Here is a 62953-nt window from a genome sequence, read left to right as displayed (position 1 = left end):
GACACTCTTGTAAGATCTTGATGCACAGGTAAAAATGTTAAAATCAGAGGCACTGAAAGCATAAATATGAACATGCCTTCCACTTAATTCATAAATTATCAACTACAAACATTCAACATATGCATACCATTGATGCAGATAATCATCCAAAGTTTATAGAATTTAAAATAAGTAAGAGTAGCTACTTGTAGTAATAAAGAACATATTGACCATTGCAATTAAAACATGATTTAATGTCTATCTTCTATGTATTTTTTCAGATATACATTAAGAGTGAATGAGAAAGGAGAGACAGGGAAATAGAGCATCCATTGGCAAGGAAAGCAGCAGACACTTCTCCACTTGACTACTGTTGCCAGGTTACCAAAAACATTCAAAAAAGCAAGAGTTATTTTCAGACAAGCTAGAAGCAAAATAACCAATGTTACAGAAAGGGCAGACGCAGGAAACTGGTAAAATGTGACCATTTTTGTTGTAATTTAAAAAAAAACCTTCACCAACAGCAATGAAAAGCTCCAGAGATTTGGCATTGTGACGTTTGAGGCTGCTTTTAACATTCACAATAAAACATGAATATACAGTGTAGATGCAACAGACTTTTGACCAATTTTACTAAGTTAAAGGCAAATTACAATGTTAGCATTTCCTTTATTTGTCCTTAGCTATTTTCTTTAAGACCATCTGATATTCATTCTCCTGTGTAGAGCCCAAAAGATATATCGGTTGACTAATATTATCAGCCAATATTGGCCCAAAAAAATGCTGATCAGTATCGTCAAATATGCTGTCTGATATGTGGCATTTAAAAAAAAAAAAGTTTTTACACAATATATAATACAGAAAATGTAGCTTGCCGTGATTTAGAAATGGTATTAGCTATTTATTCTTTTAAATAGTCAGCAATTGACTGAAACGGAACAGAAAGTGTTTATTTAGCTATCTTTTTTATTCCTGTTTGTATAATAATGTATGACAACGTTAAATATTATTTAATAAAGTTTTATGTTTGAGGGGGTAGCTCTCTGGGTACATTTGCAAATTGGTGAAAAATCGGTGCACAATCCTCATAAAACTGTTCATTCCAGTTAAAAAACGTTCTAAATGGGCAAACATATCGGTTATCAATGAATTTTCCCGCTCTAAAACCAGTATCGACATCGGTCTAAAACTCCCATATCGGTCAGGCTCTACTCCAGCCTGACCAAATTTGCCGATACCCATGATTTTACTTCTACACGATCTAAAATAATTAAAACAACCTGCGATGATAATGATTATTATTATTATTATTATTAATAACAGTTAAGTGCAAGCTTAGTTTTGACAAATTAATATTAGGGAAAAAACATGTGTTCATTGCACCTGTTTTCTGCCACTAATTTGCTTTATTGCTCTAATACAGCTATACATTTATTTTACTATGGGTTACATCCAATGACCACTTTTATAGTTATGCACTGATGGCAAGAAATAGTTACATATTCAGTCTATACAGATTATATGGGCCAGGGACAACTCTTTTTGATTAAAAATATAAATAAAAGTTACACAATATTTGGTGTCTATTATGTTCACACTGAATGAAAATAAGTGTCATTTTCCTGCCCTACATCCATGACCTAATATGAGCCTGTTTGTGACTACATTTCAATAACATTACTGCCTGTGGTTATACAATTGTGTGTCGTGTTTCTTAAAAGCTCAGTGAAACACAATCAAATGAATAGCAAAGGGAAACAATATTGATAGCCTACTTGAAGAGAGCCGAGTGATGTAAGAATTTCCTGTGTGGACAATGTGTAGCCTTGAGAGCTCATTTTCATAATCATGTCTGGGGCATCATTTGAGCTTTCTGTGAATGGTTCATTAAAAAAGCGGCACAGGCAGCGGAAGCACAAGAGGATCATACAAGTGTATTCCTGTGTGTGTGTGTGTGTGTGTGTGTGTGTGTGTGTGTGTGTATAAGTAAGGAGTTTGCATGTTCTCCTTGTGTTTAGTCACGTATATATATATATATATATATATATATAGGAGTAAGGAGTTTGCATGTTCTCCTCGTGTTAGCTTGGGTTCTCACCGGGCACTACGGCTTCCTCCCACAGTCCAAACACATGCTCTTAGGTTTAATTGGCTCTAAGTGACTCTAAATTGTCCGTAGGAGTGAATGGGAGCGTGATTGTCTGTCTCTATGTGTCTGCCCTGTGATAGTCTGGTGACCTGTCCAGTGTGTACCCCGCCTCTCGCCCAATGTCAGCTGGGATTGGGTCGACCAAACTGCGGATAAGCGGTTTAGGATAATGATTGAATGAACAATTTTCAAGATGAGTGCATTTTTGTATATTGACCAGGTGTCATTTACCGCCAAATATGTCCCCAGCAAAATAAAAATGTCTGCACCTTTAAGTGCCGAGAGCTATGGGTGTTGTAGTTTGTAAAGGTTCACCTTTGCTCTTAAGTACATACGACATAACTATCACTTCTTTATATAGATAAGAACAGCCATGATTTGAAAATGTTAGCATAATTCATAATCATAAATTCATGGCACTCACCTGTGAGTTGATGAAAGAGTCTGGTCACATGACTTAAATCGTCCAATGAAAGCCTTTGAGCAATTGAGCTAAGTGTGAGTTGTTTAGCTAGTTGTAGCTAGACTTTAACAAGAAGAAAACATGTCCCGCAACCAAATATAATATCAGGCCAGTATCAGTTGGATGATGATATACCAACTGGAGACAAGGTCAAATATATTTTGTATAAAATTATAGAACTGGATATAACCCTCTTATATGCTATATTTGCAACCTGTGTTCACATTTGCAACATTTCAAATTCTTTATTGAGCATGATAGTGTTTTGAAAGTAAAACAAAGATTCGAAATCACATTTTATGTTTGACTAAAGGATTAGAAAGGACACAAAATGACTAAAAAATACACAAAAAGACACAAAATTACACAAAAAAATACACAAAATGACTAAAAAAGACATAAAATGACAAAAAATACACAAAATGACCTAAAAAGACACAAAATGACTTACAAAGACACAAAATGACTAAAATTGTTACGCTAAACACACAAGACACAAATAAAATAGAGTGACACTAGAATAAAAACCAGAGTTGGATGACAGGATCACACACAATCACAAGATCACATTTATGTTGGTTTTTCTTTGTTTCTTTTTGGTTCAAAATGTTGATACAGTAAGTCAGAATAAAAATCAATTATTATTATTAGGTCATATAGATGAGGTTGTGCTGAAAAAAATTAACCAACATGGCATTTAAACATTTTTGAGTGGTGTAAACAGGCAGGAGGAAAATGATTCAAAAATGGACAAAATAGCCCAAGACTCCATAGAGTTAGCCAAAACAACAACTAACGGTATTCTCCGTCCTTGACGCACTTTAAATTAGGAAACAGAAAATATTCTTAAGCACTTAAGACAAACAAAGATCTCACCATTGTGACTGTTGTCGAATTTTGTTACCCTTTGTAGCGGTTGGGAGAAAAACATCCACTAACAACTGTAACGTTAGTTCTCACCATAGACTGTAAAAATAGGAGTAGGGTGTGTCTGCAGACCCGGAGGCTGCAGATCTGTACCTGCAGATCTGTACCTGCATTTCTAGACCTCTTGTATTTTGCGACAGCGCCCCCAATTTCCGTGCAAGCATTACAACTATTGAAGATGTTTTTTTTTTCATTCATTCAATAGTTAATTTATTAAATAAATCGTGTTAAACCATTTCAGTATTTCACAGCCTTTGTTTCAAATTCCCACAACAACAGTGAGGACTAAACACCCAAGACCAGACATTTCCTTTTATATGTTGTGGCGGTTTTGATCAATACAGTGCAAGTTTTGTGCTCTGATGAATATTAAGAAATAAAGAAATAGTTGGATCAAACAACATGTGTAAATTATATAGCTGTATACAAAAATACATATTTGGGTGTGATTAAATGTAAAGAAAGGAAAGGTGTAACAAACCTTTAATCATTTGTTAATATATTGTATTTTGGTGTAATCACCCTTCCAACTATTTAGTGTTGTGGTGTACTAAACCTTTAAACTGTTAGAATTGATGGTGTAAATAAATCGGATAGAGACTTATAGCTTCATCAGAAACAGACTGATTTCTGAAGGGAAATTCTTTAGTTAGAAGCTTCATGATCGTCAATAATTAAATCTTAGTGTTTTTACTCGGGTGTAGTAAAATTTTAAAATTGTAATACAAGTGTAACTTATTTCAAAAAGTGGTGCTTGGGTGAGATTTAGTTGCAGTTCTACATCCGTCCAGTAGGGGACTGACAGGTCTTGAAATGCAGGTACAGCTCTACAGGTATAGATCTGCAGCCTCTTCTTTCCTTTTCAATTGCCATATTAATTTAGCAACGTCAGTATTTGGTTTGCCAGGGGAGTGTTTCTTATATGAACAGAAATCTCTTGAAAATAATGCACCACCAAGGTTACCTACAGCCTGCAAAAATGAAGCTCTCTGGCAGACTGTTTATTACAGAGCCATTATTTAATGTAGTGCTGTAGCCCGGCCTGCACAGCTGCACCTTTAACTAAACCTAAATTAAATTTCAGTCATGATTTTCTTACCTTTTTTTTCTTTTTAATTTGCAAGTTGTGAAATTAAAACTTATACTTGCATGAATACTCATACTTGCCCTATGTACATTTAGGTAAATTGTTAAGTTTATTTTAACAAATAGACCATAAAATCATCTTTACCAATGACAATAATCGATTTTAGCCTTGGAAAATGGTTCAATATCTTCCAAAAACACATCTGATGTCTGATGACGAGAAAACTATGAGTGCAGCAGTCCTAAGGGTGGATCCACTACATGATCCATGAACCAGGTACTGTGTGTCATAACTTTTATTCTGTTCCACAAACATTATGACTAGCTTTCAAAATGCAAAATGTACTGTTCTTAAAGAAGTCATTGGCACAACGTCATTGTGCCAAAATTAAGAGGAAAATTCAATTTGTCCTCCATGATAAGTTTAGAAATGTAAAAACGTATATTGTGAGAACAGTAAAGCAATGCAGTAATCTGCACATATCATTTATCTGTCATTTCAGAGCCTCATATCCTCCTCTTCAGAAGAGCTCCACCAAGGCACTGACATGCCCCCACTGCCACTCATCCGAAAACTTTCTCCTGTGACTTTAGTATTAGGGGATACACTTTCTATTGTGCATGAGCTGTATTTTCTCAGCCAAAGAGCTCCATTTGTGTAAAGATATTGGACTTGTCTGTTACTCATTTTGAAGTGAATAAAATCCTACTGATCCTGCAGGTTGTCAAACAACACCTCCAAAATGCCTACATTATAAGCTTAAAGTGTTTCTATTTGATGACATGTGACAGGAGTTTGCATTAGTTTTCATTTATTTCATACATTCAGTAGGAAAAGCACAGTCATGACTTTTTGCCAGAATCAGCAGGTTGGGCTGAATTTGTGAATTATGAGGTTTGTGAATTATGAAACTAGTAACTAGTGCTTTTTCCTTTCTTCTCTTTATTTGTGGTGATGATTTAAAACTAAACATTGCTTGTGTGGTTGGTAGATACAGCAGATACTGGAAAAATGACTTAATTTACATCAGAATCTATATGAATTAAGATGAATTTTCTGCTGTGACACTTGAGTATTTATATATATTTATATAATATACCTATTTGATAAATTAACTATCTGCATGTTTTTTTCCTTTTCTGCTTGTTCTCTTTAACTTGGACACACGGGGGCGCTATGGCTCCAGTTGTGGTAGATGGTGCCATGAAAAATCGAAAAGCATTACAGTGCCATGCTGAACTGCAGAAACGTGGCCTATAACCAGCATTTATTATTTATTTTGCTCTACTATTTTTTGTTAAACATTAAATGTCTAATATTAACCATAACTACTTAAGCTTGAACCTTTTTGTCGTTATTCCTAGTTATATTAAGTTTATAATATTGAATTCCCATTTGTCTATAACCTGAGGCACACGTTTCTCAGATAAAATCTCTAACTTACATGTAGAAAGGAAATAAGCTTTCAGTCTATGATGTTATTGCATCCTCTGAAAATGTCATAACTGGCTTCGAAGGAGAAATGCGCAGTGGAGGTCTGTTAATAATTCAGATGGTAGAAAGTGTTCCTGTGGAAAAGGCTTACGTGTCAATGTGCCACTCTAGTTTTGATCCTGCAGGAATAATAACCTGTTTATAAATGGGGTGAATCAGGTCTGTGAATATTTAATCTATCATCTAATATTAAAGTGATGATGAGCATGCTTAATTCAAACAAAAATGTGATGCATTGATATTTAAGTCAATGTAAGCAACAGATAAACTTCCTTTATTTCTGCTTCAAAGGCAAATAGGTAGTCACAGTTGAACAAAATGTGAACAAACATTAACTGCAGACAGAAAGCAGTGACTGTCACAATTTAACCTGTGCCAAGGATGACATTTTGGATGTTGGGTTTTTTATCTGAATTTCAATTCTGGTGATATAATCATGCTTAATGTCAAACATCAGAGGTATACTGTGGTTCAAACGAACTCACCGACTCCAGTCCTGCAATCATAATCCTGTGAATAAGATCAGTCTTTGACTCTCTGGAAGGAAAAATAAATGCCCAATAAATATCAAAGACATATGATTTCTAGTGAAAATGTCAAACTGCGAGGCAGCTTTCAAAGACCATACTGTGGCTTTGGAAGGTGGTGTAAAGGTGCAAACATCTGAGACATTAAAAAAAAAAATCAAACTATTAACAGATGCTGCATCATCAGTGCTCCTCATAAACCATCAGTTTTATTGTTCCATACAAGCACTGCTTTCAGGATGTTCATTCTCATCAGTAAAAATTTAAATAAATGCATTTTTGGAAGAAAGGCAGCCCACACATCGTCAGAGCGATGACCTTTATCTCCTCATCAGTTTTGGAAGGAGTCCCAACACCGCCATCACAGCCAGGTGAGCCTCCTGCAGGAGGCAGGTGTTGTGGATTCTTTGCTGCACGAAACTCCATCAAAGTCCTACGTGAGACGTGACACTGGGACATTGTATTCCATCTGTTTATGATAGTTTCAGTGTCAAAAGGTGTGGTCCACCTTGGCCAAGGACCATGTTCACAACCAGAGTCAGCCAACACGAGTGAAGCTCATGACGTCTTCACAGAGCTCAGTGGCCCTCACAGCTTTCCTGTGGAGGGAAAACAGAGTTGGACTGTGCAAGAAGAGGATTATGGGAAAAATGTTAAGTAGTGGATAGTACTTTACTCATGTACTGTACTTGAGTATTTCTATTTTATGCTACTCTGTACCTTTTCTACATTTCAGAGACAAATATTGTTACTTTTACTCCCTCCACTTAAGATTATCATGATACAAATTCGTTGATTAAGATTTTATTAATCTCTTGGTGAGATATATATATATATATATATATATAGGGGCTGATATATATATATATATATATATATATATATATATATATATATATATATATCAGCCCCACCATTACCCACCCCACCATCTGCAACATTAAGCTAACATACACATTAAAGCATCAATACTTATAATTCATGATCATAATATAGGCCAGGCATTACCCTGAAATGAACTATTCTCCATGTAGAGTACTTTTACTTTGGTATTTAAGTATATTTTGATGCAATACTGTTGTACTTTTACTCAAGTAACGATTTTAATGCAGACCTTTACGTTTACGTATTTCTTCATATTGCTACCTATACTTAGTGAAGGATCTGAGGACATTTCCACCACTGCAAATGTTTGTTTATGGAATTGGGATTGATCTGTAATGTGCAAAAACCTCACTAAATGCACCTAAAGCCACAAGAAACTGCCATTCGCCATGACAAATGCTAATTCTTTCCAGTGTTAACAACAGAAGTTAAACTGACCTCTGAAATGTAATTACCATTTGGAAAATGCTTCGCAATTAGAGAGAGCTTGCATGTTTTTCTGGTTAAACTTGATGCATGCAAGTAGTAGCTTACATCTGAGACTGGATCTTAACCTTGTAAAAGGGACAGATAGATGATAAACATTACATAATAAAGCACATTACCTAAATGGCAAAACTGACATAATTGCAAACTCAAATCTACTGTGTGTGACCTAATGAGAAATGTTATATTTTAGTTAAAAATGTCACAAGACTTTATTAATCTTTAGTTAGCTGTGGTTAAAAGATCACATGGAACAGAAAATGTTGTTAAATGTAATGCAATTAAATGTGATGGCTAAAAGTAGTTAACAAAAAGGCTGCAGGAACAGCTAGTAATTTAGTTAAACAAGTGTGTAGCCCTGAAAAGAGTCTTTTTCAGACTGTGGAAAACATTCAAGTAAATGTCACTGCAAAACACAAACACTTTATCAAATTGGGTATCAATCAGCTGGCTTTGTGTCCCTAATTATATACCTCAATAAATCTGGACTTTGCACTTCTCTAGTGCTCCAACAAAGAAGAAAAAACTCAAACTGGCAGTGTTCAAACCACCTGCCTGAAGCCAAACATGCAGAGCAGGTTAAAACTGGTGCAACTGCACAATAACTATAATGAGGTTTGGGATAAAACACACTGACATGCACAAACATAGACCTACCCAGGCCTTTGACCATCTTTTTAGCAGTTGCTCATGCTCTGTGAGTGCACCTCTCCATTGGTTCAAATCCCTGGATGGAATGCTCTCCTCATCTGTCAAATAACAACATCTTTTATGGAAATAATGGCTGGAAATTTGGAAACAAGCGCTGACAACCAATCCCAGACACTATCACCTCTCTACATGCACCACTGACAATGTATGCCACATTTCTGGAGACAATAGGATTGAATTGTCAAATACTGGACATTTTCACAGCCATACAAGCATCAGGTCCAGATACCTCCAATAGTGAGGCGGAGGTCCACCTCAGACATGTCATTTCCTGTGCTGGCCTCAGCGACACAGTGGTAATGGGCGTCCTTGATCAGCGGCCCCTCTCGGAGCCAGCTGCTCACTAGTACCTCCTTCTGACCCAGCGGCCGGCGGTACTCCATTATGGGCGTGTCCAGAGTGTGACCATTTATTAGCCAGTGAATGTGGACATCACTGGGACCTGAGGGACAGAATAGGACTTCATATTGACCCCCCGATGGTCGAGACACTGACACGCCACATATACGTACTGCACAAATACTTGCCTTTGGTAGATCTGTTTGTGGTGTTCAAGTTTCAATGAACAGTTCTAGGGGTGTGACTGAATATACATGCAGTGTAAACATCATATCCGATCTCAGCTCTGTTATTCAGTGCAATTCAAACAAGTGGAGTCACTGATGAAGCCAGATTTACTGAGCTGTACATTTTTTGCACATAACTTATATAAGATTACCAGCATTTTAAGATATGCAGTTTATATTTTCAGTATATGGGTCGATTATCACATTCATTAGACTTCCTACAGGGTGCTGTTAAAAAATGTTGGTCATATTTTCATTATTGTGATCAGAGGTCATCTACAGGATCATTTCACGATTAGGAAACCTGACATTGAGGGACCTTTGGTGTTTTTCTTGTCAAAATGTACATTTCCAGCTCTTCTGTGTTTATCTTCTAAAGACTTTTACACAGTGGGTTTATAATACAGGTGTATCTCAATACATTAGAATATCATGGAAAAGTCAATTTCCAGTAGTTCAAGTCAAATAGCCCCAACCAAGGATTGAGTGCATATACAGGTGCATCTCGGTAAATAAGAATATCATAGAGAAGTTTATTTATGTCAGTAATTCAATTAAAAAAGTGGAAATAATAGAATATATAATCTAACACAGAATGAAACATTTCATGTCTTAATTTATTTAATTTGGGTTACATATAATGAAGACCTAAAATTCAGTGTCTCAAATTTTTTGTTATATTACAAAAGACCAATTTCAAAAAATATGTTTAGTATGGAAATGCTGGCCTCTGAAAAGTATGTCCATGTCCATCTATTTGCACTCAATACTTGGTTGGGGCTATTTGACTTGAACTATTGGAAATTGACTTTTCCATGATATTCTAATGTATTGAGATGCACCTATACATCAATTATTACCTTTAAAAAGTATGAATGGGAAGCTATATTTTAGTTAGGCTACAACATATTATTAGCTTAGTCGTGAACAAAAAATCCCAGTGGGGGATGCTGGTCACGTTCGCTATTGGGTTGTCACATGATAGTGAGTGACTGACATAAGAGCTGAGTATTATTGTTCTTTGTATTGTTATACAAGGACAAAAATTCACTTAAAGGATTTATTTTTCCTGTTTAAGGTCTCTCAGTAGGTGCAGTAGGTGTGTTGCATTTGTTGCATTTCAATGAAATCAACCTCTTAAACTAAAACAGGGATAAAAAAAAAACAACCTCAGTGTGTTTGGCAGTCCGTATCTTTTGAACAGAATAAGCTTAAAGTCACTCTACTCCTACATGACACTTCCTTGGCTTCCATTACACATTAAAGGGAATCTATTGAGGATACAGGTTTTGAGGGATTTCAATGACAGTAAAAGTGTGACGACCAACCCCGATCCCCCCTACTTTTTTTCATTATCGTCACTAACGAGTCCACATTCAAGTCAAAAATGTAATAAAACAAGCCAGTGTTGAAAACATTTGACAGGATTTATTTAGCCTCCCTACCAAGAGCAGTAGTCCCAAAGTGTCCCCTAGATTTATGTACATCTTCAAATGGTATTTTTCCATATATACAAATATATTTACATTTGTTTACAGGCACAAAAAATGATCCAGATAAAGTATTGAGATGTAAGACATTAGAGCCTACAATAACACCCTGGATAGAAAGGATTCACTTCTAAATTTTACAGACGGTTGTTACATAATACTATACACAAAACTGTACCTTTCATTAACATAGAGTTGAGAATTGTGAGATCACTGAGAGGTTGACAGTTTAATTGAGAATATTGTCTTTTTAAACATTCGTTCATTAAACAGGTATCTTTCCAGACACCTAAAAAAAATGGAGACAAACAGTTCTCCACGAGTCAGATGCCTTGACGCAAAGAAAGGGCAGGCTTGATTTAAGCAGAAACACACACACACACACACACACTCCCAGTTAGTTTATGTTTGGGAAATGGTAACATGCAACATGCAGAATGGGGAGAGAATGAGAGAAAAGAAGGAGGGTTATAAAGTGAGAGGATTCCAGTTCAGGTGAGTTAATGTCACAGACACCACTCACCCAGAGCCAGGCAGAAGAGCAGGAAGGCCTCCTGGGCGTGAACCCCCCAGGCCTGGTCCTTCAGCAGGGGAGGCAACAGTCTCACCTCTGCCTCCCGCGCCTCCACACTGTGGGGCTTCATGGAGGAAGAGGTGGAGGAAGAAGAGGAGGAAGAGGAGGAGGAGGAAGGGAGGGCAGAGGGAGTGCTACCGCCAGAAGAGGACAGGGAAGATGAAGTGTCGACAGGAGAGGAGGCTGTGAGGGAGGGAGTGATGGGAAAAGAGAGTGTTGAGGAAAATCTAAACAGGAGGTGACATGCAACACAGACACGAGGGAGACTAATGGGCTAGGATCTAAAAAAAAATTAAAAATCTGCTGCAATAAATAAAAACAAATGAAGATCACAACTACTTACACAATAGACAAAATGATGTGACTTTTTAAATAATAATTCTCTGAAACAGTTCTAAAAATGAAGGCTTAATCAAAAATAATAAAAAATAACTTTTAAAGATCGTTTCAAGGGCTGACGATCGAGTCATCACGTCATATATAACAGACCACATAATGGACAATTACTAGTAGAGGTTAATAAACAGGACCATCAGAGTTGTATCCATGTAGGAATGTCGACTTCACAGGAAGGAAAAAAAATAAAATACAGAGAAACTTTGTCACTCAAAGACAACTCTACACAGGACAGTGGTTTGATTTATTCCAGCATTTTTCTATCATGCAAGTTGTCGCTTGTCCACGTCTCTTTTTCGGACCTTCAAACCCTCCACTGCCACCTCACAGGGTGAGATTAAGGCCCACATACCAGGTGCTGCAGATGGCAACACTGTACAAACAAAGCTAGGCCAAAACGTACTGAGCAAATCTTCCCTGAGAAATTACTGTAACGATGAAGCATTTACCCAAGTCCAATAGCCTACACGTCGCTTCCAAGAGAGATGCAAAAGCTTCAAGAGATTTTTTTTTTTTTTACTCAGGCTGTACAAAAAAACATGACTCCAATTTGGAAAACATCAAGGTAACTTACCAATTTGGTAAACAATGTTTCCAATTTGGAATTTAAGAAATAGCTTCTCTTGCTGGACCTAAGCTGAGAGGGTGCAGCTTCTGTAGACACAGTTTTTGCTTTATCATCATAAGCCCTAAATCAGAGTTCAGTCTCTATAGACAAATGGCACGCCTGACTTAAAGAAAAATGTAACCCCCAGAATGGTCATTTGTGTACTCACCCAATGTTACCTAGAATTCTTTAAGAAAACTTTTTTCCTCCAAGCGTCTGCAAGTAAATTTAAATTTAGCAACAGCAAAAATGTATCAAAACACCTGTTTACAAACTCTAAAATAACTCATGCAGAATAATCCAAGTCTCACTGTTGAGAGATTATAGCAAGAATTCATGTGTTTGGGGAGCAGCTGTAATTGTGTGAGTTTGCAAACAGATGTTTTGATATAGTTTTGCTGCTGTTAAACATAGCTTCCAATTACTTCAATTCATAAAGGATTGTGACAAAAACAACGTTTTCTTCACAACTTTAGGGTAAACCGAGGGTGAATAATTCATATATATATATATATAAGAGAACATAATTTTGAGTGTGACATAATCCTTGAAGTTAAAATATCGGAGATCTCCGTTTTAGCTGCAACTATGGCAATACGCGGTAATTGCAGGTGTGTTTTTTAGATCCAACTTTCACTTGTATTTTGAAGTTTCGTCGTCTGTAGTCATCACTCTTTTCTTTGTGTTTTTCAGCCAAAGTAACCGTTTACTCACAACACTAGGAGAAACCTAAAAAAAATGCAGCTAATCGAGTCTCCACCCACCCCCTCTGGCAGACCAACCACTGCTGGAGGATGTAAAGCAGCCACTAACTGTGCCGCTTGGGATTTGTTTCCAGAAATGTCGCCACAGACACAATAACGCCACTGCAAGGGCTTTCCTCAGCGGGCCACTGGCTCAGTCACCATTGTGTTACCTCATTCGGTGACAGATGGTGACTAAACAGACATTTATCTGAATGAAAATCTTCAGGATGACTTTAAGCCTTGTGATGATTAAACTTCATGTGAACATACTTTCATATAGGAGGAAACCACTTGGACTTGTAAGTTGGAAGATGCAGCCAAAGCATGACCCCCAATAAAACAAACAGTCTGTATGCTGAGAGAAACTAAAGCAGGACAGAAGCTTCTGGCTAGCAGTAAGGTTCATCTGCATCTGCAAACTGGATGGGCTGAGATTCACAGTCCACATCGAAGGGTTTCTCCTGAGACGGGCTGTCTCCTCCGAAAGCGCGAGAGGGTATCTGACCGTTGCCGCACTCCGGCTCAGTCTCGTACCCGGTGTCGCGGAGCGCCCGGAGGTTTTGAGTGCTCTGGCTGCCGTTCTGCGTCGGTTGCTCCGTCATGTTAATTTTATCAGTCGCGGATGCCTCCATTAGACCTGCTTCACAGGCCAGATACTCCGGCTGATTGGCGCTCTTGTGACTGCCCAGCAGAGCCGCTCGCATCCGCAGGCAGGGAGCTGGGAGATACTGCATGTAGCAGTTGTACGCTAACGCAGCCAGGAAGAGGAGGAAAAACAGGAGGAAGAGGAAGAGGAGGGCGGTGCTGTTGTTGTGCTGCAAATACTCCGCCGCTGGGTCTCGGCTGTCTGGGCGGGGAGCATTGGAGCTCAGGGGAAGATGCGGCTTCGGCTGGAACTTGATTGTGCTGCTGGGCGGCGGGGTTAGTGATGAGTCAGTTTGGGGTGGGGAGGTGAATTGGACTGTGGCTGTGAAGCTGGGAGAGGCAAGGGCCGACGTTAGTAGGGCTCTGTCTGTCTTACCATTACCTTCAGCTGCATGCGTGCTAGATGTCTCCTGGCTGCCGAGGGTGGTGGTCACGTGCCCTGCCTGGTGAGGGGCTCTGGGTGGGAGGTCCAGAGTGAGGACGTATCCAGCCAGGAGGCGGCTGAAGTTTTTCCCAGCAGCGGGGGCCCACTCCACTGACCAGCACTCGTAGTGACCTTGATCCTCTGGAGCGACGCTGTAAATAAGGAGACCGTTTTCGCCTATGAGGTGGAAGCGAGAGGCCTCGGTGAGAATGGAGTCGTTGGATTTCCACATCACCTGGGCCAGGTTGGAGTGGACCAGGCACGGCAGCTCGGCAGAGCTCCCTGGTTTCACTGTCACACGCTGGTAGTCCTTCAGAGACAGAGCTGGCGCTAAGGGGTAAAACAGAAAGAAAGTAATGACTTTTGGGCCCAGTGAGAGGTTAACGTCTACCAAGACTCAAGTCTGACAGTTTAAGTCACAGACTGTAAGATTTTGCACTAACTCTGGATAACTATTTGCAAGACTACTAGATTAATTTAGAGATTATTTCCCATCCTGCTCCAGGTGGAAAGCTTTACACCAAACCCCCTTTAAAATATGACATATTAACAGTTCCTTGCTAACTGCAAAAACCCAAACTCCAGAAACTCAAACCAAAAGATGCAATATTTTGACAGCCCCAAACTGAATTTTATGACCCTGCAATGTACACTACACAACTGAGATAGCTGGAGCATATCACAACTCCACAAACTAATTCAAAAATTAGAAATTTCTCTGCAACACTAAAATCGCTTTGGTGTAAGGCCAACATTGGTGTGTTATCCTCATTAGAGGACAATTATAGAATTAAGCTTATATTTAAGACTAGTGACAAAAAATTTGATTTTCACTCAGCTATACTACAATATAGGCATACAGATAATAACACATAATTCAAGGATTTAATATGATGATCAATATTAAATGTTTTTACTCTCACTGTCCATATTATAAAGCTTCTTGATTAGCCCGTGTGTGAACATGTTGCACCTTACCTGAAGGACACTTGTCTGCATCACCATTCAGACTCTGGACTAGCTTCCTGTAAAAACAAACAAGCATTATTTCCTTGGCAACCAAATGTTTGGGCACACATGAAATGAATCTAGATTGAGGCAGTAAAGCAGGTCAAACTGGAATCAGTAAACACGTCTTTTGATGGTGGTTTTGCTTTCGTTAGCCGGTGTAGTGCATGAGTGGAGTACCGGTATGTAAAAAATTACCTAAGCCGTTGACTGGGAGCATCAAAGATATTGACACAAGCAGCAGTGTGAGGGTCCCAGGCACAGTACGGGTCTCGAGCCAGCACACAGTCTACACAGGATAGATAGCGGCCACAGAAGGCTGTAGGGGACTGTACTACACCCGAGTCTGAGCCAGCGTACAGGGATCGTGTCTGTAGAAGCACAACATTGTTCATGTGTTGGGGAAATGGTGCACGACAAAAGTACACTCATAGCTGCAGACCACTTTACCAGGTTCACAAAGATAAATCTTTAACCACCCAAAAGTCTATAAACACTTTTTAAAAATCTGCAAAATTGCCGTTGGAAAAAGTTGAAATGCAAACACCACAGCCACAAACACCACAGTCACGATAAAAGTGCAGTCTCATCTGATTTACAGAACTGCTGGTTTTTAACAGTCATGTCATCTTCTTGAACACTTCCTGTTGTATGCTTTTTCACAGCCCAGTAAGCACATCAGAAAAGCATGCAAAACACACACATGCAAGTTTGTATGAAGGCAGACAACACCCTCTCACAAAGATCATACAGTTGAACCCACAGGGCTCTAAAACTGTTCAAACACAGTTTGCATTTATTTCCAACACTCCTGATTAAGATTGCTTAAAAGCTTCTTTTAGCTTAGTGTACATTATAAACTCAAAACACATTTTCTAATTCTTCTGCTGTAGTTAGTAACCTTTACAGTTATATCACTGACCTCAGAGGAGAGCAGCAGGTTCTTGATGGACTCAGAGTTCTTCAGGAGCTGGATCTCCTCCACAATGTGCACTTCTCCTTCATACACCACTGACTTGTGCAGGACTCCCTTATCTAAAAAGGTGAGAATGGTAAATTGTCAGTAAATCAGCTGAGGTAGAAGACAGAAATTAGCCTCTTCAAAACAAGCCGATCAATACACATTTGCTTATTTGCATCTTTTTGGAGACATGTTATATGTTTTTTATTCCATCCTTACTTTAGTTTTACATATTTCTCTATTTATCATCTATTGTTGTTGCCAGAGTTTGACAACTTTAAACATAACCTATATTATGATAAGGTACCTCCTTTGGGTAGAATTGTGATTTGCATGTAATATTTTTTCGTGTTTCAATATTTAAAAGTATTCTACATATTGCCTACTTTCATTTTTTTGTTAAAAATAAAAAATCTGAATCATTATATAATAGTTGTGAAGCAGGAAGCTTTATTCTTAACAGAGCTATTTAACTGTATACAATCAACAAATACTGAAAAAATATATTATATACTGTATATTAAAATATGAAAGTAGTGGCTAATAAACTCAATTAAAACAACCTTCTTTATAAAAGGTTTATATATTTTCACATTTTTAATGAATAACTGATATGTTCTTACCAGTTCCAGTGAAGATTACGTCGTAAATGTTCCTATCCAACGCGCGGACCCTCTCCACCACGATCTGAGTGTAGTTGACGTCTTTGGTGATGAGACGAGGGCCGTTGCCGATGGGCACCACGGGGTCCTCCAGCAGAGGGTGGTCCTTCACAAACTGGAGGGTCTTGTCTGGCAGGTGGAGAGAGCTGTTGATGTTCTGCTGTCGCAACTGGCTGTTAATACACTGGTGGGGGAAAAACAATAAATATTTAATTGTAAAGTAGGTTCACATTTGTTTGTCTATTAACCATCTGGACCACTCGGTGAGTAAAATATGACAGGGGCAAAAAAGCTCTTGTCATATTTTTTATGTCATATTTTTTTATTCTAGTGGTTGAGACAACCACTAGTATAAACGTTTATTCTTTTGCTTTTTCCATCTGTAATATAAATACAAAATAAATAATTTCCTGGCCCTAGACAACAGAAAGTTTGCACAATCAGTCTTATTACTGGATGTTTTAAAAGGTACTTACTGCTCCAGGACGAGGAGTGGGAGTGATGCCGTTGTATCGGACCCACTTGGTGTGGGACTGCTCCACTGTGGCCTTCTGCATGTACTTGCCCTTGGAGAAGACTTCTTCCACAGCTGTCATGTTGTAAGCGCACACTGCTGACAAGCCCACGTTACCCCTGAGGGATGAGCACGATGATGGAGTAGAGAGAGAAGAGGGAGAGGGAAGAGAAGTGAATTTAACCCATTTAAGCCGGGAAAGCATTACTGCATTTCTACCATTAAAACCGGGAGCGCCGTTGCGTTATTCTACCATTAAGGCCGGGAAAGCGGATACGTCATTTTGTAGTATTTGTAGTTTTTTCCACTTATTTTTGGTCTCTTGGCCAATGAAATGCATCAGAATACATGCGGGAGTGTCGCAATGCATCATGGGACTTTTCCAGAACTTTGAAATAGTTGGCAGAAGACGACTATAGCGAAGGGAGCTCAGAAGTAAGTGACTGAAGTGATCTTGTATCTATGTTTTTAGAAGACATATTTTCACCGAAGAACAGACAGATTTGTGGCCATCTGGAGATCATAACAATAATCATACTAATTGATTGTGATGATGATATAAGAAATCATGGCTGTTTGTCTTATATTACTTTATACGTTGTTGAGTACCCTGAAAAGTGCAATATAGATAAAATGTATTATTATTATCATTATTATTTTTATTACAGTAGGCTAATGAGAACTATGTCTATTTCTTCCAATGGTCATATCATGTTTACAATCTTGCTAATGGGCATGTATTGGTATTATGCATAGGATTTTTATTCAGTCATCACATACAGGTATAAACAGTAGTTTACAGTCCATATACAGTCATACTACTGCATTTATTGAAAATAATGCTGCACTGACACTGCACCACAAAAAATATTGTACTGACACTTTATTTTTACATTTTTGATTGAAAATAGTGCTGCTCAGTTGGCAGAGCACCTGCCCCATGTGTTGAGGCTCTAGTTCTCACTCCCATTCTGTCTCTTTCAACTCTCCTGTTCAATAAAAGGCGAAAAGGCCTTTTTTCTCTATTTGCTGAGTTTGCTCTCAAATACTTTTTTTACTTTAAATTACTTTTTTATTTTTTAGGGGGTTCTTTCAAAATCGCCCATAGGTTTTCCAGGCATTTTTTCCAGGCGTTTTAGGCCTAAATGGGTTAAGGACCCGCATTATATTGAAATATTGTCTTTTTGTGACTCCTACTGATCTCGTTTTGTAGATCTGTAAATCACTGACCACTGCGAGGTGAAGACCCCATAGATGACTGTGTCCTTCCAGTCTGCCCCCTTCAGAATGAAGACATCGTGCACTACATTGAAAACAAAGTTGAGCTCAGGCATGGAGCACACCAGCTTGGCTTTCAGGAAGGACGTCCATTTCTTCTGCAGAGTGCGCTGCCCCCCGAGGTCACCCTGCAGAGCAGAGGTTTATCAGCACATTATGCGGTGTGGGGAGAGGCGGAGGAAAAGGGGAATGAGGAGAGGGAGTGGGAATGGCTAGTGTAAGATAGTGTGCAAGGGCATCATTTCCTCTGGGGATAGAGGGAACAAGTCACCATTACTTTGCAAAATCTTATTTGTGCCTTCGGTTAAGTTATGAAAATTCATGCAAAACAGTTAGTGCTAACAGAGCTTGGAGTTTGAGTTTTTTAGGTCATATCTATATTTAAAGTTAATATTCTCCTAAAATGAGTCTTAAATCAGTTAGCATCAGTGAGCATCAGTTAAAGACATGACAGTAAAGCACAGAGCTCTTTGTAGTAAAGAGACAAATAAAACATCTATCAGATACTATTAAACATTTAATTATTTATATGTTTTTGGGATGGGAGCTTTTAAGGTTTACAAGGCATTTCTATTTTTTGTTAAACCACCAGTATCATTAAATTATAGAAATGTTAAACAATTATGCCAATACATTTTTGTAAATACTGGGGATGCTCCTATTTACTAATTTCAAACATTTAACGTAAGAATACACAAAAAAAAAAATTACCTTTATCATAAGAGTCATTTAAAATTGTTTATCATATTTTGCAGCTGAGAGGCGAGGCACTATGCACCATGCATGATGAAAAAAACATAACTCACTAAATAAAAGTTAAAAAATAACATTTATTAAAAAGAATGATCTTTAGGAAACGCACCTGATTAATAAAATAAGTAGCAAGCCAATGGATACTTGTTTTTGTATTTTTCTAAAACAAAAAAAATATGTCATATGTAATTTGAATGTGTGATTAATAAAATAATACGTTTAATTATAAGTTTAACTAAATGTCTTTTCTGGTGCAGACTAAAGGGAGCAACTTTTGAATTGACTAGTCAACTAATTTTGCACATCCCAAGAAAATAAAAGTACTTGTTTTATTTTTATGTCTTATTGCTATGCTAATTATATAATCATTTAAACTGTTATGTTTTGGGAAGGGGACTTATTTTGTGGCAAGCTTAATTTTTAAACTTTGAGACAGGTTCTTTATTTCACTGCTGCAAAAGCATTTTCTGTGTCTTATAAATCCATGTGGTTCTGGGAACTGTTCATGACACAATGAATAACATAACCTACAAACTGACTGTAGTTTATTTGTCTAATAATAGGCGGTCAGGTTAGAGAAGGAAGATAATAGAAGGGGTGTGGAAGACAGGCACACATTAGGAGAGCAGCAGCATCACTCCTGCTATGTGCAGATGGTACATGACGTGTACTGACCTTACAGACGCGCGCCACCCTGGGGATGAGCAGCTTGCCAAAGAATTCGTACTCCACTGACACCTCGGTGAAGAAGTAGTAGATTTTATCGTCCTCGCCATCTACTCTGTTTGTCCCTTCACTGATCACGTCAGCAAAAACAAAACTGGGCTCTGAGATTGAAAGCAGACAGGAGAGAGAGAAAGGAATCAGTTAAAGGGAGTAAAGACTAAGACTAAGGTCACTGGTGTGCTACTGGGAAACCCTTGTTGTGTTCCTGCTCCAAAGGGTGCTGTTACACACAATTCAACAAAAACATATATAAACTTTTTTTGAACCCTAAAAACCAGACACTAGACGACCTTAATGTTGGCTAGTGAGAGTAGGATCCAATGTATATAATTCCCCAAATGTTGATAAATTATGCATCTCAGACATTAACACAACAGCTGTAGACTACTTAACCTTACACACCTTCTATTTCATGAGCTACTTGATCCAATTACTGAAGGTCTAAAGGTTAACAATATAACGTTCATAAGCTTCAATTATTGATATGATATGAACGAAAGTGTAGCAGGAGAATTGGACTCCTGAAACTGGCGAGAAGATGATGACAAGAGACGTATCAGTCAGTCCACTCTTGGTTGTAAAGTGGTGTTACAGAGTGGAGTATCCTTTACCTCATCAACTATTCAAACCATTTCATTTTGGCCTGATAGCAAACGAACATTAATGAGCGTCAGCGGATATGACCTGCCATTAGCAAGGTTTTTCATTTTAACACATATTCGCTGACTATATTTACACTCACCAGCCACTTTATCAGGTACATCTGTCCAACTGTTGTTTACGCAAATATCTAAACAGCCAATCACATGGCAGCAACTCAATGCATTTAGGCATGCAGACATGGTGAAGACGAGCTGCTGATGTTGAAAAACGAGCTTCAGTACGTGAAAGAAAGGTGACTTAAGTGAATTTGAACGTGGCATGGTTGTTGGATTAAGATGCTAGAAAGGCATCAGCAACTTAAATAACCACTTGTTATAACCAAGGTACGCCGAAGACCATCTCTGAATACACAACACATCCAACCTTGAAGCAGATGGGCTACAGCAGCAGAAGACCACACTACCACTTTATTAGGTACACCTTGCCTGCTTATAAAGTGGCCTGTGAGTGTAGTATGATAAGGAATAATATTGCAACATTTATTCTGATTGATCTAACGTCCCGCAATCTTGTATGGACATATTTCGGGCAACTTGCAAACTTTTTATTTATTAAATAAGGGTGCATATCTTGTAACTTGCATAACTTGTCATGATCTTACAGATGTTGAATACTTGATTGTGCTCATTGTTGTTTCTGAGATACAGCCATTTTCTTATACTATATTTAGTAAACAGTAGTCCAATGGGTTGGAAAACTAAATATATCTTGAAAATAAGAAAATCTGACAGTTTGACCTACTATTTACAATATTTCTTCAGATTTGTGTTTTGGAAACCCCATTCAAAATGTTAGTTAAGGAAACAAATGAGTTGGTAAATGTTTTGTACTCTGCTCTTTGCCAACAAGAAAGAGCAAGGACAGATAACAGATGTGTTACCATCAAAGCAAGTCTGTGCAATGTGTCGACCTCAGTGTCTGAACTCAGAGTCACTCATACCGGTGCGAACAAATCATTTAACACATGGTCACACTGTATTTTTACTCGCATATGTGAGAAAAATGTTTGCACATTTGGATGTCTTAAAGGAGGGCAGTGCATCAACATTAGCTACACAGTACTATAAAAAATTATTGGTTTATGTCAATTTTCATCCAACCGATCCACTAAAACCCTGATCATCCCTGTTAGACAGCCTTAGGTTCAGCTCAGAACATCTCAACCAGACACAACATCTTTTTTTTATCCATTACTTTAGTTACATTGATTCAAGAGGATTACTGGTCACATAATGTCCAAACTCACCATTGAGCCATGATGTGGAGTACTCCGTCCTCAGCAGTGGCTGTGATGGAGAGTATCTGGAAATAATCGGTTCACTGCCTAAGAAGTTATAAGCTGTCCCCGAGTACAGCGCTCCATCTGATAAAAATAACAACAAAAAAAGCAATTCATTGTCCAGCAAGTCCATTTTGCCTCCAAAAAACAAGAGATTATTGGAGATTATTATGCATTTTACTGCAGGGCTGACAACCAAGAGAGCTCTTTGTGGAATGAGAAAAAAAAAAACCTGGCCTCAACTCACCAACCATGACAGTAGTGAAGCTCTGTGACGGGTCAAAGGAGCACTTCCCCCGGCCGTCCTCGGGTCGACCGTCCAACGAAAAGTCAGCCAGGTTCTGAAAGAGGAGTTCAGGGTTAAATTTCAGTTAAAGGTTGCTGCAATGACTGGCGAGCCCGAGCACATGTTTATTTGTGCAGTGTGAGGTTTCCACTTAAGGACAGATCGAGCATTAACCTACCAAGTAGTCACACTGTGGTTGAAAGGCATGCGTGCCGCAGACATACAGCCGCTCATCATCTACGACTTGGAGCACTCGGATGTAGTTTAGACAATCCCTCTGGAAAGCAACATTTGATAAACACTCATGAAATAATTTCATAAACACACTTAATGACTCTGGCGCCATAATACAATATAATTAACACATTAATTATTAAACAAACCTCTTTTGATTTCCCTTTGAGCGTGCACATCAACATGGGGTTTTCTGCAACTGTCCATTGAACCTTCAAAATGTAAAGAAAAGAAATCAGAACATTAAAGTTTTACATGTTTTTTTCCCACTTTTTTTCACTAATATTATTAATATTGTGGTACCTTGTTGTTTTTGACCGTCACATTCTTCTTGCTGAGCTCAAAGATGGCCTCCCTGGCTCCCACATACAGTGCGTCTCTTTTCTCACTCAACAACAATGTGGAGTAGTTATAGATGTCAGGCTCAGAGAACTCCATCAGATCTAGATCTGAGCACAAAACCATTGGAACAGGTTACTTTAACTTCCAAAAACAGATTTACTTATCAACATGTGTAGTCAAAAGTATCGAGAATTCAATAAAAAGTTGCTATAACTGACATTTTTATATTAATAGTGAATAACTATGTAATGTAATTAACACTAGATAACTAGAATGACCCTTCTGTGAGTGTGCAGACCTCAAATCAAGGCCAGTGGTGCATTCACATGTTTTTCTGACTTTGGTGTGTTCATTAAGCTTTAAGTTGTAATGTGGTAACAACATGGACACTACAAATAAGGTGTGTTGCATGCTTAGAGCTTAAGACAACACACTGATAGCTTTTTCCACCTGCTCACCATCACAAACAATGTTTATAAGCCAATAATATGTCAGTTTTATATACACAGCTTGTTTCTGCTGCCCCCAAGTGGCCAAAAAACCCAACGCAGATTTAAGTTCATCAGGATAAGATATCAATGTCCACAAGCCTGATTACAAGTTTAACTGGTTTCCTTTTAGCAGCCTGATGATTGAGGTTGAGTCGTTATGGTCAGGATTGCTCATTGTTTAATGAACAAGTTAAATTGCTTGAACAAATCTGGTTCTGGTGCCTTGCAAGAGCACAGACAACTGTTAATCCTAAAATTTGATTGCCATGCAGGGCGCCAAGAGGAGCAGTGGGATTCCTAATCACGGCGTCCACAAAGGTGACATATGTAGTCTGAAGATCAAGGCACCAAAACACAACTTGCATTACTTTAAAGGCCTCAAACCAGGTTTCTATGAGAGTATCTCTTGTTATACTGTGTTGTGATTGATGGCAAACCCAGCACAGCGCCTGTGTCTGACTGGCTTTGGTTGTGCCAGGTGCAAGTGGGTTCGGGTTGCAGGTGCCTGGACATAAACACCACAATGATGAAAGCAAATACCCTCACTGACTGACTGAAACGGTGACTGTGCCTCGGTGAACGGAGAAACTTTGTCAAAGGGTGAGCTGTGCTGGTTCTCACACAAGTTACTGGAGCTATTTTTGTAAACGGAAGTATGCTTTGAGAACTTCCACCTGGCGCCTAGACGCTCTAACATGAGAGTTGTGGTGCGACTGAGGTTAGGCTGAGATACATTTAAGAGGTGTCACCTAACTATCTGTGAACCCTGACTGGAAAGATCTTTCACACAGATCTATCTATGCAGGATGAAGGCATTGCTAGTAGAGCAACTGAACTTAGCATGAACTTCTCATATTTCTTGTTTTAAGATTGTGTAAGCTCATAAATACCAACTCACACTAACAAGTACAACTTCCCAAATTAAATGCCTGTAGATTCCTAATGACTCAAGCAAGGTTTCAATTTATATCAGCACACTGCAGGGGGTTCAAAAGAGCGTTTACCAGAAACTGTGGTAATATTTTTGACACAATGTATACCGTATATAAATGTGTACTAGGGCCTTTCTCTCCCTTTTATTCCTCTGTCATTTAGTATTTTATATTTTATGTACTCTACATATATGTGCATGTATTTGGGTAAAGATGTTTGTTGGAGTAGTGTTAAACTGTATATTGTACTTTGTTTAAAAAAAATACTATAAATACAGTTAAAAAAGATTTAAGCATGGGATTTACAATAAAAATGATACAGAAGTAAAGAAAAGAAAAACCTTAAATAATAATTAAGTAAATATTTGTTGATGCATTTGTAAAACTGAAGCAAGCATGTATTATTTGTGTCTGTTTTAACTGCGTTTATTGTGTCTACTGTTTAATCATTGCACTAGCCACATAATGCTGCAACTTGTGTAGCACCTTGTGATATATAAATACACTTTTTTTGCTTTCTTGCTTTTCTGTAAGAATATAAATAATATAGGACTTCATTTATCCCAAATTTAAGCAGCTCAAGATACAGACAGAGGAGTTTACAAAGATATAAAAAACAGAGTAAAGAATATACACAATACAATAAGACATATACATACATAATAGTAGTAATGGATAACTAACTAAAATACTATTTTCTATTATCAGCAAATGTTTTTTTACCTAGTGAATGATTAGTTGTCAAAACTGCAAATAATTCTAATTTCAAATCATGAAACAATCTGTTTACTCACTCAGAAATGTTAGATTTTTATTTATTTATATATAACATATGTATATAAAATTATATTATGGCTTACCTTGATGTCTCCAGGAGGTTCGAGGCACAGCGTGGGGTCCATGGGTGGAGACCTCTAGGAGCAGCCCCAGAAACACTCCCAGCACGCCAAATCCCATATTAGACTCTGATAACTTCGGAACTGTGAAGTTTCCTCTGCAAGACAAGAAGTCAAAGCAATATGGTCAAACCTCCTGCACCAAAAAATAAAAAGTGTTTCAAGGATGTAGAAATGACAGAGTTCCTCACAGGCTGATCTTATCATGCAGCACAGATGCTAAAAGGGGACAGGCATCAAATCCACTTCCCTCATACTGAGAGCTGGCAGGACTGATTCATCCTCTTTTGTATCGCTCGCGAGGAGGATAGTGAAGCACGTCACACGCAGAAGATATTTTGGACAGAAACGGCTCAATAAAAAAAACTCCACCTAATAATAAATAAAATGCATGTATGAAATCTATGTTTTCTCACATGAAATACAGACAGATATTTTTTCATGTGAAGCTGTTTGACACACAAGTTGCAATGATAAGTCAATCAGTGATTAAAGACAACACTTCAACCATTTTGTTGACACCACTGTTTACAGGTTTCAAGTTTTCTTTAACAGCCAATATCAGTGGATTTTGGACTGTGTAATGTATGTAATGAGTATTTGTAATGGACTTAAATAATATATATTTTATACTCTGAGTGATAAATCAATTAAATCAAGAAAAAAACCTGCAGATTAATAGTTAGTGACAATGCTTACTCTTAAGTAAGCTGTTGTGAAATATCAGAACACCAGTGTGGCTTTTTATTTCACTTTTTTATTATCCTGTGCTTCATTTGAATGGGTTTTTAAGCAAATTGTATTCAATGTAGCTGCAAAAGTCACCTATTAATCTGGAACTAATGCTACTCATGTTATTTCTCCTTCATGGTAATAAATCCGCAGTCGCATTGTTTAACACACACCAAAAAAAAAAAGAAGTAAACTCTCGGCATTGTTCAGAAATAACATATGCATATTTCATACTTTCATTCCAGTGTTCAAAGGGTTGCTAATGAATGACCTGTTGCTTCTGGATCTTGGAACCATTTCAGAAATGTTTCATAACAAAGCAGGAAAACAGATTAATGTGAAGTATCAGACAGACGAGGGGCAGTGAGGAGGAAAGAGAGGGAGGGCTGCAGAACGTGATGAGGCCCTGAACTGACACGACTTACAGCAGCAGAAAAACACCCACTCCTGTTTGTGATGCGGACAAAATCACACACACACACAGCTGACCTGACACTCTGACATACAAATAAAAGCGTGTTTAAACTATTAACAGCGCAGTTAACCCCTGTAACCCATAAGCTTTTCAAAGGCACGTTTTGTTTTAAAAAAGAAATCATCAAAATGACACCACTGATAAAGCCACAAACTGTAAAAGCAGAAATTATCACCGCATTTTTAAATTTCCAACGGTCCTTGAACAAATTATGCGTGAAGAATTTCAGGCAAGTAAAATAACCAAATTAAAGCTGGTTATTAAACAGTGATATTTCCTCAAAATCAATTCTTTCTACATGTATCATTGAATATTTTTGTATTTATTTTATATTGTGTTTACACAGAACAGAGAGGAGAGAACAAGAAGTTGTAAGTAGAGGTTTTAAAGGTAAAGCACATGGGCACCCTAGGTTTCCAATACTGGTAACACTTGTGGAAAAATGTTGTGATATACAGATGCCATTATATAATTATGTTTTTTGTAAAATAAATTGTGACAGGAGCAAAAAAACATGCCTCTAAACTGCTCTGGGTTCAGAGGGTCATTGATGTACGTGTTATGACCACTGTATGACACCTCAGATGATTGTTGGCATGTGCATTATGAAACAACTTAACACGTGAGGATTAAGAAACTTGCTCTGTATTATTCTGCGCTGCACTATTGTTGCGACACAGTAAAAGGTGTGTCTGTTTGCCACGGGCAAGGATGATGACAATGAGCAGGACGGTGATGATGATGACAGCCTTCCTGGCAGCTATCAGCTCTTATCAGATGCGGGTGTCGTTTTCCATTTGCCAATTTGTGCAGCATTGTGATCTTTGTGCCTTTTAACAGCTCTCCCCTGCCACATTCACTTCAGGATGTGCCTGATAAGGACTCCATTAGGCCACTCTGTGCCATATGTGGAAGTGTTCAACTTATCCAGACCCACCTCAGGATCATATTCAATAAAACCTTGAGTTGTCAGATTTTTTTTTTTTGGCATTCAGCTTTAAAGTGCAAGTCAATGCAGATTCTGCTGGTAAATGTCATAGGATCAAAGTAAGTTTTTTAACTTGATTGATGTGCATTTTATATGGGAAGCAATATGTCTGAAATAAAGAAGATTAAGTTACTACAACTAATAATATTTTGAGCTTTTTGTCTAAATTGGTGATCACTGGTTGAGCAAACGATATTTCAAGTCGTGTGTTTTAGGTCAGAAAAGCCGCAGGGGAAAAAAAGCTCATGCTTTAAAGCTTAAGTAAAATATTAAAATAAATCTCTAAATCTGTTCTCAATCCTGCTTGTAATACATGCAATGTTGGCCAAATTTACTGCAATGCAGGGCACATGCTAAATAATCTTGAAGGTCAATTTCCGTGACTGTCATTCTGACATGGATGAAAGACTGATTGCCTTCTTTCACGCTGTCAATATTATCAACGCTGAAATGGTATTAGCTCAGAAAGTGATTAACTGACATAATTCAATTGTAAGGCTAAAGTGCTTCCTGTCTCTCGATCCAATCATGTGAGAGGAGCAGTGTTGGGCGTTACAGCACAACTCCAGATTTGTATTCTGACTTTTCTCTCGGCTAATGCATGAAGTTTGCTTTTACAATATTAAGAGGACTCTGAAGGCCGGTGTTGATGAAACAGACAGAAGGCAGGATGTTCTGGCTGATTACGTGTTTGCATGCAGTTCTCTGACGAAGTAAAGTGATCTGGCACAAAGCAGGTTATTCTGGTTTTCCACAACGTGCTTAAAAAGAAGGTGAAGTACCTGCAGCACACCTCTGCAAAATGGGTGGGCCGGTCACACGAGGAAGGGTTTAAGGTTATCGGATGTCTTGTAAGACGAGGATTAAGATAACAAACGTTTTCTCTCACAGGAAAGAAACAAGCAGTCCTACCATGTCACAGGAAATAATGATTATTAGCATTCAGACTACTGAAAAGACAGAGGCTTCAGGAAGATGTGGTGAATAAATCTTTGTTTGAGGACTGGAGTTCAAATATATACAATGGAAAAAATTAAATATTCCTTCAGAGTACATGACAATTTAACCAATACATGGCCATGGTGGATTTACTTGTTCAGTCCACAAAGACAAGACATTATGTTGGACACGTGGAAAATTTAAATATTACCATTCCTCCCCGTTAGTTTGTGCTGTACGTAGTGCTATAAGTACCAGCAATAGATCCTTAACTCAACAGACATTTGACTTGTCAAAGCAGGAAAAGCACAGTCGTAAATAATAACTAACACTGACTTCATACCATTATGATAAACGTCTTTTTTTAAGGAAAACACACTTTTCCAATCTGCCGGAGCGTTAATGGTGAGAAATGTCAGGAAAAACAGAGATATATAAAAAACTAAATAAAGTAAAATTGTAATTTTTCAAACTTCCTAACTTCCAACTAACTTCCATTATTTTCAAAACAGTCCTCGGACACAAACTTATTATTTGTGAGTTTGGGTTGTATAAATAAAGCTGTATTATATTATTATTTCATTAATTTACACATTTTTTTTCTTCTCTTCATTCGTGCTCCAGTGTGAAAAGTGTAAAAGAAAAGTAAACTCAGTAAAGATTTCCACTGGAAATAGATAGAGATCAGGAAACTAATGGAATTTATTTGAACTTTTCATATTTTTCTCTCTCGTATAAGCACCTAATTAATTATAACTGTCAAAAAACTGTAAATCCTCTTGCTGCCAATGAAAGGAAAAGGTGTTTTTACTGCTTTAATGGGTCATTTGTCCTCATTTTAGACTTTCTAACCAAAATTTCAGAACAAATGATACAACTTTAGGACAAATAAATCACTGTCATCCGTTTTTAATGACCTAGTGACACCATTGTGGCTCATCCCACTTAAATATAGGTTAGTAATCAGTTACTCTGCCAGGCGGGGGGATATATCATGTGGCACAGCACGTTCACCCAATCAATGAGGCCCACCACAGCTAGAGAAAAAGGCAGAGAACTATAATTGATTATTGATGCGGTTGTAAATAAGAATAAATTGCCCCTGAGGTATGACCCTCCTAACACTGGGATTGTGTTTGAGAGGGTTTCCACCGACTAAATCTGGCAAAGATGGAATTCCATCCCGGCTTCAGCCTGAGCCATGGACTCCACTCTGCTAAAGAGGGGGGTCAAACACACAAGGACCTATTGTTTACTGAAGATGAGGGTAGCCTCCACTCCACTCCACACAACCCCCATCACATCCACATCATCACTGCAGAGTAGGCAACAATGAACAGAGAGAGAGAGAGAGAGAGAGAGAGAGAGAGAGGAGAGAGAGAGGAGAGAGAGAGAGAGAGAGAGAGAGAGAGAGAGAGAGAGAGAGAGAGAGAGAGAGAGAGAGAGAGAGAGAGAGAGAGAGAGAGAGAGAGAGAGAGAGAGAGAGAGAGAGAGAGAGAGAGAGAGACAGAGAGAGAGAGAGAGGAGACAGGAGAGAGAGAGAGAGACAGAGGACAGAGACAGAGAGAGACAGAGACAGAGACAGAGAGAGAGAGAGAGAGAGAGAGAGAGAGAGAGAGGCATCCCTTCTCCCTCTCATCCAGTTCTTTTACAGTGTTGCCAATCTAAATGCCAGGACAGCTTAACCCTGAGCCAAGCTACTGTTTTCAAAAGATCGCACAAGCCCATGAGATCTGGATGCTGAAGCATCCCGTAAACATGATCCAGAAAACTGTCTGTTGACGGCAGCAGAAACTGTTAAACAGCGACAAAGAGAAAGAAAGGAGTGATGAGCAGTGTGAACAGATGAGATAACAATACCGAATCTATCATGGAAAAACCAGAGAGACTAAATTTCTCTCTGTTTTTTGGCTTATTTTCCTGTAGCTGTATGCTGCATTATTAAAAGCCTCAAACTACACTCATCCCTCTATCTGTGCACTCCTGATGCCCTCTGCCAATTTTACCACTCTGAGCCCCATTAAAGGGATAGTTCAGATTTTTTTCAAGTGGGGTTATATGAGGTACTTATCCACAGTCAGTGAATTATCTACAGTAGATGATGGTCGGCCACCAGTTTGGAAAGGCAGGCAGGAGTACTGGCACACTGCACACTGCTTCCCCTTGCTGTTAGACAGCCCTGTTGAACTTTAAAATGGGGAAACTGAAGCAGTTATCTATGCTTTCTTCGAAACCACCAAAAACAGACGAGACAAAAACAGCATTTTATCTTGCAGAAGACAGGAGTGGCTGGTCTAACGCTGACTCAATCGGTTACTTAGTTTGTGTTATTGTGTGACTGGTGAATCCGAATTAACCTTTAAAACACCAAAGTCACAAAATAACACAAATTAACTAACCCACTGAGGCAACGGTAAACTAGCAACTCCCACATCTTGTCTGACGGCAAGGCACAGCAGTTAAAATATTCTTAATACAGTGTAGAACTGACTTATTTCTTACAATAGGCCTTTTTTTGTTGGAAAATAAAATGTTTAGCTGCTGTGCAGTACATTGTTTAATTTTTGCTCTGGTATTCCTGCCTACTTCTCCAAACTGTTGATGTTTCGACCCCTGTCTCCTGCAGGTAATACACTGACTATGGATAAGTACCTCATGCAACCCCACTCCAAAAAGTCCAAACTATCCCTTTAAGGGCAAAGCTTTAAAAAAAGCCTCGAACCCCTTTCTTTGAGAGTGTTACAGTAGCAGAAAGAGCAAACTGGCAGCTACCCTATGCTGCTGAGAGATTTAGAGGAGTGGCCACACTGGCCTGGGATATTTAAGACGGTTACCATGCTGGCAGGTCTCTTTGAGCCCTTTGTGTTCCTCTCTTAGCTCCTTTGGCTGAGCAGGGAGGTTGACACCTGCTTGGGGCCTTGGGGTTCCCAGCACTGGGCTGTTAACTGGGCACAGACATTGGCAGGCTGCCCACTTCAGGACAGGGGATAGAGAGAGGGGGGACACTGGAGCTCTGCCTATCTGTGCACACGAACTGTGAATGTGTTGCTTGAGTGTGAAAGAGAGGAAAACTTTATCTGGAAAGTGATTTTAGGCCTTTATGCAACACAAACAAATCATTAGGGGTGTGAACCATTTCATTTGGACTAAAGCCGGTCATCATAACAAATCACAGTTTAACCAGATTTAACTGCTGGTGGGGGGTTTGCTGCTATACACTTCTCAATTATTGTTTTTCCCTTTTGCACACAACCTTAGCTAATTAGGAATGACCACAATGACTGCTGAATTACCAAGGCAGCCCACCAAAACTACACTTATCTTACTTAAAATATAGCCAATTTAAAAAGGAAAAGAAGAAAGTTTGTTTTTACTTCTAACTCAAGGCAGCAGTGTCCTTTTTAAAGGATGATAAGAGATAGAGAGTGGTATCTTCACAGCAAACACTCTTTGTTTAAAGGCCAACAGGTAGAGGAGAAATATTGGCAGGACTGTAATAAAAGGGGGAATCCCAAAGAAAAACCACTTCCTTCTGCTGGGTGCAGATAAAATGCAAAGTCAAATTCAGAGGAGCGGCATGAAAAGTCAACAGACTACAGTGAGAACTGTGGTGAAGAGAAATCCGGTCCATTATGCAGCATAGCAAAAACGTGTGATTCCAAGCAGGTGTTGGAAATATCAAGGGGGAGGACAAGCTGACAGTTATCCTGAGTTGTATAAACCCACCGCTCCATGTTCATTACTGTACATGGGGATGCTCTGGTGGAAAAGAAACTACTGGGTTTTCCGGAAAGTTCTGAAAATGTTTAACGACAATCAGTACAAGTGTGTTGTTACACTCACTTCACAGAAATTGGTTAGCGGAGGTGGCAGCGTTTGACCTGAAAGTGTATCTGGCTGGTAAATCAGCTCTGGTCTAGCTCTAGAAGGTTTGTTCTTCTACATTCCCACCTGATGTATCTGATTTTTATAAAGACAAAGAAATAATACCTTCATGTCGATTGTCATGTCATTACAGATCTCTTTCTACACTATGGCTACACTATAGTGCAGGGGGGTCCAATAGATCCATGAAAGAGCCATGTGGCTGCAGGTTTCCCTTCCAACCAAGCAAGAGCACGCCTGACTCAACTCATCCAATCACCTGAACTGCCTTCACAACACATCAGCTGAGTGAAAGCAGTTAAGGTGATTGGACGAGTTGAGTCAGGCGTGCTCCTGCGGCCACATGGCCCTTTCATGGATCTACTGGACCCCCTGTTACACTGCATAGATGTATGCGTTCTCAATATTGTAACTACACATTATGGCGCCTTCGGATACACCATATGGTGACCACAAGAAGTGTGATTAGTCAGCATGGGCTCCCTGTGTTTCCCTTTGCTCTCATTACTGCTACTGATGGAGACTGTCAAGAGTAAACATGAAGCATGTTTGGGGGGAAAAAAAACACTCACTTTTCCTATTATTATGGCACATTCCCACTACATGGTACAGTTCAGACCTACATTCAATCGAATACAGTACAAAGACAAGTAAGCTATAATGCTTAAAAATGAAAAAACTTGTTTTTTGTAAATGCATAAACAAATTCTAAATTGAATGCATCGGTTTTCATTTACATTTCACACAGCATCCCAACTTTATCGGAATCCGGGTTGTAACTCACTTTTTGTAACAGGTCCTTTTTCTCTATTTTGTATTTTCCATTGCGAATGACAGAAGATTGACATAGCGATGCCATGTGAAACTGCTATGACATCTTCAATGCAAGTTTTATAGGTTAGTGTAAGTCGTGCACGGTGTAGTCTTGCAGACTGCCATTTTCACATTCACTATTGACAGAAGCTTGGCTATATAAAGATTGCAGGTTTGTGCAGGATTTCTCATTTCAAGCTTATGACTATTCTCTCTGACCACTCAGTGGTCTCGAGTGTTTTGACTCGTCCTTTTAGTATCCGCTCAACTCGCTTGGAACCTCAACCGAGATGGTGCTAAAAAATACTGGGTACTATCCACAACTTTTGCCAATAGAAAACAAACAAACAAAAAATTAGCAAAATTGACTAGGGCCGTGTTGTACAATGCAGTGGGATGAGGCATTTGCGACACAAATGTAGCAAAGACAACCTCACTGCAATAGTAGCTGTCTGTGCAGTGAGTGAAACAACGTAAATACAGTGACTGCACAGATAAGTCTCATGCTCAGTAATCAAAAAAGGGCGGACCTTCCCACCCAATATAACTGAAGCACGATAAGGCCTAAATCCTATACGATGCATGCATTTAGTACTGCAGTCAATGGGAGAAATCTGACACTGAATAGGAAATTAAAACCTACGCCTTTAAGTCCGTTACCCCCTGTGTTGACTGTAAATCTAGCTTAAGTGGGGATTGACACCCCTGCTGCGTCGCCGGAGTGGCATCATTCAAATGAATTGAGGGCTCAAGTGGGTCTGAACACGAACTAAAAGTCATTAGAGTTTGTTGGTGGTCATTGCCATCTGTTAAAATACCGAAGCTGTATCAAGGAAATCAACCTTATTCAGCTTAAAGATAATCTAATTCCTGGATGAAACGTTGGGATGACTTGTCGAATAAGACCACAGAGCGGCTTTTCCACTTGCCAACTCCTTTCCAGTGCAGAAAAGAAGCTCCACATCCTGTGAGCAGAGAGCACGGAGAGGATACAGAGGGTGATGGAGGGTGATGTGAAGGACTTGGACATTCAGTGCCTGCCAACAACTCCAACCCTTCGCTTCTTTTCCCCTCACTGGCTGTCTTTTCCATGTACTCATCATCAGCATCAATGCACAGAGATGCTCTTCTTCCTTTTGGTGCAGTGCGCCAAGAGGCTGCTACTCATTTTGTTTTCTGCCCCGTCCGTTGCTATAATACTAACAGGCCTAAACCACGCACAAACAAACTGTAATGGGAAATGTGCTTAAAGTAGTTCATTTTGTGGAAAGAATGTCTCTTTTGGCAGCTCATGATGACATTTCCATGCTTGGCTGCTTTAAGTTTAAGTTTGCTGTAAGTTGTTCATATTCATCTTAGTGAAAACAACTTTTGCTGTAAAGTCTATAGCTATTGTCAATTCAGGACACAACATGACAAACTACATCCTCCAAAAATGACCATATAGTTGAATCAACTCTCTAAAACTGTCTCAACATTACAATCTTCATGAAAACAGGATAGAAAGTCTAATCCTAAGTGTACCTAATAAACTGAGTGCATATACCATGTTATTTAGTTGTATTACTACTGCTGTAATCAAAAGGACCGTCTGTACAGTACCCACCCAGCTGTCTGGACGCTGATAACACAGATCTGGCAGTTTATTCTAATGAGGGTGCTTTGTTGATGTAGCTAATATAGTTTGACATCATAACTAGCAGAAATGTAACAATCACGCGACAGCCAGTGGATATTTCTGCATACGTTTTTGAACTCCCCTCTGACTATTTGCTGGCGATTTGTTTTTCATAATTCACACTTTTGTAAAGGAAACCTTAGACTGAGTTTGTAGCAGAGGGGTCCCAAATACAGACCTATTCCTGAACTTTGAGGTTAAACTGCTTTTCGAAATGAACATCTTATTAAATATAAAAATATCACGATTGCTTTATAAATTTGGATTTATTTGTTAAAACAAGTATGACTGAACAATCATAGAAAAGTGGTATATTATGTGGCTTGGGGGAGGTTAAAGTGTTTTTAAGTGAAAAAGCCCAAGTCAAAGTGAACTCAAGGGTCATTATGTTAAAGTCCAAGTTGACTTGAAAGTCTCTTTGATTATGTCCAGTCGAGTCCAAAGTCTTCAAATTCGTGACATGAAGTCATGTGACTAAAGTCTTAACCTCTGCTTTGTAGTAGCATGATCTTGTACTAAAATGTTGGGGTTTTACCCATTAGAGCCTAAACAATTCATCCCACAACAAAAATGAATCAGTTATTTCAGCAATCGATCAACCCTTTATGCAACCTTTAAAGCAAAATTTCACTGATTCCAGCTTCTGAAAAGGTCAATATTTTCTGTTTTTCCTCACCTTGTATGATAGTAAACTGAAAAGACAATGTCACCATGGGGTTAAGGAATTTGTGACCGGTAATTTAATTCCCATTTACTGACATTTAAGACCACCAATTGATCGATTGAGGAAATTCTGAGCAGATCAATAGGAGTAATAGCCAAAGCCTTATAATTAAAATGAATGCCTCTCTCTAGCATCCCACAAAGCCAATATAAATGTAATATATATTTACATCCATGAAATTGGTCAACTGATTACACTATATGGTTTTTAAGCATATGCATGAACTTCAGTGTTTCAAAGCACTCTTGATACTACTTCCTACAGCAGCACTAGAGCCTGCTCTTATATTCTCCAGGGGTATTGTGGGTTATTTGGAGCTGGGCCTCTATGAGAAAGTGAGTGATCGAGAGAGCCTTCACTTGAAACAAAATACTGAGACCGCAGAGGATGACACACTGATGGGGACAGATGTCTGCTCCAATGTCATTTGCAGATTAATGGAGTTTGGCTATAGATGTGGCAGAGACTCGAGCACGCTCACATGTGTACACGATAATGCCAACTGCGGGCATCAAATCCCTCTTATAAGACCAGACAGGGACCGAGAGCCTATCTTAAAATACTGCCAGCTGCATCAGAGTTTTGGGTTGCGTTTCCCCACAGGCTGATGAAATGTTTTTGACATTTTGAGTATTGACAACTGAGGCTTTACGGTCTCTCAGTAAGGGCTGAGCTACTGGTACTACAGCTCCAGCTGATGATCATGGCACGGCAGAGCCTGTCGCCCAGTTTCTGTACTTCCACTCTGGACTTTTTTTCCTACTCCTATCATCGTCTGACTCAAGATAGAGAGTGAAACTTCTTAACTCGTGTCATCTTTGAAATACAGTTACAGCATTTATCATCTCCATAAACTGGACCAACTAATAATATCGTCTGATTTTCAATTGTTCTTGAATGGATAACTAGTGCTTCATGTTTCCTGTCAAAAAGTAACCAATGGAAGCTTGAAATTGTGATATTTAATCAAAATCAAATACTCTAAATGCTCCATTTAAAATTACACAAAAAACAAACCATTTGTACTAACAATATCTGGAAAATACATTTTGTGCAACTCAGCACATCTTGGAAGCCATGACAATGACTTAGTCAAAACTAACAAGAAAAAAAAAGTGAAACTTAAATTTGAGTTGCGTATTTTTATGACTTATGGCATTATAACTATGTCATACAACACAAAAGATATTTTGAACTCTCCCTACCTCTAGCCATGACTGTGCTGTTTTCACAGATGTGTAGGACTTATATTGGGTACTGAAAAATGAGGCCAAATGAACAAAAATATGACAGGAGCCCTGAAGATGCTTGGGGTTGAGAAAGTTAAAAATAAAAAAAAAGGATAAGAAAATATTCAGAAGAACCAGAGATATCATCTTTTATTCAACACATCCTTCTTTCTTGTCAACATTTTGGACCTACACTACCCACAATGCAACACAAGCGCTTACAGTTATGTTTGTAGCAGCTAATGTGGCCCTGGGTCCGGAGAAGAGATTAGGGGCGGGCTACAAAGGTCTGGAAACTAACCTTTCCCCAATATATATATATTTTTGATTTTCAAACTTGATGTCTTTAGTCCCAACATAGCCAAGTGTCATAATATGAGGTAATTTATAAGACCACACGCAGCCCCTGGAGCCACAAAAGGCTCAATTCAACACATAATATTTGAACCTGCAGCTGTGGTCCACGTCCAAACCATGTGGGATTCACTGAAGATAGACATCAGCCTTCAGTTGTGAAGTGCAAAGCCGCCATGTCAAAGCCACATCATGTTAACATAAAGTCATCTGAAAGCCAGAGAACAGCTGAACGACCTGCGCTGCACAGCTGACTGTTGTTCATACGGAGAAAATCATCTGAAAACTGCAACAGCTGATGCAGCAGCCAGCGTGCATTATCCGTGGTGAGCTCATCGCATGACAGATGGGAGGAAAAGTTTTAAAAAGCCAGATCAAGGATTAACAGCATTATGAACTACATTCATTAATTCACATGTAGATTTAAGGCTGAATGATGACAGGGAGCACATGATGCTCATTTCTGATGCGGGCTGGACACAGAAACTACTTTTGGTTACATTGCGATGAAGTAAGTAGAATTAAAATAAAGGTAAACCATCAATGACAACCAAAATGTCTAAATTGAGGAAAAGAGCTTGTGTGAAGGCAACACTATACAGGGGATGTTAAATGGAAACCCTCCTATATAATTACTAGTTGTAGGGCCCCTGCTGAGCTAGCATGTCGACCTAAAGTGGCCACAGCAAAGGCAAATGAGGGGTCAGGTCCAGTAAAGGGTATATTTAGTTTGCCGATGGCAGGCTTTTTAAAAACAACACGCCCTTTCCCTGAGTCACGTGGCTCTGGAAGATCTGAAAACTTCCCTATAAACATACAGGCAAGTGAAGTGAGCTAACTAGAGGCACGACGACTGCTGTGTGGTGTTCCCCCGTCCACGGACCGAATGTGCCTCTGTAGTCTGACATGAAAACATAATCACCATGCGCTTTTTCTTTTAATTAAAAAGGAGAAAAAAGTGGAGGAGGTTTTACTAGTGACATCTGCATTGGCAAAAAACAACAATAAAGGAACTTAAAGGGGACCCATTATGTTCATTCTCATGTTCATACTTGTATTTTGGGTTTCTACTGGAACATGGGTACATGCTTGAATGTTGAACAAACTCCTTATTTTCTTCATATTACCCATGGCTGCTACACCTCTTTTCAGCCTCTGTCTGAGACGCTTTGTTGTGGCACCTGTCTCTTTAAGGCCCCCTTCTGAAAAAGGCCAGTCTTCTCTGATTTGTCAGGGATTCCAGGTCTACTGTATTCTTGTTCTCTGTGGCTCCAAATGAAGAGTCAATCTGATTTAGTGGCCAAATTCTGGAATTAAAACTTCCAGGTTTATCGCCAAGGGGCCCAAATAGACATGTCATTAGAAGTTGGTCCATTTGGTTCAATAACATTTAGAAAGTCAAGAGCTGCACAATTTAATTACTGTATCCCCTGTAATTTTATGCACGGAAGTCAAGTTTTTTGGGAGCTGGAGCAGCAGGAGGTGTGACTAAAATGTCGGGATTGGCAGCATTTTCTGCCCCGAAAATCACCAATAACTGCTTTTAAACCAAAAACTACTCAAACATGTTCCAGCTTGAATGTCATCAAAAACTGGGAAGAAATTAACAACACTGGCGGCCACAATTACAGGTTCCCCTGCATTAGCATGTGAGTACTCAATGTAAACACTGCCATAACATGCCAGGAACAAATGACCATATATAGAAACTCAGCATGAGCTGATGTCAGTTTGAGCCATGAGTAGAAAAAAACTGTTGGAAACTGAGTGTTCAGAAGGCTGCCTTTAAATTTTGAGGATCATATTTTAAGTTGCGATCTTGATACAAGAAAGTTGTAAGACAGTAATGTGAGCAGCTTCCTGTAGGCAATTAAGGCATTACTCTTCTACAATCAGCCCTCCCTGTCAGTATAACTATAATGTCTTTGTGGCAAAATTGCAAGAGCACATACTGCTCCAGTGAAAAACTTTTTTTCTGGTCACTTATCTTGGGGTGAATACTGGTACGTTATAAAGTTTGGGGTCACATGGAAGCCACAGCTCACATTAAAGTCATAAACCTTTCACTTGATGTAGTTTCCTTCAGGCTACTGTGATGCCAGCAAGGCCTTGGGGCGTATAATGTGGGACTATTTTGGGAAGCTGCGAAAGCCCAGCTGAAGGTCTTGTGGTCCCCAGCTGAAGGCCTTGCGGTCCAAAGTTGGTGAATGGTAGTCGCATTGGTGGTAGTTTTTTTTTTTTTTAAAACAGCAATAGCCAAGGGCAGGTGACTTCAGCTGCCGGAGTGGAATAAATCTCGAGGTCTGAGTTTTGAATCATGGAATAAAATGATCTAAATGTGATTGACTCTTGTTACAGAGCAAACATTATAAAGAAACAGTCTTTGAAATGACAGTTACAAGGCTTTCCCACCAGTCAGGGGACATTTGAGGGGGCTGTAAACATCCCTGCTATATTTTCCTCCTCTTCTTTCTGCCTTTAAGGAGGACTCCTTTCTCTGCTGCTTTTCTCTCCGCAGGCACTGATTTCATGGTGATAATTTTGGCCCGACAGAGACAAAAACCTCCTCTGGAGTGCTGTGTGAAAACTCACCCCATCACCCACAGGCTGCCACAACACTAACAGCGTGTCCTCCTGAACTTGGCATACCAGGAGATAAAACACCAATTTCACCGTTTCCTTCACAGCACAGAGACCGATAAACAACACAAAGCCAAGCCTAAACATATCACACCGTTTTTCTCATGATCTGGCGGGGCAGATTCAGGGCACACGTCTTGTGGTAAGGATAGTAATCGAAGACATTTAAGAAAATAAGGTCACCTAAAATTCAAGTGAATAATCAACAACAACAAAAATACAAATGAATCGTAAAGTAATCAAAAAGCAAATTTCTTGACAGCACTGTAAGTGACTCTTCGTAAACCCCCTATTCCCTTAGTTACTGTTCATGCACGGCACATATGCAATTTACAAATGAAATTCTAAGTAATATTTGAAGCAACAGATCCTTGATTTCACACAGAAGTAAATAAAAGTAGGCTTTTCTTTTCTAGCCAATGCCTGTCGATTGTGTTGTCTGAAACGATATTTAATTAGCTCTGGCTAGTGAGCCAACTATCACCAATACCCCTTCTGACCAACATGAACCTAGTTTTAGTGCTGGGCTGGTGGTTCGCATTTGGTTCAACTTGCGAACCTTCTCAGAACTTGTTTGTTTTTCCACAGGCTCAAGAGCCATGTCATTACGTCACTGTATACGTCTCCGCTCTCTCTGCAGGTATAATAACAATGCTGGACTACATTATCTTTTTACAATGTTGCTCCTGGCTTTGTGAGCCTACATTGGCATCCAAACACGACTGGTACAACACATTTGTCTTGCTCTTCTTGATCAGTATGGATGCCGATTACATTCTTTTTAACACTGAACATAAGACGTTCATGTTAGACTTTGATATAAACTGACGCTAGCCCGCTAACCCTAGCCCGCTATCCCTAGCTCATATCGATCCCACTGCAGTTAAACAAATACAATTAAATTAATGATGCATGTTTTCGATGGTCTTTTTGGTCATGATAATCCTATCCGCAGCCCCTGACGTAAGCTGTTCCTGGTTCGAGACCAGCAAAGACTTGGTGCCGCTCTGGAAGGGAGGAACTGGTTTATGATGAGGAACTGGCTCTGAACTGGCTCTGGTCGAAAAGTGGTAAAATACTTTACTTACAGTGGCTTAGGCACTGTTTGGGGGTGTGGTTTAATGTGCGCTCAATTGCAGAGCAAAGCCGGCTGTTCAAAAGGCAGCTGGAAGCAGGCAGCTGCACGTGTGTACACCATAAACATCAGAGATAAATAAGACATAGATCATCAGCTTCAAAGCAGATATAAAACCAGAGGATCACAACTGAAAGAGGGAAGGAAAATCAAATCACATGGTGAGGGCAAATGACAAAATGATTAATAAAAGGGGAAAATATCATTGCAAACGTTTTTCTCCACAAGCACCAAAGCCAAGCGGAATCAAATCAAAGGTGGATTGCCCAGGTGTGGTCATGCAGGGGGGAAAACAAGGAGCAAAGCCCTGAGGCAGTGACAGAGGGGAGGGGAGGGGGTTGGAGAAGCATGCAGCATTCGTGTTGAAGCATGTCGGCCTGAGAGCAGCTCAGTGTCGGACTGCACAGCAAAAAAAGGGGGAGGGAGAGACAGGAGTAGAGTTTCTGACCTGTGGCTCCTTACAAGATGCGACGCTCTTCCTCTGGAGAGAATTATAAAATTCTCAAGCTAGGGAGGGGGGGGAGAAGACAGAAAGATCAGACAAGACAGTTATGAAGTGTGTGTGCGCGCCTACAAGAAGGACGAAGCAGTGTGTGTGTGTGCATGTTGAATGTGTGGTTAGTTGTCTAGACCATGGTTACACAGAAATAAAGATGAATCAATGAAAACACATATTAAACAGCCATTAAATAACATTTACATGGACACACACACACGCGCACGCACGCACACACACACACACACGCCACTAAGCCGGTGATATATGATGTCAGTGTGTCTGTCAGATGCTGTGCTAACTTTTTATAACCAAGGACAAATGGTCATGGTGCTGAATGGTCAGCCGCCAAATAATAAATATTATCTTGTGCTAACACCATCAGAGAAACCCGAGGCCTGTGACGGTTATATTAATTTCCTCTTCCACTTTGTCCACTGCAGGCTTTTCGATGTTTGCTGCCTCACAGCATTTTCCAGGCAGTCTGAGATTTTTTAAATATAAGGTTGTGGGCAGCTATGTCTGTGGATCAACCAGATGTAAATCAAGAGAAAGCCTTTTAAACACGGTTGAATCTGCTCGATGTGGGCTAATCCCTGAGAGGTTAGCTCTAGCCAAGCCTTAAATCTGCACAACTTTAAAGCTAAGAACAGGATGTTTAATTTTACAGTTATCAGCATTATGCATTGGCTAAAAATAAAGTTGCATATATAATTTAATCAAGTGAGCTTTTGTTGTTTTCATACAATTCTTATTTCTATTGCAGGATGGGCCAAACCACTTAACCTTAAAACCTTGCTAAAAAAGTATCTCTTTTGTTTACATAACCACTGTATAAATAAATGACTACTTGACATTGCCATCACTAGAGCCTCACAAATAGTAAGGATACAGCATCCTTAGGTTTTATCTATCCAGAGTTTTGCCACTAAAAAAATAAAGTACAAAAATATGTAATTGGAAATATTTTGACAGATTTTACAATTGCAATATGGTTTAAGATGCTGGATGTAATTATACGTTTTGCATAATTATTCAAATTCTAATCGAAAAATGTATTTAAACAATCACGTTTTGATTTTCTGCAAGAATCCAAGGAGAAAGAAATGTCTGCAGTATGACAGTACTTAAGGAAAACCCAGCTTTGCGTCACTGTGAAGGGCTGGCTGAAAAAAAAAAAAAAAAAAAAAACAGGTTATCAGGGCCTTTAACATTTTGTACAGCGTCAGCACTGGAGTTGTGCATCACTAATGAATCAAGACGAGAACAAAGACTTTAGGGAATAATCTGCATCAGCAGTAACTGAACAGTCAGCTGTAAAATTCTTTAGCTTTTCTTTTGAGGGCATGAAAACAAGATTTCATAAGTCAAAGGGTAATGAAAGTAGAAATCTTCTTATAGTCATCGTGACAGATGGCTGGACCTCCATTCACAACGCTTTCCAGTCTGTTCCCTTAGACTGCTTCCTTGAGCAAGATGAAAACCTTTACAACGGGCCTGAATACATTCTCCCTGCACAAGTACACAAGCTTTATTCCCACAGTCCACTACAATCCAACTCTGTTTGAGTGGAAAACATGGGCTTACATATTTACTTTGCCTTGACTATAGTTCAGTTTGGGACCTTCTAGTGGTACTTTTTAACAGGGAATCAATGTTGAATAATCTCTAAACCCTAAAAAGAAATAAGAATAAACAAAAGCCAGTTTAAAAAAATGTAGAATAACTCACAATTGATGGAGCTGGCAGAGCAACAGATATCGTCCCAGGACAAAGAGACAAATCTTCCAGACAACTGAATTGAGGTCACCCAAATAAACCCAAATATGCAGATTCATTAGCATATGCTTGGTGGGGTAAGCTACTGTAATGCGGCCCCCCACACTGTATAAAAGAATAATCAGATTACGTTTACGAGCAGCGATGATACACACCAGACTACAAGCATGAGCCGCTCACTTACAACTGATTATATTTAGACTAGACTTAACTGCATGTTACCGTATTTCCTGTGATCACAATATCCTGTAGTGAGTTGATCGAGGTGGAGAATATTTATCCATATTATTAAGATTGCTCATTGCATTTCTGTCAACAAATATAGATTTTGGCTGACTGTAAATCACAGTATATGACATCAGATCAGTTTCATGGTTACTATCAGTTTCCCAAAGCCACGAAGGATGCTTATTCGTGTAGATCAAGGTCGAGAGCCATGCTTGATAGCTGCCATGTGTAGCCACTTTCAGCACAATGTTTCACCCTTTTCCATCTTCCTCCAGACTTTCCCCATTTGTCTGTCACTTCCTCACTCAAAGACACAGACAAAGAAAAAAAAACATGTATGAGAGCAAGCACAAATACACGATGCAGAGAGTCGCTGCCTCTTGCCCTCCTCTGACAGCATCAATGGACCGTTGGGAGAAGATGACAGTTGTGTAAGATTGATGAGCCGTAGGCCAAAGGGTGCATCCCCCTCGACATCCTTAGGAAGCACTTTGACTTGGCTTCCCTCAGCACCCACAAAAACCCAGTGACAGCTGATACAGACTTTTTACTATGCAACCACGAATCCCAATGACACCAGTGACACCACGCCTTCATGTCTCAATTCAGGACGTCCTGAGTGGGTGTCGAGCCGAGCCGTGCCCCCAAGCCGCGCCCTTGGTGACACAGCGGTCTGTAGAGGGCACGGAGAGGAAGTGGAGATGTCATGGGTCTGGGTTTTTTTAATTGATGAGTGGACTTGAATGAGGAATGGCCAAAGCTGGCCTTTGGAAGACTCTTCAAGCCAGAACAAATTTATTAATAGGCCTACTTCAGAAACCCAGGCTATGGTAAACATACTGACAGGATGGGCTATTGAGCTCACTCCACTGTGACACCTGATTTCCCTCCAGAGCTGAAAAAAAAAAATCCCAGCTCTAGCTTTCGTTTGTGTCTTATGACCAGCACAATTCTATTTCTCTTACCAGTACCATAATAAGTGAATTTCAGGTAGTTTTAATCAAATGTTTACTATCAGGGTGTCACCAAATGGTTTCTGTCTTTTGGGCCATGTTCGGAAGCAGATTTCCATTAATTTAAGTTCCATAAAACTAAACTAAGCTGATAAGCTACCATTGCTGTGAGGTTGTCGAAAGGCAAATCGGTGCTTTGAGCAAAATTGTCGTCCAAAGAATGCCTACATTTCCACAATGACAATGCTAACAAGCTGATGTTTAGAAGGTATAAAGTTTACCATGTATCCATCCAATAGTTGCCCACACATCTCACTCAAAGACACAAATGTTAACAACATAAAAGGAAAAACGAGACTAGCTCAAAAGTAAAGGGATTCCTCATCTGGGGATCATGAATGTCTGTTAAAATTAAATGGCAATCCTAATTGTTATCAAGAAATCTCAAAAGTGGTGGACAGACCTAATAAATTCCTATAAATGAACATGTATGCATTTTGCATGATGATGCAGTTAAGAGCAAAGATCATTTTAAAAAACACTTTGGTGCTTGGTGGAAAATAGGAACATTCACTAGTTAATCTACAAACAGTCAAACTGCAGATGGAATTGCACAAAGACGAGCTGTCTGTTAAACATGTGCTCCCGACTAATCCCTTTATTCTATTTTGAAATGTCTTTACTCTCAAGGGTGCAACTTCTGACCAAACCCTGGGCAGTTTAGCAGGTTTCTAACTAGAACACATGTTGCAGCTTTGTGTAAGTGACAGAAAGCTCTTAACCAGCTTCTGGTGGTGGTTTTGGATCCTTGTTCCCCTGAGACTGACATCAATACACACACATGTGGGGCCTTGACTGATACAGATACACAAAGCAAACAGATATACAGTAGACTGGGAAAAGGCCTCTCATCTATATGACACTGTGGCCATTCCTGTAAAAGCCCCCCACCACAAACACACACACTCTCTCTCTCTCATCTGTGCAGCCACCCTTACTGTTCATCTATAAACATCCCAAGTCTCTGACAGGGCTGTCAGCGAGCACCACCACAGGTGGGGGAGGGAAGGAAAATGAGAGGGACAGAGGAAGACAGAGAAAACAGGGTTTGCTATGAGAGAAGATATTCGAGCGTGCAAATTCATACAGTGGGTGAAAAGAGAAGACAAAGAGAAGAAAGAGGAGAGATGAGTAGGAGGAGGATTCTCCTTATGGAAAACAAGAATGGAGCCGTTGCATAAAGAAACATGAGTATGGTTTGAGGGCTTGAGGAACAACAGATTTTTCCATCTTTCTTCTGTTTTTGCGATTTTCCCCAAAGAAGGAGGCACCCAGTTGGGGGCACAACCAACAGCTTACATTTAGAAACGTGTTTTGGACAAAATAACACATTTAGTGACATATTTTCTTTGCTTTTGGCACATTGTCTTCCTGTCCTACTTTCATACATGATGCAATACAGTGAACCCTGGTGCAAATCATTTAGAAAAAGGCTAAAAAAAACCAAAACTGGGTGAAATTCCAGTTCATTTAAATCCTGGATGGAGGGTGCATGGACTCTGTACTTTTGCACACAAACGCGCACGCACACACACGCACAAAGCAGTGTGCTGAAGAGGATTAACGCGGGCTTGAATTTCAACAGAAAGAATCCCTGTCCACAAGCACTACGGAGCAAATCTGGCTTTAGAAACTTTCCTCATCCCAGAGCATCCTGGTACAATAGGAGGCTGAACCTAAAATCCTGCAATTGAAACATGTTCATTTTTGAGGATGCGGGAGCACATTCGCAGCTGGATTATCAGCTCCTGAATCAAAAGCAACATCTGCATGAAAAACACGGATACAGAACTCTTTTACTAAAGGTTCACTTTGTTGGAAAATGTCAGAAAATTGCAAATGCAAATTATTCCACTTGTTCTGAATGTGTTTGCAGGCCAGCATGTATCTGGGAATACCAGTTGGAAAGCGCGTATCTGCAGGAATGTCCACTGGTATCACACTAAGTGTAAATGTTTGCTCATGAGTGAGCTTGAGAAAAAAAGGGAGGCATTTGTGTGTGTGTTAGAGAGAAAATAAGTGGCCGTCTTCTTCTGCCTTTGTATGAATCTTAAGTAGTCCCATGTTGAGGGGAGGCTTTGTTCGCTGTCACCGTCGGGGGGCACGTCCTCCAACTTTTCCCCTCACTTCCTTTTGGCGTAACATTTATCATTCCTCCCAGATGAACAATCATCCTACAACATGGACTAGTATCCAGCGCACAATAACTACTACCCCCACCCCCTTTCACCCGTTTCTGGTTGCCCGGATACCTTTCATCCAGCGGGACAGCTTGTCAACAACATCATCACTTACTTAGAAACTCCCAACCTTCGCTTCACTTTGCTTCACTTTTATTTGTTCCAGCACAGCCTTATTAAATAAAATACTGCTGCAATTTGTTTTTCAAAATAAAGCTTCCAAGAACATCTTTTTTTCCTTGTGTGCCTTTTATGTTGCATCCAAAACACTTATAAACTTCCAAGCCTAAATGTCTGGCTCTGCAGAAATTGCAATGCATCCTCTTAAGGGAACGGCTGAAGTGGTGCAACCTTCTAATTTGCAAGAGAAATTCCCCTTTGGGCAAATATAGCATTATCCGGCTCTACTAACCAACTAAGATGCACAATATTTATACTGACATTATATTGTGCTGGTGTAAGCCAGGGGAGGTGCCCTGAGGCCTGTTTCATAGAAAGACTGAGTGACTCACTGGAACTCCCCCTTTTCTCTCTCTCTCTCGCTCTCTCTTTCCAACAGGGTAAACAGGTGCATTAGTATAAGTGAAGATGATGGAGGTCGACTAAGTGCACACAAACTCTGAATGACATCTGTCTAAACAACACAACCTTGGAAAGTTTACTGTGTGCATATAAACCTCCTCTGCCTCTTCATTGAGTCCTGTATAGGGTTTCAAATGGTCGGAAAATGTCTGAAGATTTCCAAGAATTTTGCACAGTTTCAATCTTTATAGTTTTTAATAGTGAATTAATATGGGTGCGGAACTGCACATTAAAAAGCAATACTGAGTCTTTGTTGGCAGTGCACCCATTTACATTAACAGTAACCATGCACTACATATAGCAGAGCACAATTTCTTCAAGGGCTGTCCTTGACTAGACATTTTTTGTAGACACATACCATTTTCTCAACTTCTGTCAACTCTTTAACCAATAGATCTGTAAAAGTGAGTTTCTACACAAAGAATTGTGCAAAATCACCACTCTAAATTTTGAGTTTACCAGCAAAATATCATTAGTGTTTTTGAAATAAGCCATTTAGCATGAAAAAAAGCATAAAAAAGACTAATGTACTAAGGAAATCTTAGTCTACTAACAGCAAAGCATCCAGTTATGCAAATAAAGGACTGAGAGGGGGCAGCTCTACTTCTATCACATGTACAGATCATATGCCAACATCCAATTCAATAGGAATTCAGTAAAATTACAACCATCTGCATGCACAGTGCATTCCCCCATCACATGTGCTGCCCACACTACTGCACTGCCTGAGCCAAAGAACTACATGTCTTCATGCAAGTTCTGATTATATAACTGTGACTCTTATTTTATCCTTCTTTATTACATTTCAGCTATCCAGCAGATAGTGAATAGCCTAAAGCAAAGTATTGCACAGTTTAAAACTTGTATGTAGCTTGACTGACTCATTTAGGTGTTTAAATAATCAGTTTCCATTCATTCTTTATTGTAAGACATTTCTTTGTAAATTAGTTTTTCACTTAAAACCCTGCAACTGCACACAGTCCATACCGTCAGCTAAAATAATCTTCTACATAAACACAAGTTAACCTGCTCACCAGCTGATATTGTACATTATACAATTAACACTGCATGTATGTGTCAAATTATTGATTATAGCCGCTTATCATATGGTAAAAGCTTATATGACATGGTAATTACAGCAGAGCAGATAACTATATTTGCATTTTATTCCCATGGAAAGTTTCGCCTCCTCCTCCACATACAGCGTACAGTATCACTACAATCCAAAGTGTTCTGAAAACAACCTGTTTCTTCTGTTTTGTTATGGGCCGAACTTTTTTTTTTTTCAAGCTGCCCCTTTCACTGAACTGTAACTCAAGCACATAATAGGCCTGGCCTTGTTTGGCCTTCGCCGTGTGTTTTGCGCCTATCCCTTTCAGCTGACTGGTCTGCACCACTTATTCCGCTTATTATGAACGCTGACAGCAGATTATTTTGCTTACTGCACCCAAATTCTCCGTCCTCTATAATAGATCAAATCCAACAAACAGCGGACTGCTAGACAAAGGCAAAAGTTGACAAAAGAGACAAAAAGAGAAAAGAGATAGGAAGCATGGAGAACGAGTCCAAAATGAAAAGAGGGAAGAAGGAACTAGGAAGAAGAGAAAGGGGGTGAACACGGAGAAGGAGCAAAGGAAGAGGCTCAAAACCCTTTAAAGGACTGTGTTTTGTCAGGGAAATAAAGACCAACTAACAGCAGCAGCAGCAACATACCAGCACAGTGAACGAGAATGCAAATCAGCCCTGATGCAAATGTCATACGTCTTCGGGGGCAAAACAGACTGTCTTTATACCCACCCCCCAACACAACACACTTCTCTCTGTGCTACCAGAACCCCCCACTCTCCTCCACTTCTGTACTGAAAACACACACACACACTAACACTTCCAGGAGACAATCTTTTGCAAAGCGAGAAGTGTAATCACAAGAGACAACATCATCTTCTAACTTCACACTGAACAAAAGAGGCACAGAGTACAGTGAGCTCTTTACACAAATGCAACACAAACAGACACTCACAAAAAAAAAGATAAACCACTTACTTGTCTGTCATGGCGTCGGCGAGCGAATACTGATTCATTAAAACTGCTTTTCACTTTTCTTCACGCAGTTGGAAATGGTTGAGGGAGACGCCAGGGGTGAATGTCACAACACCAGTCTATAAGAGAGGAAAGGTAACGTAAATCTACAGCAGGGAGACAAGATAATACCAATAACTCATTTAAAAATTACTTAAACCTTATAGTTACATACCTGAGTTATCTGCACTACGGACATTCTGCCAGTTATAACTTTATTTACAGTTTATTGCATTTATACTAGTTTCTTTACCCAATTATTATTGCACTGTTATACTTATTTGGCTGTACTTGTACAATGACAATAAAGATATTTGATTCCATAAAGTAAGGCTGTAACAAAAATATTTCCATCACCAATTAATTGTTTTGTCTATAAAATGTAAGAAAATAGAGAAAAATGCCTCTCATGGCCAAAGATGGTGTTTGAACAGTTTGTTTACTTCAAATAAGAGTCTAAAAAATAAATATATTGAGTTATATTCAACAATAAAAAAAAGGCAATGTTTTTTAATTTTTGCCTGAGAGATGAACAAAACAATTAATCCAATAGTCAGGAACATAATGACATATTATTGTGGTAATTACAGTTACAACCACACCAGTAAAGCAGTTTAATTAGAGCGCAACATAATATAAGTGTTAATTTTTTTTATTTATTCATTAATTATGCAAATTATTGTTTCACCGTTTGATTTATCTGAAATGTACTGTTATATTGTTTCGCGTTGGAAAATATTTTATTTTAATTCATTTCATGTTAAATTTGTTATTTGTGGAATACAATTTTACATTTTATTGCACAAATTTTCTGTATTTGATAGTTGTTCTGGAGCAGCCCATCCTGAGTATTGATTGTGTGTGTAACAAATAAAAGATTTAATTTGGCATTTCATTCTACGTGTATGTAGGTCAAGTAGTCCGATGATCCAGTGCTTGCTGATCGGAAAAAATACTTGAAACTTAAAAAAAAATCATGAAAATCAATGAGAGCAATAACAACAAAAACCCTAACAGGCCATGGTCCAGGCTGGGACTACAGCTAACTTTACAGACACGCTTCACTGGCTCACAATTAGCTTAGCAAGGCCTGGTCTCTTCAACTTTCTGGGGGATACTGTTACCATGGTTACCAAGGCAGCCGACCAGCCAGCTAGCTAACACAAATAGAGAGTGCACTGAGAAATCCTCTGGGCGGCGAGGAGACCGTATGAATCCAGTCACAGATGAAGAAGCATTGTGTGACTGAGGAGCAGTGATGACAGCTTTGGATCAGCGCAGCTGGTTCACCATAAATCATCACCAATAAAAAGATAATACATATTATTAAGAGGATGTAACAAATGCCACATTTAAAAAATAATCTATAAAACACACCTCTGCTAATGATGCATATTTGGGAATGCACATAAATCAGCAGCTGTTCACTGCCAGATTTTGAAATTTTAATGAGGCGATAAGACAAAGCGCGTCCTGTGTCCTGCTCACTGATGAGCACACTCCAGAACCTGGCATTAGCTATTCAGTTGATCTGCCTTTAAGAGATTATGATAGCAGTTTATCTGATTCATAGATTAGATCTGGTTGTGTTAACGCACTGGAATAACACAGATTGTGACCTGCCAGGGTGGGATTTCAGCTCCATAAGCAGATAAAAGGTCAGACACCAGTTCACAGACAGTCAAGTACAGAAATGAGCCTGAAACAGAAAAAGGAAAGCCTGAAAATCATGCTTTAACTGTGAAATATGCCTGTTTCATGTAATAATCCAGCACTGATTAACCAAAGAGGACTTAATGGTTTTATTCTGCTGTCAGCTACAACTGGAGGGAGACAGAAAAGTGAGCGTAAACCCCACCCAATCCTCTCAGCCCCAAACCCAGACAGACAGCCACCAGCCTCAGAGCCAGCCAGCGGCACGCTGTCTGTGAGGGGATCTTGGCTCTAGAGGCTGCTGCGCCTCCTTTTCTTTCACCTTTTCCACACGACATCACCCCTGAACTCTGCAGGATATCTCTCTTTTCTAATGCACTTACCTGTCAGTCTCTCTCTCTTATTGTTCTCTAATGCGTTGAACTTTTTTCCCATGTGTTGGTCTGCTGTGCAGAAAAGAGCATTAGCTGTATACACCCAACTCATCTCCTGCAATCAATTAAGCTCCATTTCCTCTGGTCTCTATGAATTCTATTGATGAAATGTCACCACATATCTCTCGAGAAGCACAATAAGTCCATTTCCAAATGACATTTCCCTACATTGCTGATATGCCAGAGTCCATGCTTTTGCACAATGTGGCATTCCACCCAAATATGTGAACTTTATACGAAAAATGTCCCTTGCTCGCCCATGCATGCTGTTGTGAAGATGTATGTGGTGTTTTCCTGCAAAGCCAGGAGTTCCTTACTCAAAGCCCAAAATTAAACTCTTGCACGCAAACAATGATGTGGCTGGATGCTGCTGTTCAACACAATACTGAATGCAGGGAACAATAAGGAACAGTCAAACTGTGCTGCAAGGAATCTGCAGCTGGTGGTTTCAAAAAAAGGTACATTAATGACATCAGATAGAATGGTTTCTACCAAGATAGAGACCAGAAGAACTGTATTCATGATAGCACTTGAAAACACAGTTCTCTACCTTTGATCTACCTGAGCCCAACACTCACAAGCAATTAAATAAAAAAATATTTTTCCAAGTGTTTCAATGCCCAGTTAAACGGAACAACATGTGGTTGGTAAAGGAAAATTTGAAATGTCCAAGCTCTGAGGGCAATGCCACTCCTTCCTCTCTTGAGGGAGATTTATAGAGCCCTGACAGCCGCCAACCAGGGGAAAACAAACTGTTTCCACATCTTAAGCTGGGCAGAAACTGTGTGGCTTTATCCAGGGTTCCTACACCTTTTCCAAAGTCAAATTCAAGCAGTTTTCAAGCATTTCAAGGTGCATTTTCAGGCTTTAATACAGTGTATACAGTAAACTGATTACTTCACTTCTTTATCTCATTAAATATAATTCATTATTTGTTTACTGTGCTATTAAACAACCAAAATGTCAACAGAAGGGTGGCGTTATTATGATTCCCACAGCTTTTCTTGGCAAGAGCCGACAACTGGAATTGTCCATCCTCTGTCCAATGGGATATCCTAACCTTAACCACTCGAGGTCAATGCCTAACCTAAACCAATCAGGCCGCCACACAGGGCGGGTCTTGCCAAGAAATACATTGGGATTCATAATTCTTGTAGAGGGAAAAGTCACAGGAAAACACAAAGAATCATGTTTTAAATGCATCACCCATTTATAAGTAGACTTTACATTGTATACAACCAAAATTTCAAGCAGTTTCAAGAACTCTATTCAAAATCTAAGTTTTAAACCTTGAAATTTTTCCAATTCAGATTCTGTTTTATTGTTCTTGTACATTGTGTTAACCAACACTATTTTAAATCAGTCTTTCTCCACAGTCAGAAACTGCAACTTTTATGCTTGCAGCCAGTTCAGCCAATCACGCTGAATGCAAGCACAGAACCTCTGGTTGGTTATGTCTCGTGACAATTGCAATAAAGTTTATTAAAACAAGATGGCTGCATCCTCGATGTTGACAAAGTGAGAGAAAGGCAGCGTTATTTTCTGCAATTCTATTAGAAAAATGTGGCGCCGCAGATGTCTGAAAGATGCAGACAATAAATGGTCTGAATTCAGTTTAATATCAAGGCAATCTCAAGACTGTAGGGTTTATTCTTGCCACAAATATCTCCATTAATAACAAAACACTTCATTCACTGCAGCTCCAATCTCCTGACAGCAGCCAGGAGGGAAATCTGACCATGTAACTGCTCAAACCAAAAGATGGGCGACCAGAAATTTGGATTCGCCAGACATCCATCTGATTGTTAATTAGGTGCTGTGATCTTCCAACTGCATGCTGCACGACAACCAATCTGGCAGAAATTCAGCCCTATTCAAAAATTTGTTGGGGTGCAAACAATTCCTGCTGAATCCATATACTGTCTTTACTGTAAAAAAAAAAAAACAGTAGTAAAAACAATGAAAATATTGCCATTTTTCTCTTTCCTCCTCAAATCTTCACTCATAAAAGTGATGCAATAAGCAGATAAGACGGAAAAAGCAGCTAATCTAAGTGAAATTAGTGGGTAATTCCTGAAATAAGGCACAGCAGAGTCCCTCTCACTGCATCATGATAACATGCCATCCACCGCTACACTGAATTATTTACCCCCCAAATGCGTTTTGGGTAAAAATAGCATGCCCTGTACTGGAGACCCTCTGCACTGCACATAGTGAGCATTGAAACATATCTGGTTGCTATGGCAGAGGAAAAAGGTGTTGACATTGTGAGACACCAGCAGTCAACACAGTCGCGGGGCGTCCGCACACAGGCTGTTTGCGATGAGAATCTTACCATAATCTGAGTGGGAAGATCCTGCAGGTTGAGAAAAGAAGAAACGCTGAAAGAGACGCTCTTCCAACCCGTCTCACTCACACTGTTATTACTGAGAAAGTCAGCGAGGGTTTGCATGACAGCCGAAAAAGAAAATAGAATATGATCATCCAGCACGAGCAGTCTGTCACCTCCTCCCTCTCTGCTCCCCAGTCATGCTCCTTTTCTCTGTCACTCCCTCCTTCGTTCTCTCCCTCTGTCTCCCTGTCTCTATCTTGCACGATAAACACTAGATGAAAAAAAAGAGCACAAGAGGCTGCACAGGGTGGAGAGATAGTGCTTGAATTAAAGGGCTATTTCACTTTAACGCGTCACAGTGGCAGACTGTCTCCGTTTGCCTTTTTCCTGTCTCTCAGCAGTCAAACGCTGCCCGCCGGTGGAGAGCGACAGCGCAGAGATCGCGCCTCTGGAAAGCGTCAATGCACACAATTGCTGAGGAGGGGGAGGGGGAGTTTGAGGTGGCGGGTGAGGGGGGGAGAAGACAGGGGGGAGGGGGCTGAGGTTAGGGTAGTCTGTATCTGCATCTGTGGGGTTGTGTGTCTATTGTTGTGGGGACTTTTTTTGTGAATGGGACTGCAGGGTCCAGCTGCTGCACTCTCTCAGCACTGTATATAGCCCTGGGTGACAGACATCCAGTTACCAGGTTATTAGGTACATTGAACTAATTAAGTCTAATACAGTATGATGGCTGTTACAATAGTTTTACCTAGCTGAACCTCATTACCTGGCAACAAATGCAAGCCCTTTTCATACTTGGTTTCCCCCAAAAGTGCCGCAGCAAATCACGTACGTCACATATTTTCTGTCTCTCCGACGCCACAAGTTCACATTGATCCCGCCTTGAACTGTCTCGCCAATTTAATGAATCAGTTACTACCTCCGAAGGCAGTACATAGCCGGGATCACTTGGTCCCCTCATAATGCCTTTGGGATGTTCAGACTGAAGGCGAAACGTCAGAGGCGTAAATATTGCAGCTTGAAATGACAGTCTGAAAGAGGCTGCAGTTTAACAGTAAAGACAGTTTGCATCCACAGGCCAGGGATCGTTGATGCGGTCACTTACTTCTCTATATGCAAATACGACACAAATCAAACAATGAGCGACAACACGTTGATAAAACGATAACTGATCAAATCAGCTGACTGCAAATCAAGTTTCTGTCATGCAACAACTTCTCTATGCAAAACTACCATCTATAAACAAATGCAGCTGCAAGTTAGGCAAAGACAGATCGCACCTTCTCCCTTCAGCTGTGTCACACAGTGATATCCTCCACAGTACAGGAATGTACTGTATGTAGTCCAGCTCCCCTCTCCATTCCCTTCCAGCTCCCTGCTCTCAGCAGCACAACACTGGGAAACCTTTTCAAAACATCAAGCGAGCTGTCAATAGCGCTGCAGCAACGCATCAGTAAGCTTCCTGCACGCTCAGCAAAAACAGTCATAGCTTCGGGTGCAGCATCTTGGAAATCTTCGTGGATATCCTTTGCAGTTTTAATTGAAGATGCAGTTCATGCCAAAAACAAACATCTGTGCGCTTACCTGTAGTGCCATTAGTTAGAGTAGATTGTTTTGGTGTGAGTTGCAGAGTATTGGGAACAAGTATATATGTCTGCCTTCTCTGAAATATAAAGGAACTAGATGTCCCTTTACTTATGGTGCTCAAAGGGCCAAAAACAAACACTTGAAAAACAATGACTCTTTTCAGAAATCATGACTAACTTAGTCAAAGAAATTCAGACTTGTTGCAGTTTCACATAGAAACTAATTTACTACTCCCTCCAATCATATCACCCCACAGAAGGAGTAGTTGGATACTGCAAGTTAACCCGAGCTAGCAAACATTAAAGCTGAGCCGAGGAGACCATTAAGGTTTACATCTCGTGCTGTCATGAGCACAAGCCTTTCATCCATGATACAGTTGGTGGGTGTAGTTGGTTCAAAAGAAAATAGTTCCTACATGAAATAGCCTAGTAACCGGATCATGACTCCTGACATTGCTGTCGACTTCAAATGTACTTTAAGCACCAGAATCTGAGTGCCATCTAGTTCCATTATATTTGAGAGAAAGCAACACTCAGAAACTCGCACCAAAACAATCTAAATGGATAAATAGCACTGCAGGTAAGAGAAAAAAATATGTATTTTTTTCATATGGGGGTAATTTGTCCCCAACATTTTCAAATAAATAAACAACTGCAATTCTGTGACACTAATACTAGGACTACTTCTGATTGTTGTAAAGAAAGCTACCGAGCCTGGCAGGGTGCAGTCTGTTCCTCACCTTTATTGTTACCTGACACGCAACATGCAGCCAAACAGGAAACCGAGCTTAACGTCCAATGTTTGTCTTTGTATCAGCTGATCTGAAACAACCGTTCAATCATGAGACAATTTTGCTGAGACATCTCTGGAATGCGGAAATGTATTATGCATTGCCGGTAACACATTAGCGCACATATAAAAGCGCCTACACATGCCACTGTCTGCTGCTGATATGGAGCCAGATGCTCTGCTCTCTTTGCCAATAGGAAATTATTCCAGCCTGAGGGTGTTGGGGTACTAGGGTGTGGCAGGGGAGGTTTGTGTTTGTGTGCGTCTCAAAAAGAGATGGGGGTTGCACCAGATGTCTGTTTCATCGAGCCAGCACAGCACACCTCAACATCAGAGCAGCACAGACTGGCCCCTGACCTCTGCCCTTTGAGTCCCCCAGGACCAAAACAATGAGGCTGCTGCAAGTCATACATCAAAATCACACACCTTGTTTCCTAAAAGGCTACAATGAGAAGGACACTACCGTCATGTACATCTTTCAGCATGTGGTGCACAAGATTTTCTTTTCACGGTTCATACAGCTTTATAAGAGTAAAATTCAAATGTTTCCAAGCTTTTTCAAGGACCTAAATGAAAAATTCTTGCAGCCTCTATCACCTCACCTCGTAATAATACAAGGTGACTGACATAGGCGCAGAAATGGAAAGGGTTTTTTTTTTAAATTCCTCCATTTTTCCCCAAAAGGTTTCATTCAAAGTAACAATCTCCATGTGATGATAAAGGCTTCAAGAATTTGGATATTTATTAATTGGGTGCTTGAAAATTCCAGAAAAACACTTGAATTTTACTCTTAAAAAGCTGTACAAAGACTGAAACAACAAAATATGATGGGATCATTTCAATTTTAAAATTGTATTCGTTTTACACAACTGATGGGTGTCAAAAAACACCAAATTATGTTGAAAATCAAGCATTTTTTAAGGAGTGTACTCAACTTTAATCATATTCTTAACCTTGAAACAGGAAATTAGAGCATTTTCCAAGCTTCAAGACTTTATAGAAACCCTGGAGTCTTGCTTGCTGACTCGACACCCAATAGATTCCTGATCATTAATTCGCTAACAAACAGGATGGAACAATAAGGGGCCATGTATGTCTGTGTCAAAGACATAACACCTATTACAGTGACCTACACCACAGGAGGTGGAGTGCTGCCGCCCGGGCCGTTTGCAGGTATTCCAGCCTTTTCTACCAGAGGAGACTGGCTGACGACCAGCAGAGAAGACGTGAAGAAAGCCTCTAAAGACTCATGAATGGTCACCCTCAAATCCATTAAGGGGTTTATTCAATTACCTGACAGTCACTCACTGTAGGCATGTGAAGGAACGTGACGTCTCTTAAAAGTCCCCTTTGAGGTGGTTGAATAATTGCATTTGGATCTAAGGAGTGACACACAAATGCAGTATGTGTGCCTAATGTGAGCTCCTATATGCAACACTGGATGCGCTCCAGGAGGAACCAATTTCAATGCTCCAGACTTTTTAACAGGAGAGAAATTTGACAAACAGCCAGGACTTGGTCTGAAACCCAAACAAGGCATCCAAGTAAATAACCCCTGACATTCAAAACAAGTGCCATTACTGCACAAAGTTCAAATTTAAAACAAAGCCCTCTTTCAGCCACGCAGTTCCTATTTCCCACCCATTTTAAATTGATTATTGATTTTTTTTAAAAGGACTCTACAGACGGGCTTGCGTGCATTCGTGCAGTTATCATTAACAAGCAGGAGCCTTCTGTGTAATTCCATTTAGAACATGTGGATCCTGTGCTTCCAATGAATGTGGGAAAAAAGACAACTCAAAGATAGTTCAGCTTCCCCGCTAATCAAGTTCAAACCAATCAAACACAGACACACGTGTTAAAAATAGACTAATTAGCTTTCCTGAAATGGGAAGTCCCAAGAAAGCAACATGGGTGCAAAGATTTCCTCCCATAAAAAAGCAGGTAAGGGAATGTGTGCAAGTCAAATTAACAACTACTTTTTGCACAAAATAATACATTTTACAGAAATTTCCCCTTCTTATCAACAGAGCTGCAATGATACAGGAAAGTAAGGCCCACTTGTTTTGATGGTTGATTAATAACTAAAGTTTTTTTTATGCCACAATGGCAGGATATACTCTTTATATATGAAAATGTCCCTATTTTCCCCATTTCATATCATAATAAAATAAATATATTTGGGTTTTGGACTGACAAAACAAGACAATAAAAGTCAGGATGGGTATTTTTCCTTGACTTTAGAACAATTTTGTCGACTAATCAATTAGATGATTTAATCAAACTCAGCTCACAAAGAATCGTGCAAAAGAACCACTTTAAATCTTGTTTACCAGAGATGTGCTCATAAGATTCTTGAGAAAAAGTCACTCAGCATGAAGAAAGCAAGAAAAAAATGACTAATATCACCATAAATGAATGACTGATTACTCTAAGAGGGGAAAGTTTTACATTTTGCACTATTTTCTTACAATTTTACAGACGAAACGATAAAGCGAGATATATAATCGGCAGATCAATCGATAAAGAAAACTTGCAGCCCTATTTCAAAAGATAATCCCAAAACCTTACAGAGTCAATGACAGCTTTAAAACACAAACACAACCTCTAACCTGAGGGGAAAGTCAGTGTGACAGACAGAAATGCCTGCGCCTCTCAGCGGCACGCAGCCAGCGGTTTAATGATTTGTCTGCTGCTGGTGAATGATCACACAGCAATATCCTGTTCTGGCTAGTTCTCCGGGCCCCCCTGAGGGTCTGGCTGACATGATTCTGGCCTGCCCCAGTGCCACTGAAGCGTCAGCCAGCCCATCATATTGACAAGATCCGGGTGGCTGCCCCCCATGCCCGATACGACCCCGCCAAGGACCTGTGGAATCAAACTCGATGAGGCAGAAGAATTACTTATTGAGGCCGCGAGGGACGGGATGTCACTGCTCATGTATTTTGGTGAAACGCTGAGCGAAGAGGATGGAGACGAGGGGCCGTTAATGCCACTAACGAAGCTGAGGAAAACAGATTTAGAAAACACAACAGCTGTATTTAAGGGGCAAACTAAATAGCTGGCATGTTCTGAAATTCCACAGTGCTTATGCAATGTAAGCCTGTATATAATGTGAGGGGCGTTACTGAAGCGAGGGGCATTCATGCATTTCCTATGAGCCCATATGACATGTTAAACAGCATGTGGGAGAGACTTCTGTTTATCACAAAAAGGGCTGCAACCAACTTTCATTACCTCAGCCAAGAAGGTCATGTTCTCAATTCAGTTTGTTTTTCTGTCAGCAGCATTACGGAAAAACAGCCAGCACGATTCATATGAAACTTGGTAGAAGGGTGCAGCATGGGCCGAGGAAGAAAACAATCAATTTTGAAGAGGATCCAAATCACGGTGCAGTTAGACAACTTTTACCCTCCATATTTGGTAAAATTGCATGATAGGATACTTCTGCTGCATTCATGTTGTGTCAGAATAATCTGAAAGATGAAACCCAATTATAATTCATGATTCTGATTCGTTTTGCTCTTCATTATGTTTTAAAATTTTGAGAAATAAAGTACAACACATCTTTGTAGTGTGGTGTTCCCACATTACAACTTAAAGCTCATCGACACATCAAAAGTCAGAAGAACAACTTCTCAACACAGGAAATACGACCATCTGAAGCATGTGAATGCATCATTGGCCTTGGTGCTATTCTAGTTTTCATAAGAAATCGATTCATAAATTATGCTTTTGATTAATATATTGTTTCTCCTTACCCACAGTCAAAAATCCCCAAATTATATAATATAACCCCTCACATTTCACCATTGAAAACTTACTTGAACAACAAATTGATGTGGATCTGAAAGAAACAAGTAGTTTCAACAATTAATCAATACAAATAAAAATTACCATTCATAGTCAAATTCCAAGCAGAAAGGCACTAGCTCCACCTTTTTAGATTTTCTGTATATTTTTTTTTCTTTAATGACAATTAATGGACTATCTGACCTGTTGTTTGGACAAAAACTAAAAAAGCATCACCTCAGACTTTGGAAAAACTGATTGCACAAGTGCTCAATTTTATGACATTAATGGACCAAATATTGCATTGATTGAGGAGGTAATCAGCTGATTGGTCAGCGATAAAAAAAATTGTTAGTTGCCGCCTTTGAGCAGTTTTATGGAATATAAAAACTAAAAGCCACCTAAGTCCTCATATTTGAGAAGATGGAATCAACTAACATCTTGCATTTTAACTTTAGATTAATAAATCCACTAATTAATAATTTGCTCTAGCTCTATTCCAGCAAGCAATACTCAGAATAACTGCGGCTGGTGAAGGCATCTGTCTCTCCTTTAGTCTCTCAAAAGTCTGAAGTTCATTTTAAGTTTGAAGAAGGTCAAGAGAAGGGCCACAGTGATGATGGTGGAGTTTGAATTATACTGCACAGAGCCAAGAGAGACACAACACTTGAGTTAGCCAGGCCAGAGGGCAAATGTTGAGTCAGAGAGCAGCTCCATAACTTCTTATTACTCCCTCCGGTCCACATCAGCTAAGACTAGACATGCATGCAGGTGAAAGGTTTATGATCGTCCACTGATGAGCCCCAGCTGCTCTGGACTGCCCTCCTGTCTTGGCACAAACTGAGGATTTACAAACTAGAGAGTGCATGCTGCAGGGCAAGGGTTTATTTAGCTTCATGCACCAGCTAGCCTTCATATAAACTGTGGTAACGTGGATGTGTGCTGCAGTGCTATCAATAAAAAAGTCTTTTGTTGTTGCAGTGAAAGAGCACCCTTGATGTATGCATGCCAAGGGTAGAAAACCCCTGAATGACCTCTGGTGGCATTTTGAAAGTGCAAGGGGAGTTTAATCTTTAAAAAGATTTGTGTGTGTGTGTGTGTGTGTGTGTGTGTGTGTGTGTGTGTGTGTGTGTGTGTGTGTGTGTGTGTTTGCACGGCTGGTGATATTATATTCAGGAGGTATTTTGCGCTTCAAGGACAGTGACAGCGACTGAGTGGTGCAACAAGTCGTCCGCTAACGTGTTAAAAAAAAATTAAACGCAGTTTAGCTTAAAAACGTCGCGGGAATTTGTTTGAAAAGTTTCACGCGCAGTCAAAAACGCAGAAAATGGGAAGATATTTGGATTATTTCGCGTATTTTTTTCTTCTTTTGTGTCTCAGTGGGGGTTTGGGATACAGTGCAACAAGTGCAGCTGAGCCTGGAATCCGCGACAGCACGCATGAACACGACCAGCGGGGCAGACAGGCTGAAATGACCCAGAAACTGGAAAAGTCCCGGTGCTACTGAGATAGCGCCAAACCCGAAAACTGTGCACTGAAGTTAAAAAATGTCCTGTGCTACTCACCGGTGGGGAGTTTTTCCTCTTTGTCCCGGTGTGTACGGAGATGAGCAGCGTCGGTGCAGCAGCAGCGTGACAAAGTTAAGTTGGTCGCTCTCTCTCTCTCAGCTCAGCATGGCGGCTGGGGCCAGAGACTGGATTCAAAGCTCTCCGGGCTGTGATATCAACAGACAGGGGGAGGTGCAGGGTGCAGGGGAGGCGGCGGCGGCGGTGTGGTGGTGGTGGTGGTGACCCAGTGGTGGAAGAAGTAACAACTCAGATTTTTTACTCAAGTAAAAATACTCTGTTACTTAATCCTCGTTATGGTCATGCATTCAAAATGTCACTTAAATAAAAGGGCCAAAAGTAAAAGTAGGCTACTGATAATGCAAAATGCTGCATTTCAAAATAAAGTTAAATATATTGTTAGAAAAAACTTATGGATGCATTAATGTGTTCATCACTTTAATGTTGCAACTGGTAATGGCACTGATGGAATGTAATTAACTACTTTATTTGTACTGTACTTGAGTTTTTCTACTTGCTACTTTATACTCCACTACATCTCAGAGAGAAATATTTTACTTTTTACCCCACTACATTTATTGGTCAACCTAAAAGTATTATTCTTTTTTTATTATTCTTTTTTGCACAATTTAAAATGATGATGAGTGCGGGGAGAGATAAAAACAAAAAAAGAACAAAAAACAACAACAAATGGGCTTCACAATATTATATATATTATTATTATATCCAGATTCAGATTATTAATGGAAAATATAAATCAACTAATAAATTATGATGTAGGCTATTATTAGGCTGAATATTAAGCCACCCAGCAGTAGATGTAGTAATTAAAATTAAAGTGATAAATGGAGTCATATATGAAGTTATTAATGTATCAATAATTATATTCCAGTTATATACAATATTTATTTCTGAAATGGGCCATTCTGCATAGAGACCAACCGATATATCCGTTGTCCGATATGTACAATATATGATGCAGAAAACCATGTTTTGGGTGATTTAGAAATTATGTTAGCTCCTTTTAAGTTTGTATTGATTCTTTATTTAAATGATAAGCAACTGACTGATTCTGAACAAATAGTACTGATGTAAATTCAGCCATCATTGCTTATTTCTCAATTTTTCTTTCAATTGGTTGATAATGTACTACTTGTATGTATAATAATGTCAAATATTATTTAAGCAAGTACTTTCTTAAAGCAGCCTTTTGAGTACCTTTGCATAGTTATATTGGTGCAAACATGATACACAATCCACATGGAATAGATCACTTTTTAACTTCAGCTCAAAAATGTACTTTGTTGGCTTTAAACCCTCTAAAATCAGTATTGGTCTCAAATGTTCCATATCAGGTTGGGCTCTATACTTAAAACTATTATACTTTTTTGGTAAATTTGAAATGCAGGACTTTTTCAAAGGTTTCTTTTTTACAGGTATGTAATATGGCTGGAGTGTCCCAATCCCTTTTGATTTAAATTAATTTATTCAAACCCCACAAGCTTCAGAGAAATATGACCGAGGACTCGACCTCAATGTCCTCTCCTGTAGCCAGCTCCAGCCCTGGTGAAGAACCAGTTACCTTAAACCTTTTGGCTGAGGGGACTCTGTAGGTGGGGCCAGTGGGTTTAAAAGGTCACTGTTGGAGGTCAAAGGTTGTACAACATTTTC

At 39.5% G+C, this 62953-nt stretch overlaps 1 protein-coding gene across 5 annotated transcripts; it reads right to left on the bottom strand.

Moving 5' to 3' along the window:
- Window positions 1-10682: 10682 nt before the first annotated feature.
- sema4d (sema domain, immunoglobulin domain (Ig), transmembrane domain (TM) and short cytoplasmic domain, (semaphorin) 4D) lies at window positions 10683-61404 on the bottom strand. 5 transcript variants are annotated; one of them, XM_059357789.1, is made up of 17 exons: window positions 61283-61404; window positions 49095-49210; window positions 41222-41280; window positions 25146-25279; window positions 22824-22969; window positions 22670-22732; window positions 22465-22563; window positions 22248-22341; window positions 21968-22084; window positions 20008-20159; window positions 18532-18707; window positions 17264-17420; window positions 16749-16971; window positions 16087-16199; window positions 15363-15535; window positions 15135-15181; window positions 10683-14486 (listed from the first exon to the last, which is right to left on the bottom strand). In XM_059357789.1, the coding sequence occupies exons 4-17, from the start codon at window positions 25240-25242 to the stop codon at window positions 13477-13479; spliced, it is 2667 nt and encodes an 888-aa protein (XP_059213772.1). In that variant the 5' UTR covers window positions 25243-25279; window positions 41222-41280; window positions 49095-49210; window positions 61283-61404; the 3' UTR covers window positions 10683-13476. The 5 variants fall into 5 exon arrangements, with proteins under 5 accessions (XP_059213772.1, XP_059213771.1, XP_059213773.1 ...); XM_059357788.1 differs by lacking the exon at window positions 41222-41280 and adding an exon at window positions 59750-59772 and having other exon boundaries at window positions 61283-61313; XM_059357790.1 differs by lacking the exon at window positions 61283-61404 and adding an exon at window positions 53553-53739.
- Window positions 61405-62953: the final 1549 nt, after the last annotated feature.

The sequence above is a fragment of the Centropristis striata genome, chromosome 19, assembly GCF_030273125.1.
Source record: "Centropristis striata isolate RG_2023a ecotype Rhode Island chromosome 19, C.striata_1.0, whole genome shotgun sequence".
In the NCBI taxonomy this organism is placed as follows: domain Eukaryota; kingdom Metazoa; phylum Chordata; class Actinopteri; order Perciformes; family Serranidae; genus Centropristis; species Centropristis striata.
Note: the sequence above shows the minus strand (reverse complement) of the source record. Positions and strands in the feature narration are given on the sequence as shown.

Excerpts from the sequence above, each read along its gene's own strand:
- sema4d (XM_059357786.1), bottom strand. The coding sequence starts at position 49,132 with ATGAATCAGTATTCGCTCGCCGACGCCATGACAGACAA. Across the intron at positions 22,085-22,247 it reads CTTCACTACTGTCATGGTTG|ATGGAGCGCTGTACTCGGGG; the intron begins GTGAGTTGAGGC and ends TATTTTTATCAG. Across the intron at positions 15,182-15,362 it reads GCTCCCAGTCAACGGCTTAG|GAAGCTAGTCCAGAGTCTGA; the intron begins GTAATTTTTTAC and ends TTGTTTTTACAG.